This window comes from Pleurodeles waltl, chromosome 3_2 (assembly GCF_031143425.1).
Source record: "Pleurodeles waltl isolate 20211129_DDA chromosome 3_2, aPleWal1.hap1.20221129, whole genome shotgun sequence".
Lineage (NCBI taxonomy): Eukaryota > Metazoa > Chordata > Amphibia > Caudata > Salamandridae > Pleurodeles > Pleurodeles waltl.
The window spans coordinates 199,511,777-199,583,865 of NC_090441.1; the positions used below are offsets into that span (position 1 = coordinate 199,511,777).

At 48.7% G+C, this 72,089-nt stretch overlaps 1 protein-coding gene across 1 annotated transcript; it reads right to left on the reverse strand.

Moving 5' to 3' along the window:
• Positions 1 to 31,599: 31,599 nt before the first annotated feature.
• On the reverse strand, positions 31,600 to 42,474 carry LOC138286687 (tubulin alpha-1A chain-like). The gene is made up of 4 exons (XM_069227170.1): positions 42,282 to 42,474; positions 36,698 to 36,920; positions 34,735 to 34,883; positions 31,600 to 32,677 (listed from the first exon to the last, which is right to left on the reverse strand). The coding sequence occupies exons 1-4, from the start codon at positions 42,282 to 42,284 to the stop codon at positions 31,697 to 31,699; spliced, it is 1,356 nt and encodes a 451-aa protein (XP_069083271.1). The 5' UTR covers positions 42,285 to 42,474; the 3' UTR covers positions 31,600 to 31,696.
• Positions 42,475 to 72,089: the final 29,615 nt, after the last annotated feature.

Consider the following 72,089-nt stretch of genomic DNA (forward strand, 5'->3'; position numbering starts at 1 on the left):
GTTTGGACCCAGCCATATGCAAATCAGTCTTGACCCTGTTCCCCATGGGAATAGTCCAGCCTGAACTGCTAGGCCAGGTCTTCCCTGGACTGGAAACAAGCATCCTGGAACAGGTTTCAGGGTTTCACCCCTCATCAGCCAGGCTAGCTTGAATCCAGTGGCATGGGAAGCACGGGACCCACGTCTGGGCATACCCTTCCCACTTAGGGCGACAAAGCAAAAACAACAAGTGATGGACGGAATGCTGAACATTGTCAAACATTCACCCCCAGTACAGTGATCTGGGCCTAAATCCATTGTTTTTTTTGCTTCCAATGCCATTCCAGTTTGGGCCCAGCCCTATGCAAATCAGTCTTGACCCTGTTCCCCATGGGATCAGTCCAGCCCAAACTGCTAGGCCAGGTCTTCCCTGGACTGGAAACAAGCATCCTGGGACCGGTTTCGGGGTTTCACCCCTCATCAGGGGTTGCCCTAAGTGGGAAGGGTATGCCCAGACGTGGGTCCCTTGCTCACTGTGCCACTGGATACAAGCTAGCCTGGCTGATGAAGGGTGAAACCCTGAAACCGGTCCCAGGATGCTTGTTTCCGGTCCAGGGAGAACCTGGCTTGGCAGTTCGGGCTGGACTGTTCCCATGAGGAACAAGGTCAAGACTGATTTGCATATGGCTGGGTCCGAACTGGGGTGGCATGGTGAGCAAAAGAACAATGGATTAAACGCAGATCTGTGACTGGGGGTGAGTGCTTGCATTGTTCAGCACTCCATCCATCATCCTTTTGTTTTGCTAAAGTTGCCCTAAGTGGGAAGGGTATGCCCAGATGTGGATCCCTTGCTCACTGTGCCACTGGATACAAGCTAGCCTGGCTGATGAAGGGTGAAACCCTGAAACCGGTCCCAGGATGCTTGTTTCCGGTCCAGGGAGGACCTGGCTTGGCAGTTCGGGCTGGACTGTTCCCATGAGGAACAAGGTCAAGACTGATTTGCATATGGCTGGGTCCAAACTGGGGTGGCATGGTGAGCAAAAGAACGATGAATTAAACCAAGATCTGTGACTGGGGGTGAGTGCTTGCATTGTTCAGCACTCCGTTCATCATCCTTTTGTTTTGCTAAAGTTGCCCTAAGTGGGAAGGGTATGCCCAGACGTGGGTCCCTTGCTCACTGTGCCACTGGATACAAGCTAGCCTGGCTGATGAAGGGTGAAACCCTGAAACCGGTCCCAGGATGCTTGTTTCCGGTCCAGGGAGGACCTGGCTTGGCAGTTCACGCTGGACTATTCTCATAAGGAACAAGGTCAAGACTGATTTGCATATGACTGGGTCCAAACTGGAGTGGCATGGTGAGCAAAAGAACGATGGGTTAAACCCAGATCTGTGACTGGGGGTGAGTGCTTGCATTGTTCAGCACTCCGTCCATCATCCTTTTGTTTTGCTCATATACGTAATATGGCCACACTGTACTTACAATGTCGAAGAATAGACTTAGACACTGTAGAGGCATGTTGCTCATGCAGCTATGCCCTCACATGTGGTATAGTGCACCCTGCCTTAGGGCTGTAAGGCCTGCTAGAGGGGTGACTTACCTATGCCACAGGCAGTATTTTGTGGGCATGGCATCCTGAGGGGGATGCCATGTCGACTTTGTCTTTTTCTCCCCACCAACACACACAATCTACAATGGTAGTGTACATGTGTTAGGTGAGGGGTCCCTTAGGGTGGCACAACATATGCCGCAGCCCTTAGGGACCTTCCCTGCTCACAGGGCCCTTGGTACCACTCGTACCTTTTACAAGGGACTTATCTGTGTGCCACGGGTGTGCCAATTGTGGAAACAATGGTACATTTTAGGTGAGAGAACACTGGTGCTGGTGCCTGGTTAGCAGGGTCCCAGCACACTTCTTAGTCAAGTCAGCATCAGTATCATGCAAAAAGTGGGGGGTAACTGCAACAGGGAGCCATTTTCCTACAGGCGTCATTATATATAATGAGACAGAGATACTCCGGAGGACCCGAAAATTAGAGCCTGACCAAACGTTGGCAGCGCCATGTCGCGTAGGTTCTCATTATTCTAATGAGACTACTGGATTTTGAGCGGCAGAATCGCCCGCGGTGTGGGAGAATGAGTCCAACCCACTACGGGTGACACCTGTTGCTCCAATCCGGGTTTTGCTCCGGGTAACTAGCAGTGCCTCATCTCTACCAAAGGGTAGTGATGATTGGGCAGCCGAGCGCATGACATACTAGGCTTCTCAGGGAAGTCGTGGTCAATCAGGTCGCATCCGGTTCTCTCATTTACTGTTTAGTCTCATATATAAATGACAAACGGAAGCAGTATGTGTTTCAATAATGAGTTTAATAAAACAACTGCATCTTAGATAGCAAAGCGTGAGCTGCAATAACCAGGATGACACAACATGACAGTATTAAAATTGTGAGGAGAAGAGTGAAGCATAAAAACAACGCTATCATATTGTCACTATGATCGATCGACTATTTCCTATCTAGGTTGTAATTTGAGCACAGCATGTTTTTTTTTTTTTAATCTGTTTATAAATCTTAATGAGAAGCATCAGTACAATTCTCCATTAATTCTGATATACTGTTTACACACATACATAAACTTAGATAGTGCAGTTCATATATTATTGTACTGCGGAATAACACATAACAATAAACTATGTCACATTAATGCCCTTGGTGTGGTTTACAGGATGCGTGGGGTGGGTTGATCTGTTCATGTCTTGGGTAGGGAGGTAGTGCATTGTTTGAGTCAACAGATCAGGGAGACTTAGTTTCCAGCTGTAAATAACTGCTGTTCAGCTGGAAAAACTGGGCTTGGTAATACTTTGGAGATGGTTCTGTCATGGTAGTGGGCATTTCCTCTGCAAAGGGAGCATAACATAAACAGTGACTGTGTGTCCATCGCGTGTAGGCCCTGAGTAGTGTGCAGTGAATGTAGTGCCTGAGCTATCTACAGTGATGTGTGGACAGACGCTAGGCAAGAAGGCATAACGGATTCAATGTCATGTGATTTACTTGGGACTCATGGTGGATATGTGTCGCTCTTAGCCTCAATGTCCACGACAAAGGTATCCCATATTTCAGTGCCTCCCTGTATCAGTCCTCTGTATTGCAGCTAACGTAGTGTCTGAGCCTCTCCATGTGAACATCTTAGCAGATCGCGCATCCAAGTGGTGTATACCGGGGCATGTGGAGCTTTCCAGTGCGTGCTATCAAGAGTTTGAACACTACAAAGATTAGCTCAATAAATTTATGAAGCTGTTTGTCACCTTTGCCACGTCGACGTATTACCAGCAGACAAGATTCTGGTGTTGATTTCAGGGTATGTCCAGTAATGTCAGCTATGGTATCAGTAATGCGTTGCCAGGTTGTGTTCACAGGGGGGCAGTTCCACACCATATGATAAAAATCAGCTGGTGGAGTTGCATATCTAGGGCATACTGGGTCTGAATTCGGGTATATCCTTTTTATGCGGGACAGGGATAAGTAGGAGTGGTGTATGTAATTAAACTGAGTGTAGTATTGCGAGAGACATTTTTGACCATTGATAATGCAGCGGACCAGGCACTCTGAGGCAATGAGGCAGGGCGAGCCACATCCCAACGGGCCTTAGCATGTGGCAATTCAGGGCAAGCTCCGGCTAGGAGCAACTTATATAGTCTTGATATAATGCATTTTGTATTACCTGTTGTGAGTATCATGGTAAGTAGCTGCGATTCCTGTGGCTCAGTGTTACAGTGCTCCCATATATTGTCGAGCAGGAGTTTGATTGCACAATATGTCAAGAAAGCCCCTCCATGGGTCCCCTCTAATTCCATAAGTTCCCTAAAAGATCTTAATGTAGAGGCCGAATAATATTTGCCTACGTTTGAAAGCCCTATGCCACGAATATCATGGTGCATTGTTAGCATTTGGACCCCCGGTAGTTGCGCCAGCGGCAACGATGGAGAGTATGGGATCACAGAGCTTCTGCCATGGATGTATCTATGCCAGCACAATCTGGCTACGTGTAGTATGACAGGCCCTCATTGTGGGCGATTGGGGCTGTCTAGTAGCCAAGTTGGAGTCGAAATCGGTGCTAGTGATTCCTTTATCGCTTTACGCTTCTCTGAGGGGTCTCGCTGAGCCATGTGGTCGGCCATTGTAGTTGGGCGGCAGCATAATATAATTCAAAATTTGGCATGCCCAATCCCTGTGGGTATTGTGTTATGGATTGTGCAACCCTGCGTCTGTCCCTACCCCAGAGTAAGTCAGTCATTAGGGAGTGCAAGGACTGGAAGAACAATCTTGGTAAGAATATCGGGAGCGCCGCAAAATAATATAAGAATCTCAGAAGGATAAGCATTTTGGCAATGGCCACCTGTCCCATAGGGGATAGGGGAAGCGACCCCCAGAATGATAAGAAACTTTGGACAGAACTTCGGACTCTGTCTATATTGCCCTCTTTGAGATCAACCATAGAGTGATATATCTGTATACTTAAATACTTGAAGGTGGAGTGGCACCATGGCAATTGATAATCCGGTAGTGCCCGCGAAGTTCTGGTGCTATGGGGGAGAGAGGGTAGATGCATGACTTAGACCAATTAATCTGTAGGCCCGAGATGGATGCGAAGGTGTCCAGTATTGACATTACCCCAGCTATGGAGGTGGCATGACTACGTAGATATATCAGGGCATCGTCCGCGTATAAAGAGATAATATGGTATGTGTTGAGTTCTGGGATGCCCCATAATTGTGCCTGGTTGCGAAGCTTGACAGCTAATGGTTCCATGGCTATCGCGAACAATAGTGGAGACAGTGGGCAACCCTGCCTAGTGCCTCTACCTATTGGGAGTGAGTCAGAGATAACCTGTCCTGTTTTGACACGGGCAGTGGGTTTAGCATATTGGCCCTCATTATGACCCGCCCGCCGGGCGGCCGCCAATGCAGCCACACTCCCGCCGTGGTCATTATGAGATCCCGATGGGCCGGTTGGCGGAAACATGGTTTCTGCCCGCCGGCCCAGCAGGGATCTCGGCCGCCAACACAGGAGCTGGCTCCAAATGAAGCCGGCGGTGTTGTGGGCGTGCGACGGGTGCAGTTGCACCTGTTGCGCTTTTCACTGTCTGCTATGCAGACAGTAAAAAGCTGCATGGGGCCCTGTCAGGGGGCCCCTGCATTGCCCATGCCAGTGGCAATCAAACGCCTTTTCTATGTCCAGTGACAGAGCTACCCTCCCGCGATTGCCATTGTGCATTATACGAAGTAATCTTTTAATATTTAAAAAGGTGCTTCTCCCAGGTATAAACCCCGATTGATCTCCATGGATCAAACTTGGCAGGAAGGGGAGAAGTCTATTTGCTAAGATCTTCCCAAAAAGCTTGCAGTCAGAATTGAGCAAGGAAAGTGGGCGATATGATCGAACATCTAGGGGGTCGCGGCCCTGTTTCGGGAGCACCACTATTTAAGCTTTGCACATTGAGTCTGGTAGTTGTACTCGATCATACGCTTCATTAAACACCTGAAGTAATGGCTGCAGAAGATGAGCTGCTTGGGAGTTTTAATATTCTACTGGTAGTCCATCTGAGTCAGGTGTTTTACTGCGTGCCATCTGTGACAGCGCCAGATGGATTCCGTCCATATTGATTGGGCCATCCATTGTGTCTGCTTGCTCGATCAGCAGCCGTTTCTGGGGGATTGTCGACAAGAATTCAGCCATTTGCTGTACTGAAGAGGGAGGAGGGGGTGAATATAAAGAACGGTAGTATGCATAGAAGGCGTCATTAATTTCCACTTGGGTTTTGATTATATTCCCTGAAAGCAGTCGGATCTCTCCTATAGGTAAAGGCTGCAATGGTTGAAGAACCAGCCATGCCAACAACCGTCCTGATTTATCTCCCTCCGCATATTGACGTGTCTTATAGTGTCTGTAATTGTGTTTACACAATCTGGTGTCTGCCTCCCTTTGACTAGCCCTCAATAGTTTCAGCTCTTCCACTGATATCTCATCTCTGGCCACCGCCACCTCTGCCTCGCTTAACTTAGGGCCAGATGTAGCAAAGTCCCAAATTGCGACTTGCAATTTGCGAGTCCCTGCGACTCGCAAATTGCAAGTCGCAATTTGGGATGCAGAAAGGTGTCTCAGACACCTTCTGCGAGTCGCTATGGGGTCGCAAAGACCCACCTCATTAATGTTAATGAGGTGTGTCGCAATTTGCGACCCCATAGCGATTCAGGGCACTCACGGACATGGAGGCCTGCTGGGAACAGCAGACCTCCATGTCCGTGACTGCTTTTAAATGAAAACGAGCTGCACTTTGAAAAATAAACCGAAACCTTTTGTTTCGGTATTTTTCAGGGCAGGTAGTGGTCCATTGGACCACTGCCTGCTCTGAAAAATTATTTTTTAGGCCAGACACAAAGGGGAAGGGGTCCCATGGGGACCCGTTCCCGTTTGCGACTGGGTTACCATCCACTTCAAGTGGATGGTAACTGCGAGTCCATTTGCGACCGCTTTCGCGGTCGCAAACGGAATTGCATACCAATGCGACTCGTAAATAGGAAGGGGACACCCCTTCCTATTTGCGACTCGGAAATGCATTTTGCGAGTCGGTTCCGACTCGCAAAATGCATTTCTACATACCAGATAGGCTTTAGCGACTCGCAAACGGCATTTTTTGCCGTTTGCGAGTCGCTAAAGCTTTCCTACATCTGGCCCTAGGTCTCTAATCCTTTCAACTCTTTGAACAACATCTGCCTTACCCCTACTGAAGCTGTTAAGCAGTGGCCCTGCACCACCACCTTATGGGCACCCCATTCGGTTGCACGAAATGCGGCTGTGTTATTATTCAAGGAAAAATAAGTGGTCAAACACTGAGCAAGTTCTGCATGGAAGGAGGGGTCCGCAAGTGCCTCTGTTTGCAGGTGCCATGTGGGAATTTGTGTATGTGAGCGACCCCAATCTAGTGTTGAACGTAACGGGCTGTGGTCTGATATGGTGTGGGCCAGATAGTCTGATGTGTGTATCTTGTGAATCACTGCTTGTGATGTAAGAAGCATATCTATCTTAGTGCGTAGGCGATGCACTGGGGAGTAAAAGGAGAATTTGCAGTGTGTTGGGTGCCCTGCTCTCCAAACATCACTTAAGCCGTTTCTCGACACCCAAGCTGCTAGATCGCGTGAGGTACGATTGGACGGGGTGGTGGGGAGTGGAGGGAAGGAACGATCCTAAGACGCAGTTAAAGTCCCCGCCCCATATGCTGTCTACTGCCGGGTCACAAAAAGTCCCAGTTGATAGTATGTGTAGGAAGTCGTATTGGTTGGTGTTGGGGGCATATAACGCTACCAGCGATAGGGGTGAACCATCTAGGACGCCCTCCAGCACCATATATCTACCATTAGGATCAATCTGTGTGCGAGCGATCACATACGGTACTCCCGGGACAATCCAGATCGCCACTCACCGGGCGAAGGACGAGGATGTGGTCCCATATAAATGCCCCTTCCATTTTACTCCTGTGTTTTCTAGTGTGGCATCCGATAGCTAGATGTACCTGGTGTCTCTTGAGATATGCATGTACCCGCTTGCGCGGTGTCGCCATTCCCCTTATATTCCATGTAAGCACATTATAAAGTGGGATGCGTTTTTGTCCTTGGGCAGTCATGTGAAGGTGTAGAAGTTATCTGGTCAGGGATCTATTAGGACCCCCATTCCTATCACATCCGAGAAACACACATTGCTTCCCAACGCAGATGTGTTTGCACCCCTGGCTCTGTCAACCGCATAACGTCTTGTAGGATAAATGTGACATGTGATACTGGTGATATAGATCCATGTAAACGTCATGGGGAAAACCCATTGAGAATAAAAAAATAAACAACAATGTTAAATATTAGCATTAACTGTGTCTTAGCGGAGAAGATTCCGCTGACAGACAACTGGTGAAACTGGTCCATATGGAGCGGGGCGTGTATAATGTTAGTGAAGACTGGGAGTTCGAGCTCCCAACTCTTCCAGCGGTCGCCCTCGACCCGCCGCTCGAGACCCTAGCCGGAGGCGTCATAAAGGGGAGCCACGCTACAGGGCCTCTTTATCATTCAGCCTGGTGACTGGATTTCTGCTTAATCAATACCTAGGGTCTTGCGGGCCCATCACGACATGATTTACGTGAGTGTCGAGGCAGAATGTATACATCAAATATCATCAGCTAAGCGCGGAGTGAGGGTTGGGCCCTGGGAGGAATCCACGGAGTCAGACCGAGTGTCTTGGTCTGGTTCAGCATCTGTCTGGCTGGGCACAGTTGTCGGAGAATCAGTTACAAATCGCGACGTGGCCTATAGCAGCCTAGAGCACTCTTCAACCAATTGTTCTGGTGTGGGTTTAGTCCCTTGTCTTTTTCGCTGTCTGCGATTTGCCTTTGGGGAGGACCAGCTTTCCACTGTGTTTTCAGTACCTACAGATCCGGCCAGGCCCTTGACATGTAGCCAGGTCCAGGCATCTTCCGGTGAGGTGAAAAAATGCACTCAAGAGTCATCTTGCACAAGAAGCTTGGCCGGGAACAACAACGCATATTTGATATTATGTTCACGGAGGCGCTCCGTTACCTGATAAAAAGAGCTGCGTTTCCTTTGAACCTCAACGGTGAAGTCTGGATAGGCTGTAATCGTTGCATTTTCGTAGCGCACAGGGCCTGTTTTGCGAAATAATTGCAATATGAGGTCTCTGTCTCGGTAATTGAGTACCCGAGCTATCCAGGGGTGAGGATGCGCTCCAGGTGGTGGGGGCCTGCCAGGTATTCTATGGGCGCGTTCTATCGAGAAGAACTTTGGAAATCTTATCCTTTAATACAGTTTCAGTGAGCCATCGCTCCACGAACAGCTCTGTACTGGGGCCTTCAACGCATTCCGGAAACCCCACCAGACGGATGTTATTGCGCCTCGACCTTCCTTCCACATCTTCCGCTCTGCACTTTAGGTCGTCTACCTCCATTGCCAGCTGTCTCATCTGTACTTGTAGTTCTTTCACCGCCGGGGGTAGCACTGCCATTTCTTTTTCCAACTTGACCACCCGATCTGACAGCATAGTCCAGGCAGACCAACATGCTCTAACATCCGTCTCTACTGTTCCTATTTTCACTTCTAGGGTGGTTCAGGTCTCCATGATGGTCTGTAGTATCTTTTCAAACTGCGATGTATGATTGAGGAGAGTAAGTTCCATCTTCTGTAGCGCTTGATATGTCGCATCTTGTTCTCCTGGAGGGGCAGCGGATGAGTCCATGGTCCCCGTGGGCGCCCGCTGAGTCTTCGGCTTGCCCATTTGCTGCCTCCACCAACAGAGGGTGTCTATGGGTATTGAGCGCTCAGCCAGTTCCTTCCCAAGCGAGACTACATGGCGGGGATAGGGCAAGGAATAGAAACTCTAGTACTCTGATTAATCCATCCAACTTGTTTTGTTGGTGGTGCACACTGGTTCTGCATGTGCCTTGTTTCCGGGTCTCTTATCCTGCTGGTGATAGCCTAAACAAACCCAGGGGGGGTAGTGCCGTGGGGTCGTGGCGGGGATGGCGTGTGGCTCTGAACTGGCAAGTTATCAGCTGTACGTCGCTGGGTGATAAAGGCGGGTCTTATTGCGTGTCGAGCCGTATCACTATTGCTTACAAAGTGAGAGGCAATTCGATCCTGATTGTGGAGCAGAGTTCGTAGCTCTTACTGCGGCTCGGTCTGCACCTTCGATTAACCTCCCCCAATGGACTGCTCTCACACCCAGTTATCTGCGGCCACGTCCAGACTCAGTTGGGTCAGAGCCTGAGTCCCGGTTTTCCCCTGCCTCCAGCTGGGCAGCACACAGCAGCATCACCTTCCCCATTACACTACTGCAGCATCAGTCCCATGTTGCACGGGCTGTGCGCAGCTGGGCCCTGTAGGAAGTTGGCTCTGTATAAAATATTTCAAAGTAAGAAATAGTGTGCACAGAGTCCAAGGGTTCCCCTTAGAGGTAAGCTAGTGGCAAAAGTAGATAATTCTAATGCTCTATTTTGTGGTAGTGTGGTCGAGCAGTAAGCTTATCAGTGGGTAGTGTTAAGCATTTGTTGTACACACACAGGCAATAAATGAGGAACACACACTCAAAGACTTACTCCAGGCCAATAGGCTTTTATATTAAAAAATATATTTTCTTAGTTTATTTTAAGAACCACAGGTTTAAGATTTATAGTTAATACTTTAAATGTAAGGTACTTCTCTTAGATAGTTTAGGAACTTTGAATGAAAGCAATATCACATACAATAGCAGTAAGCTATTTTCAAAGTGGACACAGTGCAAACATTAACAGTTCCTGGGGGAGGTAAGTAAAGTTTAGTATTGGAGGTAATTTTTACAAGTATCAAGTTTGGGGCATAGGCAGCCCACCGTTGGGGGTTCAAGGCAACCCCAAAGTTACCACACCAGCAGCTCAGAGCCAGTCAGGTGCATTGGTCAATGAGGTGCCCAAAACACATAGGCACCTACGGGGAACAAGGGTGCTCCGGTTCCAGTCTGCCAGCAGGTAAGTAACTGCGTCCTTGGGGGGCAGACCAGGGGGGTTTTGTAGAGCAACGGGGGGACACAAGAAGGCACACAAAGTGCACCCTCAGCGGCACGGGGTGGCCGGGTGCAGTGAGCAAAGCAGGTGTTGGGTTTCAGGTAGGAATCAATGGAGGGACCCGGGGGTTACTCTAGCGGTGCAGGCAGGCACAGGGGGTGCTTCTCGGGACAGTCACCACCTGAGCTAGGTAGAGGGTAGCCTGGGGGTCACTCCTGCATTGAAGTTCGGTTCCTTCAGGTCCTGGGGGCTGCGGGTGTAGTGTTGGTTCCAGGCATCTGGTCCCTTGTTACAAGCAGTCGCGGTCAGGGGGAGCCTCTGTATTCTCTCTCCAGGCGTCGCTGTGGGGGGTCAGGGGGGTCGTCTCTTGTTACTCACGGGCTCTCAGTCGCCAGGGAGTCATCCCTGTGGTGTTTGTTCTCTGGATCTCGAGCCAGGGGCGTCGGCTGCAAAGTGTGAAGTCTCACGCTTCCGTCGGGAAACGTGCAGTCTTTGAAAGTTGCTTCTTTGTTGCAAAGAAGTAGCTGGTTTTGAACAGGGCCGCTGTTCACAGGAGTTTCTTGGTCCTTTAGTCCAGGGCAGTCCTCTGAGGCTTCAGAGGTCGCTGGTCCGTGTCGGATGCGTCGCTGGAGCAGGTTTTCGAAGTTGGGGACAGGCCGGTAGGGCTGGTGCCAAATCAGTTGTCATCTTCCTCCTTCTCTGCAGGCTTGTAGGTTAGCAGTCCTTCTTCTTTCTTCAGGTTGCAGGAATCTGACTTCCTGGGATCTGGGGCGCCCCTAAATACTGCATTTAGGGGTGTGTTTAGGTCTGGGAGGGCAGTAGCCAATGGCTACTGTCCTTGAGGGTGGCTAAACCCTCTTTGTGCCTCCTCCCTGTTGTGAGGGGGGCACATCCCTAATCATATTGGGGGAATCCTCCAAACTCAAGATGGAGGATTTCTCAAGGCAGGGGTCACCTCAGCTCAGGACACCTTATGGGCTGTCCTGACTGGTGGGTGACTCCTCCTTGTTTTTTTCATTATCTCCTCCAGCCTTGCCGCCAAAAGTGGGGGTAGTGGCCGGAGGGGCGGCCATCTCCACTAGCTCGGATGCCCTGGGGCGATGTAACAAAGGGGGTGAGCCTTTGAGGCTCACCGCCAGGTGTTACAGTTCCTGCAGGGGGAGGTGAGAAGCACCTCCACCCAGTACAGGCTTTGTTCCTGGCCACAAAGTGACAAAGGCACTCTCCCCATGTGGCCAGAAAACATGTCTGGTGTGTGGCAGGCTGGCAGGAACTGGTCAGCCTACACTAGAAGTCGGGTTTGTATTCAGGGGGCATCTCTAAGATGGCCTTTGGGTGTATTTTACAATAAATTGCACACTGGCATCAGTGTGCATTTATTGTGCTGAGAAGTTTGATACCAAACTTCCCAGTTTTCAGTGTAGCCATTATGGAACTGTGGAGTTTGTGTTTGACAAACTCCCAGACCATATACTCTTATGGCTACCCTGCACTTACAATGTCTAAGGTTTTGCTTAGACACTGTAGGGGCATAGTGCTCATGCACATATGCCCTCACCTGTGGTATAGTGCACCCTGCCTTAGGGCTGTAAGGCCTGCTAGAGGGGTAACTTACCTATTCCACAGGAGGTGTGAAGTTGGAATGGCACTTTGAGGGGAGTGCCATGTCGACTTCGTCATTTTCTCCCCACCAGCACACACAAGCTGTGAGGCAGTGTGCATGTGCTGAGTGAGGGGTCCCTAGGGCATGTCTCTAAGACATGCTGCAGCCCTTAGAGACCCCTGGCATCAAGGCCCTTGGGACTTACCTGAGTGCCAGGGTTGTGCCAATTGTGGAGACAAACGTACAGTTTAGGGAAAGAACACTGGTGCTGGGGCCTGGTTAGCAGGGTCCCAGCACACTTTCAAATCATAACTTAGCATCAGCAAAGGCAAAACGTTAGGGGGTAACCATGCCAAGGAGGCATTTCCTTACACAACCCCCCCCCCACCCAAATGAAAGAGGATGAGACTAACCTTTCCCAAGAGAGTCTTCATTTTCTAAGTGGAAGAACCTGGAAAGGCCATCTGCATTGGCATGGGCAGTCCTAGGTCTGTGTTCCACTATAAAGTCCATTCCCTGTAGGGATATGGAACACCTCAACAGTTTAGGGTTTTCTCCTTTCATTTGCATGAGCCATCTCACATCTGAGAGGTTTGTGGTCAGTTTGAACTATGAAGTGAGTACCAAAAAGGTATGGTCTCAACTTCTTCAAGGACCAGACCACATCAAAGGCCTCCCTCTCAATGGCACTCCAACGCTGCTCCCGGGGGAGTAACCTCCTGCTAATAAAAGCAACAGGCTGGTCAAGGCAATCATCATTTGTTTGGGACAGGACTGCTCCTATCCCATGTTCAGAGGCATCTGTCTGCACTATGAACTGCTTAGAGTAATCTGGAGCTTTCAAAACTGGTGCTGTGCACATTGCTTGCATCAGGGTGTCAAAGGCTTTTGGACAGACCAAGGTCCAGTTAACTTTCTTGGGCATTTTCTTGGAGGTAAGTTCTGTGAGGGGGGTCACTATTGATCCACAATCCTTCACAAATCACCTATAGTAACCAGTCAAGCCAAGGAATGCCCTGACTTGAGTCTGGGTTTTTGGACCTACCCAGTCCAAAATAGTCTGGATCTTGGGTTGGAGTGGCTGAACTTGGCCTCCACCTACAAGGTGTCCCAAGTAAACCACAGTACCCTGCCCTATTTGACATTTAGATGCCTTGATAGAGAGGCATGCTGCTTGCAGGGCCTGCAAAACCTTCTTCAGGTGGACCAGGTGATCCTGCCAGCTGGAGCTTAAGATAGCAATATCATCAAGATAAGCTGCACTAAAGGACTCCAAGCCAGCAAGGACTTGATTCACCAACCTTTGGAAGGTGGCAGGGGTATTCTTTAAGCCAAAGGGCATCACAGTAAACTGGTAGTGCCCATCAGGTGTAGAGAATGATGTTTTCTCTTTTGCTCCTGGTGCCATTCTTATTTGCCAGTACCTTGCTGTCAAGTCAAAGGTACTAAAGTATTTGGCAGCACCCAATTTATCAATCAGTTCATCGGCCCTTGAAATGGGGTCAGCATCTGTCTTTGTGACAGAATTAAGCCCACTGTAGTCTACACAGAACCTCATCTTTCTCTTGCCATCTTTTGTGTGAGGTTTGGGGACCAAGACCACTGGGCTAGCCCAGGGACTATCAGAGTGCTCAATCACTCCCAACTCCAGCATCTTGTGGACTTCCACCTTGATGCTTTCCTTAACTTGGTCAGACTGTCTGAATATTTTGTTTTTCACAGGCATGCTGTCTACTGTGTCCACATCATGGGTACACAGGTGTGTCTGACCAGGGGTTATGGAAAAGAGCTCAGCAAACTTCTGGAGGACTTTCCTGCAGTCAGCTTGCTGTTGGCCAGAGAGGGTGTCTGAGTAGATCACTCCATCTACTGTGCCATCTTTAGGGTCAGTGGAGAGATCATCAGGGAGAGGTTCACTCTCTGCTTCCTGGTCCTCATCTGTAACCATTAATATGTTTACATCTACCCTGTCATGGAAGAGTTTTAGGTGGTTAACATGGATCAACCTCTTGGGGGTCCTGTTAGTGCCTAGGTCCAACAGGTAGGTGACCTCACTCTTTTTCTCTAGCACTGGATAAGGGCCACTCCATTTGTCCTGAAGTGCCCTGGGAGCCACAGGCTCCAGAACCCAAACTTTCTGCCCTGGCTGAAACTCAACCATAGCAGCCTTTTGGTCATACCACATCTTCTGGAGTTGTTGGCTGGCCTCAAGGTTTTTACTTGCCTTTTCCATGTACTCTGCCATCCTGGAACGTAGGCCTAGTACATAGTCCACTATGTCTTGCTTAGGCTCATGGAGAGGTCTCTCCCAGCCTTCTTTCACAAGAGCTAGTTGTCCCCTAACAGGATGGCCAAACAGAAGTTTAAAGGGGGAAAACCCTATTCCCTTGTAAGGCACCTCTCTGTAGGCGAAAAGCAGGCATGGCAAGAGGACATCACATCTCCTTTTGAGTTTTTCAGGGAGCACCATGATCATGCCCTTCAATGTCTTGTTAAATCTCTCAACAAGCCCATTAGTTTGTGGATGGTATGGTGTGGTGAATTTGTAAGTCACCCTACACTCATTCCACATATGTTTCAGGTAAGCTGACATGAAGTTGGTACCTCTGTCAGAAACCACCTCCTTAGGAAATCCCACTCTGGTAAAAATACCAATGTGTGCTTTGGCTAATGCAGGGGCAGTAGTGGACCAAAGGGGAATTGCTTCAGGGTACCTAGTAGCACGATCCACTACTACTAGGATATACTGATTCCCTGAGGCTGTGGGAGGTTCAAGTGGACCCGCTATATCCACTCCCATTGTTTCAAAGGGGACCCCCACCACTGGAAGTGGAATGAGGTGGCCTTTGGATGGTCACCTGTCTTACCACTGGCTTGACAGGTGGCACAGGAGGCACAAAACTCCTTCACCTTCTCGGACATATTGGGCCAATAGAAATGGTTGACTAACCTCTCCCATGTCTTGGTTTGTCCCAAATGCCCAGCAAGGGGACTGTCATGGGCTAAGGTCAGAAGGAACTACCTAAACTCCTGAGGCACTACCACTCTCCTAGTGGTTCCAGGTTTGGGATCTGTTGCCTCAGTGTAAAGGAGTCTATCTTCCGAATAGACCCTGTGTGTTCCACTGACATTTCCTTTTTTTTGGTCAGCAGCTTGCTGCCTTAGGCCTTCAAGAGAGGGACAAGTTTCTTTCCCCTTGCACAGCTGTGCTCTTGAGTGTCCCCCTGGGCCCAGGAGCTCAACCTGATAAGGTTCTAACTCTATAGGCTCAGTTCCCTCAGGGGATAGAACTTCTTCCTGAGCAGATAGGTTTTGTTTCTTTTTCTGTGCTGAAGCTGGTTCCCCAGTCTTCTTTCCTTTTCCCTTGGAGGGTTGGGCCATTATTCCAGACTCCAACACCTCTTGTTCATCCTGAGCTCTGCAGTGTGCCCTAGTCTTGACACACACCAGTTCAGGGATACCCAGCATGGCTGCATGGGTTTTGAGCGATCATTTCCAAGCAGACATTCAACTGGTATAGCAGAAGAGACTACAACCTGTTTCAGGCCAGTGACCCCTCCCCATTCTAAAGTTATCATAACCATGGGATGTTCTTTAGTCTGATTGTCAGCATTGGTGACTGGATACGTTTGTCCAGTCAGGTATTGTCCTGGGGAAACCAGTTTGTCTGTCACCATAGTGACACTGGCACCTGTATCCCTCAGGGCCTCTACTCTAGTCCCATTAATAAAGAGCTGCTGCCTGTATTTTTGCATGTTAGGCGGCCAGGCAGCTAGTGTGGCTAAGTCCACCCCACCCTCAGAGACTAATGTAGCTTCAGTGTTAACCCTGATTTGCTCTGGGCACACTGTTGATCCCACTTGGAGACTGGCTATTCCAGTGCTAACTGGAGTAGTAGTTGAAGTGGAACCTTTCTTGGGACAGGCCTTGTCTCCAGTTTGATGTCCATGCTGACTACAGCTGCGACACCAGGCCTTTTTGGGATCAAAGTTTTTACCCTTGTACCCAAATGAGGATTGTGAACAGGCTTTGGATCCACCCTCCTGTGCAGGTTTTTGGGGCCCTGTAGAAGACTCTTTACTTTTTCCCTTGGATGTCTCAACACTCTTCCCCTGGGGAGGCTTTGTGACCCCTTTCTTTTGGTCACCCCCTGTGGAAGTCTTGGTCAATCTTGTCTTGACCCAGTGGTCTGCCTTCTTTCCCAATTCTTGGGGAGAAATTGGACCTAGGTCTACCAGATGCTGATGCAGCTTATCATTGAAACAATTACCTAAAAGGTGTTCCTTCATAAACAAATTATACAGCCCTTCATAATCATTTACACCACTGACATTAATCCAACCATCTAGTGTTTTGACTGAGAAGTAAACAAAATCAACCCAGGTCTGGCTTGGGGATTTTTGAGCCCCCCTGAACCTAATCCTGTACTCCTCAGTTGAGAATCCAAAGCACTCAATCAGGGTAGCCTTCATGAGGTCATAGGAGTCTACATCTTTTCCAGAGATTGTGAGGAGTCTAGCCCTACACCTTCCAGTGAACATTTCCCAAAGGAGAGCACCCCAGTGAGATCTGTTTACTTTTCTGGTTGCACAAGCCCTCTCAAAAGCTGTGAACCATTTGGTGATGTCATCACCATCTTCATATTGTGTTACAATCCCTTTGGGTATTTTTAGCATGTCAGTATTCTCTCTTACCCTATTTAAGTTGCTGCCACCATTGATGGGAGCTAAACCCATCTCTTGTCTATCCCTCTCTATGGCTAGGAGCTGTCTCTCCAAAGCCAATCTTTTGGCCATCCTGGCTAACAGGAGGTCATCTTCATTGAGGCTGCCCTCAATGCTTCCAGATTTGCTGGACTCCCTTGTGGGAGAAGCAGCATCTCTGACTATCATTTGTAGAGTCAGGGTTTGAGGGACCCTGGTCTCCCCAACTAAGACAGGAGGGAGGGAGTTATCTTCCAGGTCACTAGTTTCCCCCTCTGTAAGGTTGTCTTCAGAGGGGTGGTCCCCTTTGAACTCTGCCAAAAGCTCCTGGAGCTGTACTTTGGTAGGGTTGGACCCAGTTTTTATGTTTTTTAGTTTACAGAGAGTCCTTAACTCTGACATCCTTAGATGCAGGTAAGGGGTGAGGTTGAGTTCCACCACCATCTCTTCTGTGCTAGACATTATTTTTCTAAAAGTTGGATACTTTTTAAGAATCTAAAACTATTTCTAGACCTTAATCTAAACTTTTACAAAACTTTTAAACTCTAAAAGAAATGCTAACAGGGACTTACACAAGGCCCTAGGAGGACTTTTCAAAATTTAGAAAAATAGTTCAAATTGCAAAAATCAGTTTCTAATGACAATTTTTGGAATTTAGTCATGTGATCAGGTAATAGGTGAGTAGTCCAGCAAATGAAAAGTCTTAGACCCCACAGCTGATCCACCAATGTAGGAAGTTGGCTCTGTGTATACTATTTCAAAGTAAGAAATAGTGTGCAGAGTCCAAGGGTTCCCCTTAGAGGTAAGATAGTTGCAAAAGTAGATAATTCTGATGCTCTATTTTGTGGTAGTGTGGTTGAGCAGTAGGCTTATCAGAGGGTAGTGTTAAGCATTTGCTGTACACACACAGGCAATAAATGAGGAACACACACTCAAAGACTTACTCCAGGCCAATAGGTTTTTATATTGAAAAAATATATTTTCTTAGTTTATTTTAAGAACCACAGGTTCAATATTTACAGTTAATACTTTAAATGTAAGGTACTTCACTTAGATACTTTAGGAACTTTGAATGAAAGCAATATCACATACAGTCTTTGTAAAAATGGCAATAAGCTATTTTCAAAGTGGACACAGTGCAAAAATCAACAGTTCCTGGGCGAGGTAAGTAAAGGTTAGTTTTGGAGGTAAGTAAAACACCTACAATTCTCAGGTTTGGGGCATAGGCAGCCCACCGTTGGGGGTTCAAGGCAACCCCAAAGTTACCACACCAGCAGCTCAGGGCCAGTCAGATGCAGTGGTCAAAGAGATGCCCAAAGCACATAGGCGCCTATGGGGAACAGGGGTGCTCCGGTTCCAGTCTGCCAGCAGTTAAGTACCTGCGTCCTCAGGGGGCAGACCGGGGGGTTTTGTAGAGCGCCAGGGGGACACGAGAAGGCCCACAAAGTACACCCTCAGCGGCACAAGAGAGGCCGGGAGCAGTGAGCAAAGCAGGCGTCGGGTTTCAGGTAGGAATCAATGGAGGGACCCGGGGGTCACTCCAGCGGTGCAGGCAGGCACAGGGGGGGCTTCTTGGGACAGCCACCGCCTGGGCTAGGCAGAGAGTTGCCTGGGGGTCACTCCTGCGGTGAAATTCGATTCCTTCAGGTCCTGGGGGCTGCGAGTGCAGTGTTGGTTCAAGGCATCGGTTCCCTTGTTACAAGCAGTCGCGGTCAGGGGGAGCCTCTGGATTCCCTCTGCAGGTGTCACTGTGGGGGCTCAGGGGGGTCGTCTCAGGGGGGTCGTCTCTGGTTACTCACAGGCTCGCAGTCGCCGGGGAGTCCTCCCTGTGGTGTTTGTTCTCTGGAGCTCGAGCCGGGGGCGTCGGGCGCAGAGTCTGAAGTCTCACGCTTCCGGCAGGAAACGTGCAGTCTTTGAAAGTTTCTTTGTTGCAAAGAAGTACCTGGTTTTGAACAGGGCCGCTGTTCACAGGCGTTTCTTGGTCCTTTAGTCCAGGGAAGTCCTCTGAGGCTTCAGAGGTCGCTGGTTCCTGTCGGATGCGTCGCTGGAGCAGGTTTTCGAAGTTGGAGACAGGCAGGTAGGGCTGGGGCCAAATCAGTTGTCGTCTTCCTCCTTCGCTGCAGGCTTGTAGGTCAGCAGTCCTTCTTCTTTCTTCAGGTTGCAGGAATCTGACTTCCTGGGATCCGGGGTGTCCCTAAATACTGAATTTAGGGATGTGTTTAGGTCTGGGAGGGCAGTAGCCAATGGCTACTGTCTTTGAGGGTGACTACACCCTCTTTGTGCCTCCTCCCTGTGGGGAGGGGGGCACATCCCTAATCCTATTGGGGGAATCCTCCAAACTCAAGATGGAGGATTTCTCAAGGCAGGGGTCACCTCAGCTCAGGACACTTTAGGGGCTGTCCTGACTGGTGGGTGACTCCTCCTTGTTTTTCTCATTATCTCCTCCAGCCTTGCCGCCAAAAGTGGGGGCAGTGGCCCGATGGGCGGGCATCACCACTAGCTGGGATGCCCTGGGGCGCTGTAACAAAGGGGGTGAGCCTTTGAGGCTCACCGCCAAGTGTTACAGTTCCTGCAGGGGGAGGTGAGAAGCACCTCCACCCGGTACAGGCTTTGTTCCTGGCCACAGAGTGACAAAGGCACTCTCCCCATGAGGCCAGCAACATGTGTGTGGCAGGCTGGCAGGAACTGGTCAGCCTACACTAGAAGTCGGGTATGTATTCAGGGGGCATCTCTAAGATGCCCTCTGGGTGTATTTTACAATAAATTGCACACTGGCATCAGTGTGCATCTATTGTGCTGAGAAGTTTGATAGCAAACTTCCCAGTTTTCAGTGTAGCCATTATGGAACTGTGGACTTTGTGTTTGACAAACTCCCAGACCATATACTCTTATGGCTACCCTGCACTTACAATGTCTAAGGTTTTGCTTAGACACTGTAGGGGCATAGTGCTCATGCACATATGTCCTCATCTGTTTTATAGTGCACCCTGCCTTAGGGCTGTAAGGCCTGCTAGAGGGGTGACTTACCTATGCCACAGGCAGTGTGTAGTTGGCATGACACTTTGAGGGGAGTGTCATGTCGACTTAGTCATTTTCTCCCCACCAGCACACACAAGCTGTCAAGCAGTGTGCATGTGCTGATTGAGGGGTCCCTAGGGTGGCATAAGACAAGCTGCAGCCCTTAGAGACCTTCCCTGGCATCAGGGCCCTTTGTACCAGGGGTACCAGTTACAAGGGACTTACCTGAGTGCCAGGGTTGTGTCAATTGTGGAGACAAAGGTACCGTTTAGGAAAAGAACACTGGTGCTGGGGCCTGGTTAGCAGGGTCCCAGCACACTTTCAAATCATAACTTAACATCAGCAAAGGCAAATAGTTAGGGGGTAACCATGCTAAGGAGGCATTTCCTTACAGGCCCAAAGCCCCATTTTCCAAGTCCTCAAGAGGGGCCCTCTGCTCCTTCGCTTCACCCCACTTTTACGGCCCTCCAGTTGCCGGAGTAAAAAACAAAAAAGGAGAGAAAGGGGAAAAACCGACCTCGGGCGTCCCGGGAGGCGGCGAGGCACAAGACTTCCAATGGAGGTCCAGGGGGTCCCTCAGGCTGTTTTAAATGCCCCTTCCGATCGCGCCGCCGGCCCCAACGTAGTGGAGAGCTATCCGATCCAGGTCGAGGATCGGACAGCGGTGCGTGTGCTGTGGCTTGATTCGTGCCGCCGAGCAGGCTCATGTCCGATTCTTTTTTTTTCAGCGCTGACGCCGCGGTCGCGCTTAGGCCCGCACGGGCTGGAGCCCGATTTCAAGCACGTTTGTCTCCAGCCGAGCGGAACCGGGACTCACCGCCTTAATTGCTCCTCAGCGGCAGCGCCGGATTCCAGCCCCACGGACAGCTCGCGTCCCAGCCACGGGCCGCATCTCTCCTCCATGCGCACTTCCGCCACTTAACCAAGGCACCATCGACGATGGGACAGAGACCTACGAATGCCTCCGGGGTCGTCCCGGGCAGTGGGGAGACCGGCGCTCGCCCCGGGAAAGCCGGGAAGCGCCGTTTCCAGGATTATTGTTTCGGCCGGGAGCGGAGCTACAGATTATGCTGCCGCTCTGGTCGCCATTTTAGCCACGCCTCCGAGCACAGCATGTTAAGCTCTAATTCTACCTTTCAGGTTCCCCCTGGAATACATCAACTCCCATACCTAAGCAAAGGCCTGTGGTCTGCGTTAGCATCTGTAGCGAAGCATTCAGCAATCAGCATACAGTCGTGGTTCCCTGGCTGGAATCTCCCTCTAACGTGTAAAGGGCAAGGAAGTGTTTATATAATAACACAGCTGATGTTCGGAGAAAATGTCCCTACGTAAGGATGTGTATTTTCTACAAATGTTGGAGACTAAACTTCTACCACGTTCACTGGCAACGTACCGAGCTGCAGCCTTGGATGAAGCACAGAGTGTTCAAAAATGTCTTGTTTGTTAACAGAGTGCTGGCTTAGGCAAAAACAGTTAGATAGATGAAAATAAAACAAGACCGTAAAAATGGTTATTGTAATAATAATAAAGCGAAGCTGAATAAAATATATCTAGGTTAAAGTGCACAACGGCCTAGTGTGTTAAAATAACGTGCACAAATCTATAACTAAAATGGCTACACAACAGGACAATACCCGTTCGTAGTTACCTCCCACCAAGTCCCTGGGTGTATGATAAACATTGACTCCCAAGTAATGGAAGGTATCAAAGGCCCAGGGGAGGTGTCCCCCCTGCAACAGGTCGCGGTGTTCTTCGCGGTGCACCTTCTGCAATTGGAATAGACAGGATTTGCCCCAATTTATCTTAAGGCCTGCAACCTCCCTAAAGTGAGTAAGTTATATAAATGCAGTAGTATGGTGGCGTGGTCCTGCAAATATATAAGAACGTTGTTGGCATATAATGAAACGACATGCCATGAGGGCCCCATCACAATACCCCACTCCCGACCTCGGGATTGTAGTGCAATAGCCAACGGTTTCATGGCCAATGCAAACAGGACCGGCCACAAGGAGTAACCCTGCCGGGTGCCCCGTCCCATAGAGGAGGAGCACCAGATGTAGTGACCTGTACAGACGTGCGCTCTTTGGTCCGTGTACAGGAGCTCAATCCATTTTAGGAAATTAGGTCCCAATTTGAAAGCTAATAGGATTTGTAACAGATAGTCCCAATCCAGCATATCAACGCCTTCTCGAAGTCCAACAAGACAGACACTGGGTGAACTGTTTCCTCGTCAGGGCATCAACATTATGGTACACTCTTCTAATATTAGAATGTGTAGCCCTCCCCAGGACAAAGCCACTCTTGTCAACGTGAATAGGGGGACTTACTATTGGAAGAAGCCTGTCTGTAAAACTTTTGCTTAAGATCTTATAGTCAAAGTTGAGTATTGACAAGGGCATATAAGAGCTCACTTCTAAAGGATCCCTACCAGGCTCCAGCAGCACAACGATCAGGGCTTCCTGAAGCGATTCAGGCAATGTGCTACACTGATGCGCCTCACTGTAGAGCTCAAGGAGACGAGGGGCTAAGAATGACTTGAATGTTGTGTAGTACTCAACAGGGAATCCATCCGTGCCTGGTGTTTTGCCTCACGCCATCTGCTGAATCGCTAATGTAACTTCCTTTATCTAGAGTGGTTGTTCCAACTCCTATTGTTGTTCTAGGGACAAGGTGTGAAGCAACCCCGCACGGGACCATGTAGATAGTAAGGAAGGGGAAGATGCCTCAGGGGCAGTGTACAACTGTTCATAGTATTTAGTGAATACTTCATTAATGTCCGCCTGAGTGTTCTGGACAGTCCCTGTGTGACCCCGAATGGCTCCTGTCACGGTCCTAGGTGTCTCTGTTTTCAGCAACCATGCTAATATACCCCCTGGTTTGTCTCCATCCGCGTGTTGGTGGGCCACATCGGATTTATAATCTAGGTGTTCTAGCCTGCTGAGCTCCTCCCAGTAGTGGCAGCGTTGAGCCGCTAGTTTCAGACATGCATTCGGGAGCGTGATTGCCTCCATCTCCAACGAACGCAGAAGCCTCTCTGATTCAAGTACACTATGGGTAAGAGTGGAGCAGGCACCCCATGTCATGGAGATACAGGCCCTCATTACAACCCTGGCGGTTGGTGATAAAGCGGCGGTAATACTGCCAACAGGCCGGCAGTAATAAATATGCAATTATGACCACAGCGGAAACCGCTCAGACATCAGCCACTTTAACACACCGATCGCTAGGGCGAAATCAACAGGCACTAACCGCCTACAGCCAGGCGGAAGACAATGTTCCGCTCACTGAATTATGAGACACTAATCAGCGACCTTTTCCGGGGCGGTACCAATGACATCAAAAGCCTGGCGGAAACAGATTTCAGAAGTCAAAGGACTCACCTGTGGAGACTCAGGGAAGAACCACAGCGCCATGGAGGCCAACTTGCATGTGTTCCCCATGATCTTTTACCTTCTGCTCCATTACGAACGCCGGCGAAGACGACCACGGTGAGTACTGCCGCCTAGCACACAGGGGTGCGGGGAGGGAAAAGAGAGTGACACACACTTGCAACACCCCCACCCCCAACATCATACACATAACCAGATGCAATAACATTACACATACACCCTGTACCCCTTAGGAATAATGCAAGGACAAAAGGAATTGATTAAAGTGAGTGAAATAAGATAAAATACTATAAATATGTGCATCAAAATCAACAAGTATATACACATTTACAAATGTAGGCACACTGCCCAGTCCTCAATGTCCGTGGGCCACAGGGCCACATCACATAGTCCAAGGCCCCACCTTACTCCTGCAACTATACGGAGAGAACACTGCAGGGGCATCAAGTCAAAAATAGCCAGGCACCTCAGGGGGACGGGGAATGGGGGGGCACCTCAGCTGGAAGATGGTACAACGCCACTGGTCCTGCAGGGGTCAACATGCCCTGTGCTTGATCCTGGGGAGTGCAAGGCCACAGTCTTTCAAGTGGGTGACTTGCCCACTGGCTCTGGAGGGGACCCTAAACATCCACTTTTGTTTTTATACTGTTCTGGACTCTCCCTCTGCTTACCTTCTAATATTTCCAATGAGTTTCTTTCCATCCAAGTTTCCATATTTCCCTTCTCGTCGATATAGCTGATACCCTTGACACCCTCATGGGTGAGTAGCCGCGCTTTACAAATATTGATTGATTGAATATCCATTCATCGAACCTCTTCTAAGCATCAGTCGTGGCGCACGCGGACCTGTCACCAATGTCTGTGTCTTGGCCTCACTAATAGAAAAGGGTGGCTGCACCCAAAGTTGGAATTTACTGAAGAAACACAGTGCACCTTCGGTTTCACGGGGTGGGGTCCACCCTGCAGAGGGAGAGAAGCTAGAGCGGTTTCTAGGGCACCCTGCAACAGCCGTGGGCCTGCCCCTCACAGACCTACCACCCCCATGGCCTCTCTTCCACTTCTCTTGGACCATGTTGCCTCTGTGTCCTCCCCACATACCACTGTACCCACTCAGCTGCTTCTGCCTCACACAGGGGGTAGCTACCAGTGGTGGAGGCGACACAGGCTGAGCCCTGAGGACATCTGGCATGGAAATCGTGCAACAAATACTATGTATATGTATGATAAAGGGCCTGATTTAGGTATTGGGGGCGGGCTACTCCATCACCCCAGTGACAGCCATCCCGTCCACCAAAATCTAAAGCCATAGGGTATAATGGTATTTATATTGCGGCGGACGGGATATCCGCCACCGTTGCGACGGAGTAACCCCCCTGCTGAGATCTAAATCAGGGCCAAAATTCAAAATGAATATTTCTTTGACAAGTGTTTCACCTTTGTATATTAGATTATATCACTGCATTTTGAGGTGTTTTTTAAAAGTGCTTTTTAAACATGAACTTGGAAACATTCATTCCGACACCACCCCCGCACCCCAACGACATTACCATTTGTAGGAAGCTGGCCTGGTGTGTGGTGAGTACCTATCACCTTCTACCCGGTCCAGGTATCCCCCTATTAGTGAGGCGTAGTCGGTGTCTAGAAGCCAGGTTCTCTAGAGGTCGCTGTGGATGAGCAGCCAAGACTTATCTAGGAGACATGCAAAGCTCATGCAATACCACTGTAGTCACACTGCACTCACACATAAAAGAACTACACAGTGTTACAAAAATAAAGGTACTTTAAACTTTATTATGGTAACACAAATACTACAGAGGCAATCCCCCAACTGGAGATATGTACACTATATATATATTTTGATTGCTACTGTGTGGATATAGGACGGATACGGCTACTGTGTGGATATATATATATATATATATATATATATATATATATATATATATATATATATATATATATATATATATATATATATATATATGCATATATATATATATATATATATCCACACAGTAGCAATCAAAAGTTAACATAGAAACAAGCATAGACAATAATTGCAGAAAATAGTGAGGGCCCTAGGGGAGGGCCAAAGCATATACCAAGAAAGTGGAATGTGAGATGCAGTCCACCACCCAAGGATGTAGAGTTGTAGAGGGGAGCTGGAAGAACTAGGGACCCCAAGAGTTGAGTACCTGAGTGAACACCAGCGACCAAGATAGCAGAGGTAAGTGCCTGGTCTTCCCAAGGACTAACAGAAGGACTTAGAAAAGGGATTATTCAAGCACAGGACCAGACTGGAAGAAACCAAAGGTGGAATCTGGCAGAAGAGAACCTGCAAAAGAAGGGAACAGAGTCCAGTCCACGGTGGATTGTCCAGTTGGGGCGGGAGCTACAACCCACCCTTATGTGGATGAAGATCTGGGTCGACATGAGAAGAAGAAGACCAACTGTTCAGCCCAGGAGCAGTGCAGATGGTGTCCCACGTCGGCTGTTGGTCTGCAGATGGTCAGTGGTTAGGACAACCACCAACAAGCCTTTGCAAATGCAAGAAGAAACACAAGGAGAGTTGCAAGGCTGAAGAGGACCAGCAAGATCCACGGGACACTAGCCTTGGAGGGGAGTCCAGGCTGACCCTCAGCAGTTGGAAGGGCCAGTAGAAGTAGTTGTAGCCCTCACAGGCAACCCACTGGCAGCAGGCACAGTAAGTTGCACTGAGACCCAATCAGCACAACTGGAAAGAAGTCCCACGTCACTAGAGCAGCAGAGAGGAGACTGTTCTTGGCAGGAAGAAGTGCTGGAGGCCAGGGCTACACGGAGTCTGAAGATCCTTTGGAGCAAGAGAAAACAATCCTTGGTAGCTGCAAGAGTCATGGTGCTGGCCTGCAAGGAAAGGCAAGGGCTCACTATCTTTCAAGTTGGACAGCGGACAGAGAGGACTAAGGGAACAACTCCAGACCACCATCTGTGATGCAGGATTCATGCAGTACCAGACGAGAGCAGATCCACACAGCCGGAAGTCATTGCAGTTATTGCCTGCAGATGCAGGCTAGTGACTCCTTCACTCCAAGGGAGATTCCTTCTTGCGTCCTGGTGCAAGCTGAAGTCTCGCCACTCCCAGAGGATGCGCAGTCAGGGAAAGGTTTCAGTTGCTGGAAGGAGCCAGAGAAACAAAGTTGCAAAGTGTGGTTGTCGCAGGAGCTGCAGTCTTATAAAGTTGCAGTTGGTTCCTGAAGAGTCCAGTTGCGGTTCCAGTAGCCAGAAGTAGAAGTAAATGATGTAGGGGAGTCCTGGTGGAGTCTTGCACGTCGAATCTGGAGACCCACCCAAGAGGAGGCCCTAAATAACCCAGGAAGGGGGTTTGGTCACCTAGTAAGGTGACCACCTATCAGGAGGTGGCTCTGATGCCATATGCCTGACCTGGCCACTCAGATGCTCCCACAGGCCCTTGCACACCTTAGATTTAAGATGGCAGAACCAAGTGGCAACCTGGAGGTGCTCTGGGCACCACTCCTAGGGTTGTCATGGACAGGGGAGTGGTCACTCTCCTTTCCTTGTTCAGTGTGACGCAAGAGCAGGGACCAGCAGTCCCTGAGCTGGTGCAAACCGGTTTATGCAAGGAGGACACCAAATGTGCCCTTCAAAGCAAACCAGTTCCCAAGCCATGTAACACCTATTTCCAAGGGAGGAGGCAACACCCTCTCCCTCCCACAGGAAATCCTTTGGTCTGCCTCCCTGGGCTTGAGCTGTTCAGGCAGCAGGAGGGCAGAACCCTGTCTGTAGGGTGGCAGCAGCGCGGGCTGCCTGGAGAGGTAGCGGCCTCTATTCTTATTAAACACAGAGCAACATTGTAGTCCATTAGGTCAAACACCAGAGAGATTTGTATACAGTGCACTTCCTCACATAGTTCAAAGTTTTCTCACATGGAATAGTGAAAATAGGAGGCAAGAGAAAATAAAGTAATTCCTAGATATGCACAGTTTGGCCAAGTGGGCCCGCTGGGAATGATTCCAGATTTTCCGGTCTCATGCTGTGTAATTCTGCCACTGGATCGGTGTCCCTTTCGCGCTCCAGTTTGACAAGTTTTTTTACGATCATCTTTTTATTAGATTTTTATTCAGGAGAAAGCCATCACGTGAAGAGATCGTAATAAACACTCGTCAGTACAGCTCACAGACATAGTGAATCCCTTCCTCCACTGATATGTTGCTGGAAAGTTTGTAGATTCATTATTTTTTGGAATGAGTCCCAGCCAGCAATAAGTATGTAGTCTTCCCTTTCCAAGTATCTCTCTGACATCTACGTTTAATGCTTTCTCTTTTATTTTTGGTGCGTAAGTATTGAGCGTGGGTAGCAGGCAGACGCCACAAGGAGGCTCAGCTCATTTTGGGCTCGAGGGCTCAAGAGGACCTCGTGCTGAACCAGAACCTGTGATCGAGCTCCAGCCTTCAGTGGCCCAGACGCCTCTATACTTTACTCTGGGTATTCTGTGCCTTAAATAAGCTTAGATGCTGCTGCCAGTGTGATACCTGGTCTGCATGTGAGGATGGCTTAGCCTGCACTGCTGCTGGCCACATTGTACCTGTGCTGCATGTGAGGACGGCTTAGCCTGCACTGCTGCTGCCAGTGTGATACCCGGTCTGCATGTGAGGACGGCTTAGCCTGCACTGCTACTGGCCACATTGTACCTGTGCTGCATGTGAGGACGGCTTAGCCTGCACTGCTGCCGGCCACATTGTACCTGTGCTGCATGTGAGGACGGCTTAGCCTGCACTGCTGCCGGCCACATTGTACCTGTGCTGCATGTGAGGACGGTTAGCCTGCACTGCTACCGGCCACATTGTACCTGTGCTGCATGTGAGGACGGTTAGCCTGCACTGCTGCTGCCAGTGTGATACCCGGTCTGCATGTGAGGACGGCTTAGCCTGCACTGCTGCCGGCCACATTGTACCTGTGCCGCATGTGAGGACGGCTTAGCCTGCACTGCTACCGGCCACATTGTACCTGTGCTGCATGTGAGGACGGTTAGCCTGCACTGCTGCTGGCCACATTGTACCGGTGCTGCATGTGAGGGGACCTTACACTGCTGCCAAATGCTGCTCATTGTGTGTCTTTACACACAGGCTTGGACTGCTGCTGCAGATGCTGTCAATGTTCTGTGCTTACGTGGGAACCTTGCTTCATTTCTGCCCAGATCAGGATGTGTTCTGTGGGTGTGAGGGAAGTGTGTCTGGTGCTAAACATCTTTTGTGTGTGGGAATCTTGATATGCGTTTGAGTCAAGCTGGCACTCATACACCCCAGCGCTGTTCCGTGCACTTCTACCAAATCTGAAATGCTGCTTGTTTGTTTTATGTAAGGGAGGCATTAAATTGTGCTGCCCAGGGCCACGCTTGTTTCATGTTTTTGAAGGAAGCACTGACAGGCCCTTTAGTGCCACACTCGTTCCATGTCCTTGAAGGAAGCTCACACTGGCCCTGCAGTGCCACACTCATTCCATGTCTTTGAAGGAAGCTTGCACTGGCCCTGCAGTGCCACACTAATTCCATGTCTTTGGAGGAAGCTCACACTGGCCCCGCAGTGCCACACTCATTCCATGGCTTTGAAGGACGACCTGCACTGGCCCTGCAGAGCCACTCTATATGGCATTGAAGGACATTTGCACTGGTCAAGGAAGCTTGTACTGGTCCTGCAGTGCCACATTTGTTCCATGGCTTTGAAGGAAGCTCGCACTGTCCCAGCAGTGCCACACATGCTCCATGTCTTTGAAGGAAGCTTGCAGTAACTGGCCCTGCAGTGGCACTTTTGTTCCATGTCTTTGAAGGAAGCTCGCACTGGCCCTGCAGAGCCACATTTGTCCATGTTTTTGAAGGAAGCTCGCACTGGCCCTGCATAGCCACATTTGTTCCATGGCTTTGAAGGAAGCTTGCACTGTCCCAGCAGTGCCACACTTGTTCCATGTCTTTGAAGGAAGCTTGCACTAACTGGCCCTGCAGTGGCACTTTTGTTCCATGTCTTTGAAGGAAGCTCGCACTGGCCCTGCAGAGCCACATTTGTCCATGTTTTTGAAGGAAGCTCGCACTGGCCCTGCATAGCCACATTTGTCCATGTTTTTGAAGGAAGCTCGCACTGGCCCTGCAGAGCCACACTTGTGCCAGGTTTTTCAAGATAGATTGTGATTCTCCTGACCAGGGCTGAATTCCATATGTGTGTGAGCCAAGACCCCCTGCACTCTGTCTGATCAAAATACAGTTTTAAATGTCTCACCCGCCTGATGTTTTCTCAAAAATAATATATAATCTAGCTTAGAGAGAATAAGCATTAGGTAAGTCCCTTCAGTTACTTATCAGAAAGAAGTGCCATTCACATATTGGTTCAGCCCTTCAGAACAGCAACCATTCAATTGGGCAGTGGATCAGCTCTCTGGCTTTGTTGCCAATGTTTGACTCTGTGTAGTAGACAGCCACTGGTCTTTAGGATGTCAGTCTGAGTGACAGCATTTTGCCCGCTTACTCTGCGTTTCTCTGAATCCGGAAAATTCGAGCCTCACAAGATATTTCCTTTAGCTCATCCCCCAGCAGCTCACCTGCAGCTCCAGACTAGTGCTCATAGAGTAATGAAGTTCCAGCAGCTCTGTCGCCAATGCTCCTGAACGACAACTTTCTTATGCGCCAGGCATCTCTGCTGAGAGCTTCAAATCCATGCCACCATCTTGAAATAGAATTTTCTGCATAGTCTATCATTTTTTTTTACTGTTCCAAGATGGCAGGCCAGCTTTGTTTTGTTAATGAAGCACATCCCCCCCCCACATTTAGTTGGGATAATTTTTGTTTGCCTCTTTTTTATTTTAACATAGGCTTGTACTACAAAGAAAACCACCACCTTGTTTTTTAGGAGGCAAGGGACTCTTTCCTATAAAGATCGGACTCACAGTCTGCAGTGTTGGTCGAAATGTGGCTTATGGGAGAGTAAATTGCTTCAGTGGACGTTCAGGCCTCAGTGTAGCTTACCAACAGCTTTGAATTACACTTGCAAACTGATGCAGCAAATGCTCAACCTGTGTCTCCTATGTCACCATCTGTCACAACTCTGATCCTTCCTGGTGAGTGGTGTACCCATGAGTGAGCAATACACTTGTCTGAGTGCAGGATAGCCACCATGATTTGAGTACAGTGTGAGGGATGTTCCTGTGTGAATGCAGGATTAATATTCTCTTGTTTGCTCTTGCACAAGACAATATTTACCCTGTAAGTGGTCCTCAGGGTAAACATTGTTCCTGTGTCGGTACCAAGAGAGGCATATGTCTGTGCGAGTACAGCCTTAGGAAGGTTATGCGAGGGCAGCAGTGTGAGAGTGGGGTCCCTGCATGTTATGTCTTTGTGTGCATGCACTTTACAAGAGCCATACCTATTGGTTTTGGTAATGCTTTTTAGAGTTATGGCTTGCAGAAATGCAGGGCAAGAACTGAAAGTACAATAGTGTATAGGTAAAAGTCATAGTGAGTTAGTGATGTGGCAGATGCAGACTGGAGGCGAGGCGCGTCAGGGGCAGCTGACAGATCTAGTGAGGTGGCCTAGATGCTTTTCTTGCACCAGGGCCCATGGCGACCTAGCTACACCAATGACCTCACTTCCTATTCAGCTGTTTCTTACTTCAAAAGCTAGATTGGGGGGTTGGAAAGGAACCTGTGGACGTGGTATAGGCCAGGACAGCCTACTCTGTGTGGACGCCTTGTTATTGTCTGTTTTATGCCTAGCAGACATTGGTGTCCAGAGGATGCATGGCGATCGATGCATGATGATGGATGCATGGCGACCGATGCATGATGATGGATGCATGGCGATCGATGCATGATGATGGATGCATGGCGATGGCCACAGGTTATTGATTGTTAATGGACGTATAGTGTATATTGTGCATGGCAGTGCCATCTATTAGGTCATTTGTGGCCCAGCTCTCCAGAGGCCCCTCTTTTCATCATACTGAGGTGCACCAACACCAGGGTGGGGTTCCAGAACAATATCCACTGGAGACACCACTGTGTTTAGGTGCTGGGGGTGCCGGGTATTGCACCCAGGAGAGCGTGAAGCGGAGGTTCATGCTCCTTGGTGGCACTCTGAGGGATACATCCTAGAAGAGGCTCTTGGGTGACTTACTCTAGCCATTAATGGGGACCATCATGGTTCAAAAGTTGAACCTCACATGTAATCTGCAAAACCATATTAAGCCACTTTAAATAGTCACTCATGATTTTAATTCTCACTGGAACTAAACAAACAAGATTTGCAATGAGATCACTTCACTCAAAGACTTTAATGAGTTATTTTATTCACCAAAATAGCTCTATATAAGTTAAAAAAACATTTCTGTCCAGTGCAAATGTATCTGTAGGAACTGTTCATGTTAGCTTAATACTCCTCACCCTCCTCTTCTCCCTCTCCTTCCACGCTGTCAGTTCCCACCTCTTCATAATCCTTCTCCAGGGCGGCCATGTCCTCCCGGGCCTCGGAGAACTCTCCTTCCTCCATCCCCTCACCCACATACCAGTGGACAAAGGCTCGCTTCGCATACATCAGGTCAAACTTGTGGTCTAAGCGAGCCCATGCCTCAGCGATGGCGGTGGTGTTGCTTAACATGCACACCGCACGCTGCACCTTGGCCAGATCCCCACCGGGCACCACGGTGGGAGGCTGGTAGTTGATACCAACTTTGAAACCAGTTGGGCACCAGTCCACAAACTGGATGGTACGTTTGGTCTTGATGGTTGCTATTGAAGCGTTGACATCTTTGGGCACCACATCGCCACGGTATAGCAAGCAGCAAGCCATGTACTTACCGTGGCGCGGGTCACATTTCACCAGCTGGTTTGCGGGCTCAAAGCAAGCATTGGTGATCTCGGAGACTGAAAGCTGCTCGTGGTAGGCTTTCTCTGCAGAGATCACTGGGGCATAGGTGGCCAGGGGGAAGTGAATACGCGGATAGGGCACCAAGTTGGTCTGGAACTCCGTGAGGTCAACATTGAGGGCACCATCGAACCGGAGAGAGGCTGTGATGGAGGACACAATCTGCCCGATCAAGCGGTTGAGGTTGGTGTAGGTCGGACGTTCAATGTCCAGGTTCCTTCTGCAGATGTCGTAGATGGCCTCGTTGTCCACCATGAAGGCGCAGTCCGAATGCTCCAGGGTGGTGTGAGTGGTCAGGATGGCATTGTAGGGCTCAACCACAGCGGTGGAGATCTGCGGTGCTGGGTAAATGGCGAACTCCAGCTTGGACTTCTTGCCGTAGTCAACAGACAGACGTTCCATCAGCAGGGAGGTGAAACCAGAGCCTGTGCCACCACCGAAGCTGTGGAAGATGAGGAAACCTTGGAGACCTGTGCACTGGTCAGCCTGTAGGAATGAGTATAGAGGGTGAAGTTAGTATGATGGCAAAATAATTCTATTTATAAAGTTACAAACACTTATTGGAGCAGAGCTTCTGATCTGTAGATACCAGCAAGACCAGAATGGTTCTCATAGAGTAGGAACCCAATAGAAGCCATCCCCCCACCCCCGAATGGAGCAGGTTGGTGCAACTGGAGCCTTGTGATGTTTACAATGTTTGATACTTAAGAAGCTGAAGGCCATCTCAGTGGCAGGCATGGCTGCAGATATACACATTAGTTAGGAGTTATTTGATAACACAAGGCTGAGCCTGACAGAGAAGTCAACAAGGTTTAGCAGGTAATACACAAGGACAAGGGATAAGGATGACTCTATTTTTAAAGGGAAAGAATTGCCAAGGGAGAGATTAAGAGTAAAGGTTATTATTGAGTGAAACTATTAAACCAAGCAAGACAGGTGAGAGAAGATTAAAAAAAGAAAGGTGAATGAAGAAACCTGGTGAGCAGGAAGAGTGAAAACACAGGGTGCAAAAAGTGTTCCTGAGCAGTGTCATGTAGCATCAACAGGGGTGCTGAGGAAAGTGAAGCCTCCAGGATCTTGCTGTGCAGGTGCAGAGTGGATCTTCAGGTTTAAGGAAGTTGATTGGTTTTGCCTGGGGTTTTAACCCCAGTACTGTCATCCTAAAGGCAGCTGCCCACCAACATATGGCTTTTACGTGTGGGAGGAGGGAATGTGTAAGAACAGTTCCAGGTACAGAAGTGCAGAAAATCTAGTTCTGCTTCAACGGTTGAGCACTCAATTCTGTCGTTTTTTACCTGATGTTTACAATTGGACGAAAATCTATTTACCCATCAGGGGGCTGGACTAGTTTGCTCAGGTGCCACCTAAGAGGCCGAGAGATTCTAAAGAACACTGCAGTAGGTAAACACTGGTCACAACACTGAATTTTAAAAGCATCCAGCAGGATTCTGGAGAAAGACTTTGAATGTCCAAACTTTGAGCATGGCATTGGCACCAGTCACTGCCCTCATGTGACACATGGCAGAATGTACTTAGTAGAAAGACTTCTTTTGGACCAAGTGAAGCTGGCCAACATTACACCATATTCACATCCAGGTGCCCTATAAATTAAGGACCCCTGAAGTCCATTGAATGCCTCAAATATCTAATAGATGTTGATTACAAACACAATAGCAGCCAGTGATTGCCCCTGCAGTAGGGACTTCTAGCAGCTAAAAGCTAGAGTTGCAGTTCGGTATTCCGACCGCCTCTGCTGTGGGGCGGTGGCGTATAACAAAGATAGGACCAAAGATAGATTAGCATAACAAGTGATGCTAATGTGGTGATAGGAGGTGCTAGGGAATCTTAAATCTGCCTCCAAATGTCTTCAAGAACCTTTCTCCTGTGGGGGCCTGGTCAGCACTGAAACCTGGTTCCTCAATGATGCTGTGGCAGGGTCAGTCACAGGTCAGACAAGTCACTGCCCTGCTGACCATTCACATGCACAAGTTGTGTTTGCCCAGCCCACTTCTGGGGTGCACTTCTCATCTCACCCTACCCAGGGCCATGGATCTGGCAGGTCTGTGAGTCCCAGGTCCCAGTGCTTAACTTGTAAACAAAATAAGTGCCAGGGCCCTCCTCAGGAGGCCACCGCAGCTTGTACCACTCATTGCCCATGCCAGCATTGCCAACGATATACTACACTATATACTATACTACCCGTCACACACCTACAAGTCTGGCAACACAGTTTCAAAGCCCCCCCCAAAGCTAATAGAATGGCAGGTCAGCAGGTTTTAGCTGCTTTCAATGTACAATTATTTCATAAACAAGTATTGTTCTTATCTTTAAATTGCACAAACAGTGCCACCATGTGGCAGCTGTCATAAGTGCCGGTGTTGACAAGTGAGTGGCGATGCTGAGCACCGGAGACCACTGGATCAATTTAAGCACTGCCAAGTCCTCCTCTCAAGAGTCTGATATCTTCAGTGGGTGTCAGGAGATGCATCACTGGTCAGTCTGACCTCTTCGATACAAACAAATGTGATAAAAAAAGTACTTACCAGTTTCCGAGTCCGGTCCAGCACCAGGTCGATGATCTCCTTGCCAATGGTGTAGTGCCCACGGGCGTAGTTGTTGGCTGCATCTTCCTTGCCGGTGATGAGCTGCTCAGGGTGGAAGAGCTGGCGGTACGTGCCCGTCCGGACCTCATCTGCAAAAATAATGTTCAGTTTTATTGGAGTTGAGTACACCTCGAGGTAAGAAGTCTCTACAGCCGACTATAGGATACACAGAGTACAACAATTGTAAACCAGTGACAACAGGTATCGGAACATAACCCAGGAGCAGGGACCAGAGGGACCAGAGACCCATAGGCTGCAACACCACAACTGTCGAGGGAGCAGCGATGGAGAAGAAACGCAAGTATCAGGTATTTTTTGTGGATTCTGAGAGAACAAATTTGGGAGGAAGGATTCTCAGTCAAAGAGTGATTAGGCAGACAAGCAGTGTGATGCAGCAATTCAAGCATTGGACAGTGCAAGGGATCAGGATGGTTGGTTGGAAAGCAGCTCTCATCTTACTCAGATGATGGCATAAGCAAGTAGTTGGGCTGGCATTGGGAATGCAAGTGTTGCAAGCTAACACTCGTGGGAATGCACTGCTTGTGTGACAACCTCTGGTATGGTGGCCAAAACCATGAATGGCCCTTTACCGGCGTGCGATGACAAAGATGTAATCCACGCCAATGTAAGCCCTAAAAAGTGGAAAATACCTTGATAATGTTTGGTAGGGTCTGCTGAGCCACAAGGAGCTCTTACATAAACCCAGATACTGACCTTCTACCAATGAGATTCATCTGCCTTTGAACAGAGGATGGGGACTACTCAATGCTAAGTCATCGGGACCAGGAGAAAGCACAGACCTCAGCAGGGTGAACATCAGGAGAAGACATGTCCTCTGCAGACCTCTGAGCAGGAGGTTCAGACCATGAGAACCCATGGTCAGTTCAGACATGAGCAGAATGCCAAGAGAAGCCATATTCTGCACAAACCCATGAGCAGGCGTTGGGGACCAGGAGAAAACATTGTCATTACACAAACCTCGGTACGGTGTACATCAGCAGAAGGTATTTCCCCCACAGACCTCTGAGAAAGGGGTTCAGACCATGAGACGCCATGGCCAGTTCTGACATGAGCTGGCTGCCAGGAGAAGCCATATTCTGCACAGACACCTGAACAGGTAGTGGGGAACCAGGAAAATGCATTATCATTATAAAGACCTAAGCTAGGTGTGCATCAGGAGAAGACATGTTTACTACAGACCTCTGAGCATGGGGTTCAGACCCTGAGAATCCATATTCTGCACCGACACATGAGCAGGTGTTGGGGACCCGGAGAAAGCATTGTCATTACATAAACCGTTGCAGGGTGTATATCTGGAGAAGATATGTCCACCACAGACCTCTGAGAAGGGGGTTCAAACCATGAGAAACCATGGTCAGTTCAGACGTGAACAGTTTGCCAGATCAAGACATTCTGCCCGGGCCCATGAGCAAGTAGTGAGGACCAGGAGAATGCATGGCCATTTAACAGATCCAGGCTGCGTGTACATCAGGAGAAGACATGACGTCTTAGCATGAGGTTCAGACCATGAGAAGTCATGGTCAGTTCTTATATGTAACATGAGCAGGGTGCCAGGAGAAGCCATGCCCTACCCACAGGCATCTGACATAGGATGGAAATCAGGGAAAGAGTCCTGGAGATGCTGATCATACCCAGCCCACGGGCACAGTGAGGTGACCACTGACACCCTGTGACTCACCATCACCATGGGCTCCATAGCTCACCCATGGGCACAGTGAGGTGACCAATGACACCCCGCGACTCACTGATCATCTTTGGCTCCATACCCGGCCCATGGGCACATTGAGGTGACCAATGACACCCCGTGACTCACATATCACTGTTGGCTCCATACCCAGCCGATTGGCACAGTGAGGTGGCCAGTGACACACCCTGTACTCACCGATCACCGTGGGCTCCAGGTCCACAAAGACTGCCCGTGGCACGTGCTTCCCTGCCCCCGTTTCACTGAAGAAGGTGTTGAAGGAGTCGTCGCCTCCCCCGATGGTCTTGTCGCTGGGCATCTGTCCATCTGGCTGGATGCCATGCTCCAGGCAGTACAGCTCCCAGCAGGCATTGCCAATCTGGACTCCGGCCTGGCCGACGTGGACTGAAATGCACTCACGCTGTGGAGAAAAAAAAGAGGCCATGGTAGAAACTTGAAGGCTCGTGGGGGAACACACCCTGATCTGTAACCTAGGAATGTTGCCCTCTGCCTGTGCGTGCCTACTGCCAGCTGATGGTCACCACTGGCTGCCTTCTGCCTCTCTTGGGTAAAGCTGTGATCTGTGACCTGCTTTGTCCCACCACCACGCATGTGTGGCTGCTGCCCCCCTCATTGTCACATCTCATACTACAAATGTTTCCACCTATCCCCTGGTATAGCTACACCTGCACCCCCAGGTGGGGCTGCTGTGCCACTCATCTCCTCCCTGGTACAATGGTGCCCTTTCCTGCAATCCTAGGTGAGGCTATTCTGCCCCTTACCTCAACCCTAGTACTGCTGTGCTACCTCGATAACACTGCAAAGAGATGAACAACTCAAGAATCATGCCACCCCACTCTGTACCACCTACACAGCTTTCATGAATCAGCGACACTCCACTCTGTGCCACACAGTAGCACCACACACACATCTGAACAACTCAAGAATCAGTGGCAGCCCACTCTGTACAACCTCCACAACCACACACACAACTTAACAACTCAAGAATTAGTGACAATCCAATCTGTGCCACACAATAGCTCCACACACATACACAGATCTGAACAACTCAAGAATCAGTGGCACCCCACTCTACAACCTCCACAACAACACACACAACTTAACAACTCAAGAATCAGTGGAACCCCAACTGCTTTTATTGAAAATGTAATGAAGAATCATAGCAGTACAAGTCTCCTGCAATGGGGTAATGGTAAGACATATTTACACCATAATTTCTGTTCAAAATTCATCACCACGTGAGCAGCGGCACAATTTCAACTATCCAGGCAGGGCCTGTATGTTCAGAAGAGTGAAAGTGGTGTGGGTATGTAGTCACCGTGCCATTGAGGTTGCCCATTTATCTGGGAAGAATGCACTTTGAGGTGGGAGAAAACTAGAGGAAAGGTTTGGAGATGGGCGAGGTGAGCGGTTTGGAGGATGTTTGTGCCACCTCCAGAACACTGCACAGGACTGAACAACTCAAGATTCAGTGGCGCCCCACTCTGTACCACCTCCACAGCACCGCACACACCCAAACAACTCAAGAATCAGAGGCACCCCATTCTGTAAAACCTCCACAACACCACACACCCCTGAACAACTCAAGAATCAGAGGCACCCCATTCAGTACCACCTCCATGCCACCAAACACACCTGAACAACTCAAGGATCAGTGGCACTCCACCCCGTACCACCTCCACACCACAGCACACACCTGAACAAGTCAAAAATCAGTGGCACCTGCTCTGTGCACCTCCACGGCAACCCCACATATGAACAATTCAAGAAACGGTTGCACCCCGCTGTTTGCCACCTCAGCTGCCCCAAATACACCTGAACAACTTGAGAATCATGGCACCCCACTCTGTACCACCTCTACACATCTGAACTACAGAATTAGTGTACAGGACTGAACAATCAGAGGCACCGCAGTCTGTACCACATCCATAGCACCACACACATACCTGAACAACTCAAGAATCAGTGACACTCCACCCTGTACCTCCTCCACAGCACCACACACACCTGAACAAGTCAAGAATCAGTGACACCCGTTCTGTAAAACTTCCACAACACCACACACCCCTGAACAACTCAAGAAATGATGGCACCCTATTGTGTGCCACATCAACTGCACCAGACACACCTGAACAACTGGAGAATCAGTGACACTCCGCTCTGTGCCATCTCCAAGGCACCACACACACCTGAACAAGTCAAGAAACAGTGACACCCGTTCTGTAAACCTCCACAACACAACACACCTCTGAACAACTCAAGAAATTATGGCACCCTAATGTGTGCCACATCAACTGCACCACACACACCTGAACAACTTGAGAATCATGGCACCCCACTCTGTACCACTTCTACACATCTGAACTCCAGAATCAGTGTACACAACTGAAAAATCGGAGGCACCCCACTCTGTACCACATCCATAGCACCACACACATACCTGAACAACTCAAGAATCAGTGACACTCCACCCTGTACCACCGCCAAAGCCCCACACACACCTGAACAAGTCCAGAATCAGTGACACCCACTCTGTGCACCTGCACAGCATCTACACATCAGAACAACTCAACAAACAATGGCACCCTAATGTGTGCCACATCAACTGCACCACACACACCTGAACAACTCGAGAATCATGGCATCCCACTTTGTGCCACCTCTACACATCTGAACTCCAGAATCGGTGTAAAGGACTGAACAATCAGAGGCACCCCACTATGTACCATATTCATAGCACCACACACACCTGAACAACTCAACAATCAGTGGCACCCCACTCTGTGCCACCTCCATTTTTTAAAAACATTATTTTTATTGACATTTTCAAATAAACGAAGAATCATGGCACTACAAGTCTCCTGCATTGGGGGTAAATCTAAGACATATTTACGCCATCATTTCTGTTCAAAATTCATCACACATAAGCAGCGGCACAATTTCAATCATCCAGGCAGAGCCTGTACGTTCTGAAGAGTGAAAGTGGTGTGGGTGTGTGGTCACCCTGCCATTGAGGTTGCCCTTTTATCTGTGGAGAATGCACCTTGTGGTGGGAGAAAATTAGAGGAAAGATTTGGAGATGGGCGAGGTGAGCGGTTTGGAGGATGTTTGTGCCACCTCCTTAACACTGCACAGGACTGAACAACTCGATATTCAGAGGCACCCCAATCTGTGCACCCGCCACAGCACCCCCACATCTGAACTACTCATGAAACTATAGCATCCCGCTGTGTGCACCTCCACAACACCCCCACATCAGAACAACTCAAGAATCCGCGGCACCCCACTCTGTACCACCTCCACAGCACCGCACACACCTGAACAACCCAAGAATCAGAGGCACCCCACTCTGTGCACCCGCCACAGCACCTCCATATCCGAACGACTCACGAAACGGTGGCACCCCACTGTGTGCACCTCCACAGCACCCCCACATCAAAACAAGTCATGAAACAGTGGCATCCCACTCTGTGCACCCGCCACAGCACCTCCATATCCGAACGACTCATGAAACGGTGGCACCCGCTGTGGGCACCTCCACAGCACCCCCACACCTGAACAGCGCTCTCTAAACTCATGAACCAGTGACCCCTCTTCCAACCCTACGAAGAGGCCCCTCCATGCGCTGCCCAAGCGTGAACGTGAAGTATGCAGGACCTCCATGCAACGCAGAAGCGTGCACACGGGACTTAGGGCGTTAGTACAGACATGGGCGTCTGCTGACATGTTTTCAGGGGTGGGCATAATTTTAACGTCACCCCGAGAAAGGAGAAAGCAGGGGTTATTAATTACCTGGCGGGGTGAGATAGAGGCGGGGGTGCCTGCTGCTGGGGGTGGCGGTACAGGGGGGTGCACAAAGGGGGGTCCGTACCCCGAGTATTCTCCTCTCGTCTCCTGGTCCCCGCTGAGTCCTGGGACGTAGGGGGTCGGTGGACAGAGGTGCATGGGCAGTGTTGGGTGGCTGCCGGGTATAGAGGGGTGCAGGGAGGGGGTCCGTATCCCCCATCTCGTCTCCTGGTCCCCGATGAGTCCTGTGTCCTAGGGGTAAGGGTCGGTGAACAGAGGTGCATGGGCAGTGGGGGGGGATTCTCCCAGGTAATGAGGGGTGCACAGAGGTGGGGTCCGTATCCCCCATCTCATCTCTTGGTCCCCGGTGAGTCCTGTGTCCTAGGGGTAGGGGGTCGGTGTTCAGAGGCGCATGGGCGGTGTTGGGTAGGTGCCAAGTATAGAGGGGTGCTGGGGGATCCGTACCCCCAGTATTCACCATCTCATCTATTAGTCCCGGGTGAGTCCTGTGTCCTAGGGGTAGGGGGTCGGTGTACAGAGGTGCAAGGGCGGTGTGGGGTGGCTGCCAGGTACAGAGGGGGTCCGTACCCCCAGTACTCCCCATCTCAGAGGCGCATGGGGGGTGGGGTTCTCCCAGGTAATGAGGGGTGCACAGAGGTGGGGTCCGTACCCCCCGTCTCGTCTCCTGGTCCCCGATGAGTCCTGTGTCCTAGGAGTAAGGGTCGGTGAACAGAGGTGCCTCGGCAGTGGGGGGTGGGGCGTTCTCCCAGGTAATGAGGGGTGCACAGAGGTGGGGTCCGTACCCCCCATCTCAGAGGCGCATGGGCAGTGGGGGGGGTTCTCCCAGGTAATGAGGGGTGCACAGAGGTGGGGTCCGTACCCCAGTACTCACCATCTCGTCTCCTGGTCCCCGATGAGTCCTGTGTCCTAGGGGTAAGGGTCGGTGTACAGAGGTGCCTGGGCAGTGGGGGGTGGGGCGTTCTCCCAGGTAATGAGGGCTGGACAGAGGTGGGGTCCGTACCCCCCATCTCAGAGGCGCATGGGCAGTGGGGGGCGTTCTCCCAGGTAATGAGGGGTGCACAGAGGTGGGGTCCGTACCCCCCATCTCAGAGGCGCATGGGGGGTGGGGTTCTCCCAGGTAATGAGGGGTGCACAGAGGTGGGGTCCGTACCCTCCGTCTCGTCTCCTGGTCCCCGATGAGTCCTGTGTCCTAGGGGTAAGGGTCGGTGTACAGAGGTGCCTGGGCAGTGGGGGGTGGGGCGTTCTCCCAGGTAATGAGGGCTGGACAGAGGTGGGGTCCGTACCCCCCATCTCAGAGGCGCATGGGCAGTGGGGGGCGTTCTCCCAGGTAATGAGGGGTGCACAGAGGTGGGGTCCGTACCCCCCATCTCAGAGGCGCATGGGCATTGGGTGGGGTTCTCTCAGGTAATGAGGGGTGCACAGAGGTGGGGTCCGTACCCCCCGTCTCGTCTCCTGGTCCCCGATGAGTCCTGTGTCCTAGGAGTAAGGGTCGGTGTACAGAGGTGCCTCGGCAGTGGGGGGTGGGGCGTTCTCCCAGGTAATGAGGGGTGCACTGAGGTGGGGTCCGTACCCCCCATCTCAGAGGCGCATGGGCATTGGGTGGGGTTCTCCCAGGTAATGAGGGGTGCACAGAGGTGGGGTCCGTACCCCCCATCTCAGAGGCGCATGGGCATTGGGTGGGGTTCTCTCAGGTAATGAGGGGTGCACAGAGGTGGGGTCCGTACCCCAGTACTCACCATCTCAGAGGCGCATGGGCAGTGGGTGGGGTTCTCCCAGGTAATGAGGGGTGCACAGAGGTGGGGTCCGTACCCCCCGTCTCGTCTCCTGGTCCCCGATGAGTCCTGTGTCCTAGGAGTAAGGGTCGGTGTACAGAGGTGCCTCGGCAGTGGGGGGTGGGGCGTTCTCCCAGGTAATGAGGGGTGCACAGAGGTGGGGTCCGTACCCCAGTACTCACCATCTTGTCTCCTGGTCCCCGGTGAAGCCTTCGGTCCGATGGGTAAGGGCTCGGCGAGGGCTGGCGGTGATCTGAGGGCTCTCTGGCCGCTCCCCGTTTTATAGCGCTCAGAGGTCACGTGCCTCTGTTGTTGGATACGGGGGTCAGTGGATACGGGGGACTCCCCGCGGCTGTCGCCATGGAGACGCGAGGGAGTCTAACAAAGGAGGATGGGGAGGGATGGGCCGAGGGAGGGAGGAGGGAAGCATGGCGGCGCCCCTGGGCCAAGGAAACCCCAAACACCCCTCCCCCCCCCAACAACAGACGGTCACCCCAACACTCCCGCCACGGGCAGTCAGAGGGCGCGCCGTGATCACATCCAATTTACATTATTAAATACAGGACAAGTCGCATTCATTGCGGATTTGACATTCGGGGGTTTCGAGGCGCTATAGGGCTCGTGGGTGATAGAGCGAACCGTAGTAACAATTTACCTGTGTTCGGACGCTCTTTAGGCCGATGTATCTTTTGACTAAGTGGGAACTCTCTGTACTCTTAATCGATCGGTCACATCAAATCAATAATCAATAACGTACATAAGCAACACCTTGATCAACATAACACTTAACAATTAATCCAGAATACATTTTGGCGAACCCTGACCTTTCAGTCAGGAATAACCACACCAGTTTATTGCGAAGTTAGTGAATTTATTTCCCTATATTAACAAAGCTAGCACAATATAGATGTGTCTCAACACCAAATGATAAACATATATGAACATTAATAGCTGTCCATAACGGCGAAACAGGTGCAATCTATGTAGCATTTGAATCACAAGGCATTCGATAATAGCAATGCAAAGCACTAATACGATAATCTGTAATGGGCTAATTGCATACATTTAGTCAGCATAACAAGATCTCAAATTGCATCGTGCGACATATGGAATCCTCATCTAACCTCAAATTAGCATCGGCATGTGGGACTTTATGCAAAAACAATTTAGCAACATTAATTTAGAAAACTCCTAGCTAGGGCTCTTATCAAAATCAGCAGTTGATTACCTAAAAGAAACACAATGCAATTTTACAATTTCCTTTCATATTTACCAATTACGATCAGCATACAAGGAAGTCTTCATCTCATAGGTACCGTTTCTCGATCAGCATGGGTCGGGGTAAAGGGGCAGGGGTGGACGGGGCGATTGCCTCACGGCGGCAAGGTAAAACTACTACTTCATGCAAAGGGACAAGTCAAAGTTAAAGTCTCTAGGGCAAGAATCATTAAAGTCTCTTTCTCTCGACTAGAGAAAGCATCAAAGTCTCTCAAAATGGCGTCGCAGCAAAGTGGGCCATAATAGCTACGAAGTCTGCAAAATGGCGGGTATCGAGCTGGTAATGGCTACTTTCTTCTCGTGCACCTGGTTTTTATAGACAACAGTTCGAATCCAGTAGGGTCTCCATTGGAGGGTTCATAGGTTAGCCTCAAACCGTCCAATCAAAAAACGACAGTTCTCAAGCCTTTACTTAAGCATACATTATCCTTGGAGACGGGTACGCAAGTTGCAACATTGTCTATCAATTAGCTCACTTTCAGAGCCTCCATTGTCCGCACCTGCAAGTCGACCTTGAATTAAAGAGAAAATATGCCAGGCTGGCACTAACTTTAAGATAAGCATGTGAACAGTTTCTGTGGAAAAATACAGCTTCAAGCAGAAATACACGTTTAATAGCACATTGGAAAAATACGAGTATCTAAACCGTGAGACCAGGCCACTAGGCCAAAGCCTCCGCTAAAGTAATGCTAAGCTAGAACATTTCAAACAAGCAAATCGTAGCACACGTTTATGATTATGTCGGATTAGTGCGATTCTAATACACCACGTTATATAAAGCACGCGTATAAATGTTGGCAAACTACTCTGAGGGCACATTTTGTCCCCGTACAATCTTTATTAGTTCGGTTAATGTCACACATGATTATTTCACACTACGTTTATGCGTTAATAAATCAAAACCTTCATTTTCTGCTTCATCAATCCCTCCTCTGATGACTACTTGTCATCACACAAATTTAGCCCACAAATTTTATTCCATTAAAATTCTGTCAGTTCCCTTTTCCTTTTAGTTCCCCTAGTTTGCGCTTTGTATTCTTCTGCCATTCTTTTAATAATTTTCTCTTCTTTTCTTCTTTTAATTCTTTCCATAATCATTATTATTCCCCTTTTTATTCCCCAAATTCCAAATATGCAAATTATCACTATTAAAATTCCCTCTATTATTTTTAACAATATTCCATTCCAAATTCCCCCAATCCAATGTCCCACTGAAGCAAGTCCTTTCCCAACCTTCTCCCACACTCCTGGTTCTTTCAGTTCCTTCAAATCTGCACTTTCTTTTGTTAGATTAGTAAGCATAGTTTTAATTTTCACACTATTGTCAGGTATATAGGTACAACAGTGTCTTGCACCAAGCATTTTGCAAACACCACCATCCTTTGCTAAAAGAATGTCTAAAGCAAGCCTATTTTGAAGAGTCATAGCTCTTTCCGCTGCAAGTTCAGCATCTATCAGGATTATAGCACCTGAAAACTTTGTCAACATGTTATCCACTATAGTAGACAACTTTCTTATTTTGATGGAATTCAGCACAACTCCCAATGAAGGAATCATGGCTCCAAATATATCACCTACCACAGCAGCTGCGGTCTCTCTTTTCTGGATACGATGGGATCCAGATGTCTTTTGAATCATCGATAGGTCATCCAGTTGATAAACCTTTGGGAACACTATACCCAAATAACATCTTCCCCACCATCCCTTTGGAAGACGATAATAGGCATTATACCCACAAATGTAATATACCCCTGGAATGACAGGGTCAAGTCCGTCCATCATGAATGTCCATTTGGCCTTAAAGATAAACGTATGTTTACACTCACTCGCCCCTACAAAAATGTTGTCATAATAAGATTCACCTCGGTATATACAAAATTTCCCTACATGCCAAGCATCTAAAGCAATTTTCCCTTGTGTCTTTATTGCAGCAAAATCATAATTATCTACTGAAGTCCTCTTATGTAACTCCTTTTCTAATTTCGCCTTCATTTGAGCCCTTCTATCATCTGTGCGATCTAAAAAGCTTATTTCTACTCCAGAGAGTGAGCAGGTAAGATTTTCCCTATGAGCGTGAGCCGTTTCAAAGGGTAGCATTGGCTCGAAAAATTCCCTCATAATTTTAGCATCCCAATCTTTTGCAGTCTGGCTTAGCTGCGCTATTATAGGAACATAAGCAAAAGTAACATCATAATTTGAGTAAAAATACTGTATGTTAGTTTGACCATAAAACCTAGACATTACTATACTACATGTAATCCCGTATGTAAGAGGCATGTGGTGATATGTCACCCCTTCCTTCACTGATGTCGGTATCTGGGTACACACATAACAATCTTTCGCATCCATTGTCTCAACATATTCTGTTAGTAAGCGATAGAAAACGTTATATGAAAGCTCTTTCCTCTCATGCAAGAGTCTCTCATCCAATGCCAGTCTCTTCAATGGGGTTAGTTCAGTGACAGTAACAGGAGCAATAGTAGAAGCCTCAATATTCTCATTCTCACCCTTTCCATGCATTCCAAGCACAATTGCCATTATTATTAGTACACATGTAACTACCAAGCCTATACACACATATTTGCAATATTTCTTTCTATTGTTTTGCGTCATGATCTGTATAGAATCAGAGAGCTAGAAGCACTTATAAATGATACTTATTTAGCAATTCAGTTACAAAGCTGAGCGAGCGCAATGTTCACACCGTCTTCTTCAAGAGGCCAGTCACTTATCGGTTAGCAGCACTTGTCTCAATTCGGCAATAACTCAGTCTTTATCGGTTTAGCAAATGTCTCATCCGGTTTAGCAATGTCTCAGCTGGTTGTTTATTTCACGTTAGATTGTAGCAAGCAATGTCATTGATCACCCTTTCAATCAACACTGTCCATAAAACTTTTCTTTTCTATTGGTATCTCTTCCTCTTCTTCGTTCTCGATGCTTAGAGATACAAACTCGTCAGTCCAATCGTCATTGACTGCATATGCCCATTCTGGACCGGAATACCTTCTGTTTGGTATCCTTTTCCTTTTCAATTTTGCTTCTCTTTTCGATTCTGCCTCGCTGGTACTTTCCTCTTTTGTCAAGTCTTTTTCTTCACTCGAGGTTGGTACCACGACAGACACTTCTTTTCTTTTCTCTTTTACTTTTGGCCTTTCTCCGTCGTTCAAACCTTCTCCGGACCTTTGTTTTACTGGTGATATACTTAGTCTCCTCTTTGCACCATGTCCATTTGATGGACCTGCAACCTTTTCTGTAGAGATTTGAACTTTTTCGTTCTGCTCTGCCTTGTCCCCTCCTTCAGGGGAATCGATCACGTCCTCCTTTTCTTTTTCTATATCGTCTGTTTCTGGGAAAGCCCTCTTCTGATCAGGCTCTCCTGCTTTTTCACCTTTCTCGAGCCCTTCGTTACCGTTACTTTCGTCAGGCTCTGTATCACTTTCAGCTGCTTCAGGTTCTTTGTCACCTTCAGCTGCTTCAGGCTTTTTGCTACCCTCAGCTGCTTCAGGCTCTTTGTCACCTGCAGCTTCTTCGTCGCTGTCTGAACTTTCTCCTTGGTCTTCCCCAAGTGAGTCGGACTCTTCGCCCTCCAACAATATCTCTTTCTCTCCTGCTTCTGCTTGTTCGCTTTCAGTTCGCTTTTGTTCTGTCTCAGCACTCGGCACTGTTTTATCAGGCACTGGCAATTTCAGCGCTTCAACTTCCTCATCTGTGGGACACAACACCTTCTTTGTGTGACTGGCGTGAATCCAGTTGGGAACCCCCGCACACTTCACAGCGGTAGTTGTCGTCAGGATCACTTGGAAAGGGCCTTTCCAATGGGGTTCCAGACACGACTTTCTCACGTGCTTCTTTACCACGACCCAGTCACCTGCTTTCAGTGCGTGTCCTGGACCTTGGATCGGTGGCAAGGTGGTCGCTTCCACCTGGTGAGAGAAAGAGCGAACCACATCAGCCAGACCTTTGCAGTAGTCTAACACCATATCATCTGTAATATTCAAAAGCGCGTTTGCGGGAACTGCAGGAAGTCTCATAGCCCTGCCCATGAGAATTTCGTGCGGAGACAATCCAGTTTTTCTATCAGGAGTGTTTCTCATTGACATTAGCACTAAGGGCAATGCGTCAGGCCATTTCAAATTTGTCGATGCACATATTTTCGCCATTCTTGATTTCAGTGTACCATTCATCTGCTCCACCAGTCCTGATGCTTCAGGGCGATAGCTACAATGCAGTTTCTGCTCAATGTTCAGTGCTTCGCAAAGTAACTTTATCACCTCGTTATTGAAGTGACTTCCCCTATCTGATTCTAAAGAGATCGGGAATCCGAAACGTGGTATCAACTCTCTCAATAATAGCTTGGCAACTGTAAGGCTGTCATTTCTACGTGTGGGGTATGCCTCAATCCAGTGACTAAAAATGCACACAATCACCAACACATATTTCAGACCTCCATGCACAGGCTTCTCAATGAAGTCCATCTGCATACGACTAAATGGTCCGCTTGCCCTACCAATGTGACTCGCGTTCACAACCGTTCCCTTTCCTGGGTTCATCTGCTGGCAAGTGACACATCGATGGCAAACTGCTTCTGCAGCTTGACGAAATCTGGGGTTAAACCAATCAGTTTTGAACAATCTTATCATGGCATCTCTCCCTAGGTGAGCTTGCCCATGATAGAACCGCGCAAGCTGTGATAAGAGACTGTTTGGCAAAACAAATTTTCCCTCATGTGAAACCCATAACTCGTCTTGTCTTTTTATACATTGTGATTTAATCCAGGAATCTCTTTCATCCTCTCTGACATTATTCTGTAGTGCTTTTAGTTCCTCTATTGTATCTACGACTTTCAAGGCAAATGCTTCAGCTGGTTCGAGTTCTGGCTCACTTATTGAATTCCATTCATCTCTCAGTAATATACAGTTCAAGGCACAAAATCTTGCGACTTGATCTGCATATGCATTTCCCAGAGAAACATAGTCCTGTCCTTTCGTGTGAGCACTGCACTTTACCACTGCAACTTCGACTGGCACTTGAATGGCGTGTAACAATTCCCTTATCCTCTCCCCGTTCTTCACTGGGGATCCTGAAGAAGTCAGGAAACCTCTCTGTGACCATAGTTGTCCAAAGTCATGCACAATCCCAAACCCGTACTGACTATCAGTGTAAATGGTGACTTTCATCAATGCAGACAGTTGACATGCTCTGGTGAGGGCTACAAGTTCTGCTACTTGTGCAGAATAGACTCCTTGAAGCCATCCCGCTTCCAAGACCCCTGTTACAGTACATACAGCATATCCTGCTTTCAAAATCCCCATCCCATCTCTTAGACATGATCCATCAACAAAAAGAATTTGGTCATTTTCATCAAGCTTAGTATCCTTGATGTCTGGTCGGGGTTTTGTGCAAAATTCAGTCACCTGAAGGCAGTCATGCTCGACGTCTTCAGCGTTCTCAATTTCAGCACTTTCTCCAGGAAGCAAGGTTGCTGGATTCAACGTAGTGCACCTTTTCAGCTGCACATTCGGTGAGCCCAGAATAATCGTTTCATACCTTGTTAGTCTTGCTCCAGTCATGTGCTGTGTTCTGGAGCGGGTCAAAAGTATCTCAACTGAGTGAGGGACCATGACTGTTACTGGGTGTCCCATCACTATTCCTTCACTCTGAGTGAGGCTGATACCAACTGCTGCTACGGCGCGCAAACACCCTGGGAGTGCTGCTGCGACCGGATCCAAAGTAGCTGAAAAATACGCTACTGGTCTGTTTACGCCACCATGGGCTTGAGTCAAGACAGACAAAGAACATGCATCACGTTCATGGCAAAACAGTGTGAAAGGCTTTGTGTAATCAGGCATACCTAAAGCTGGAGCCCTACACATGCATTCTTTCAATTCAACAAAGGCATCCATCTCATCTCCTTTCAGCTCAATTTGATCCAAAGCATCCTTCTGGGTCAGTTTCAGTAAAGGCTTCGCTAGAGTCGAGAAGTTGGGAATCCACTGGCGACAGTAGCCCACCATTCCCAAGAACTTCCTCACCTCCTTTCTCGTCTTGGGCGGACTCATCTGAAGTACACTTGTAATTCTTTCCTTCATTATTCTCCGTGACCCTTTCTCTATTTGGTGACCCAAGTATTTCACTTTCTTCTGACAGAACTGTAATTTGGAAGGAGACACCTTGTGTCCATTCCTTCCCAAATGGTTCAACAGAGCAATGGTATCGGCTGTGCAGCCACTTTCTGTCTTTGATGCAACCAGTAAGTCGTCAATGTACTGTACTAGGGTTGACTCGAATGGCAACTCTAACTCTTCCAAGTCTTTCTTTAGGACCTGATTGAATATCGACGGTGACTCAGAAAACCCTTGAGGAATTCGACACCAACTGTACACTCTGTCTAGGAATTTGAAACAAAAGAGAAATTGGCTGTCCTCGTGAAGAGGCACAGAAAAGAATGCTTGTGACAAATCGATGACTGAGAACCACTCAGCATCGCAAGGGATCTGAAACATTATCACAGCTGGATTCGGTACTACTGGGCAGCATTTGACTATGATGTCATTTATTTTCCTCAAGTCTTGCACAAGTCGAACCTTTCCACTTGGCTTTATTAGTCCCATTATTGGTGAATTACACGGACTGCTTAACACTTCTTTCAGTACCCCCTGCTTTACAAATTCATCAATAAGTTGGGCAACTTTCATGAGGGTATCTTGTGGCATGTGGTATTGTGGGGTCTGGGGAAAGATCGCATTGGGCTTTACCGTCACTTTCACTGGTTCCACCCCTTTCATCAATCCCACCTCTTTCCCTGTCATGTCCCACACTTCCTTTCCGACTGTCTCCCGTAACTCGGCTGGAATATCTTCTTCAGTTATCATCGGGAAAAGGCAAATCAGAGGATACTCTTCATCGACCGTTTCCATTTCATCCCCCTCTACACTATCCTCTTCTTCCCCATCACTGCTCGTCTGGATTGTTATTCCTTCGTTCGAACACATGATCGAACATCCCAGCTTGCACAATAGGTCTCTCCCTAACAGTGCTATTGGGCTTGAATCACATATCACAAACTGATGCACCCCTTGATAGTTACCGATGCTGACTGGTACCGGATCTGTTATTGGGTTCGTCAGGTGCCTGTTTGCTACTCCCACCACTTGAACTGTCCTCCCTGAGAGTGGCAAATTTGGCACTTCACTGCTCTTAACAGTTGAACGTGTGGCTCCCGTGTCCACCAAGAATGAAACACGATGACCTATTACTCTTCCCTCTACGTATGGACCCTTTTGATCAACTTCTAAAGATGCTGCAAGCACACAATCTCCTTCTTCTTCTGAGCTTTCACTCTCCCATACATTTTTTATTCCACTCTCACTGTGTAATGGGAACTGTTGTACGGTGCCGTTTGTACTCATTACCTGACCCGAGACCTGTGGAGGAACCATCACTTGCTGCTGACTCATTGGTGCCAAAGGTATTTGCATTTGCTGATTAGGTACCATGGGTAACTGCTGTTGCATCGGCTGCATTTGCGTCATCTGCATACGAGGCATCTGCATCTGCTGCGGCTGCATAGGTTGTAATCCCTGCAATTGATTTATGGTCTGAAAATTTGGGTTTGGACCTCTCATTTTCGGTCCCCTCATTGTCTGAAATGCATTGACATCATTGTTTTGCTGACCAACACCTACACCTGCACCATCCTGCACCACCATCGGGCACTCGCGTTTCCAATGACCTACAATTCCGCACGCGTGACACGGCATCACCTTCTTCATTGCCTGCACACCCGTCACAACAGTGTTTAAATCCGGACCATTATTCACAAAACCTCCTCTGCCTCTGCCTCTCGCCTGTGGCTGAAACGCCATGTTTCCCTGCAACTGCGGCTGCGGCGGCGGTACCTGCTGTTGGAACCCTTGCATCCCTTGCAAACCTTGCAGACCTGTCTGAGCTGCTTTAAGTTGCATCATCATCACCTTCTCTTTCAGCTTCTTCTGTTTCACCTCAATTTCGTCGCTACAGTATTTCGCATAAGTCAAGACTTCATCAATCGGTTTCGACTGCCAGCAAATCAAATGTGACTTTATCATCTGACTTATCTCTGGTCTCAGCCCTTCCACAAATCTGAACACAAAATGAAGCATATCTTTCGCCTCGATCGTTTCCGTGCCACTATAATTCTTGAACGCCTTCAACAACCTCTCATAGTAACTATGAATCGATTCTTTTGCCTCTTGGGCAGTTCGATCAATCTTCTGCCAATCCACATTCTTCGCAGCAACCTTTGTCTTCAAATGCTCAATCACCTTGTAGTACAAGCTCATCACCATAGGTGATGGTGCACCCGTCTCCCTGTCTCTCTCTGGTTCACTTGTCGGCCAACCTACAGCTCTTTTGCAATCCTCCCACAAATCTGCCGGAACCACAATCTCAAAGAGAGTGTTCAGGTCTTCCCAGAGACATTTTGCAAGCTTCACAAACCTATCAGTCTGTTGATACCATTCAATCGGCTTCTCTCTCAGTTTGGGAAAATCATCCGTAAAAGACTGAGGTGGTCATTCTGACCCTGGCGGTCTTTGACCGCCAGGGCGGAGGACCGCGGGAACACCGCCGACAGGCCGGCGGTGCTCCAATGGGGATTCCGACCGCGGCGGTAAAGCCGCGGTCGGACCGGCACCACTGGCGGGGTCCCGCCAGTGTACCGCGGCCCCATTGAATCCTCCGCGGCGGCGCAGCTTGCTGCACCGCCGCGGGGATTCCGACCCCCCCTACCGCCATCCAGATCCCGGCGGTCGGACCGCCGAGATCCGGATGGCGGTAGGGGGGGTCGCGGGGCCCCTGCAGTGCCCATGCCACTGGCATGGGCATTGCAGGGGCCCCCGTAAGAGGGCCCCTACATGTATTTCACTGTCTGCTGCGCAGACAGTGAAATACGCGACGGGTGCAACTGCACCCGTCGCACAGCTTCCACTCCGCCGGCTCGATTCCGAGCCGGCTTCATCGTGGAAGCCTCTTTCCCGCTGGGCTGGCTGGCGGTCTGAAGGCGACCGCCCGCCAGCCCAGCGGGAAAGTCAGAATTACCGCCGCGGTCTTTCGACCGCGGAACGGTAACCTGATGGCGGGACTTTGGCGGGCGGCCTCCGCCGCCCGCCAAGGTCAGAATGAGGGCCTGAATGTCGCTTCTGTGCCATGGTACATGTATTAATTTTCCCCCTGCTGTCTCCCTCATTGGTAACATGGTTACTGTCTCGCTGCTCTGCGGTCTTTTCTCGTTGTGCTCTGTAGCACTGTCCCTCCTCTTATCCTTCCTCTTTACCCACCTGCTTTCCCACTTGTCTAAGCACCTCCACACATGGGCACTCTGCAACAATTCCCTAAGGTGTGCCTTCATACCTGCTGACCTCATGTGTTCAAAATCTGTGGTCCCAAAATCCAACCTATAGCTCCTGCTCAAGTGTTTCGTCTTGCCTATGTCAATCCCGTTTCTGTCCGCTACCTCCTGTAAAGTTTTATGTACTTTGTTCACTTCTTTCGTGATCTTTGGACATAGATACCTCAGCTCCTCTTCCGTGTAGGATTCTAACCTATTCACACCCATATTCCCTTCCACCAATTCTTGTGCTTCCATGTTCAGCCTCATCCTATTCAAGTAATCTTCTCCTTTCCCACTGCCTGAACTTTGTGTGGAATTCAAACTGTTGAACCACTGTGTCAGCTGTTGCGCATTTACCCCCATCAGTGTAGCATTCACATCGACTGCCATTGATGGTTGCGGCAACTTTTCAGTATTCGATGTTAAAGGTATTATCAGTGGGGGACTCGACCTCACCAGTGTAGACTGAGCACATATGGGACTAAACTCCATCAAGGATCCAGATCCATTTGGCTGAGCCGCTATAGGAGTTATCCCTGGAGTGTTTTCTATGCACCTCCTTTCTGTCCCCTTCTGCAGTATTGATCCCTGACCGCTCATACCTAAGTTAGGCTGACTGTACAAAGGTACCGGTGGACCTACAGTAATGGGTAGTGATATCGCGTCTGGGTTCTGTCCATTTCCCATGTTCTGAGGCATGTTCATCCCCATACTATGGGTCATCATTGCCGGCATGCCCATCTGACTCCCCGTCATCTGAGCATGTGCGTTTCCTCCCTGCATCTGCTTTTGAGGCATCATAAACTGAGTTGATTCAGCCTGTATCATTGTTGGATTGTGACCATTCTGTACTCCCCTTACGGTTTGTTCTAGAACTATTCCTCCACTATTGTCACTGCTGTAGTACCCTGGCATCTGCGGTTGATAATTTTCTGCTGGTTTCATTATGGGCACATCTGGATATATTCTCCTAACCTGCGGTATCTGCGGGGTGAACAGTAAACTCGGGTCCTTAGGTCCCGATGACGCTCCTGAACTCTGGGTTTCACTGTTCTGTACCGATGCCGGAGGGGCAGAACTGGTACTTGGACCTTGTCCATTCTCCGCATAAGGTGGTGGACGGTCGTTCAGCAATTGCATTATTAACTCCTCATCCTCTAACTCCTCTTCTCTTCTCAATTTTTCCTCGTCCTCTCTATCCTTGGAACACTTCCTGTCTGTCTTACAGGTAGCTTTCTTACCTGTCTCCTCTTCTTCCTTAGTAATAGCGGTAAACAATTTTATCCCCTGCAATACATCTGACCTCCACACCTTTTGTGCATTATCCCACCTAGCATCCGCTAGTGTCTTTTCTACCTTCCTCATCCTTGTTTCAAACTTATTCTTCTGTTGCTGTCTAGCCATTAATTCCCAGATCGCTAGAGCCTCAAACTGGGCTGGCCTTGGAGGCACCTTCATGTCATACATCGTGAATCTCAAATTCTCTAGGATCCTTATATTGAATGTCCCATGTATCGGGAATGCTACGCTCCCATGTTTCTCTGTCAGTTTGTGCCATTGCTTTAGCCAAAGACACGGAGCTACCCCTTTTTCCTCCATTACAATGTAAGCTGGTGTACCTTCGGGCGGCGTCTCCTCTCCTACGCTCGCTTTAATATAAGACTCCCCCTTCATCGCACTCCTAAATGCTTTAAGGAATTTCATTTTCTCGTCTTTTATTTCACAAAGTTTATAATCAATAGGTCGCTTTTATTTCACAAAAAAATTGTAATCAATAGGTGACTTTAATTCCCGGAATACTCTTCGCTTGCCTTTCCCCTTCCAAACGAGCCCCACGGACTGCGTCCAATCCGTGCGCGACCCTTCTCTCCAACAACCTATCCCAGCGCGGCTCCTAGTGACGTCACACTCACACACACTGCGGCTGACAAAGCCTCGCGGCTAGTCTTCCTTCATTCAGCTCCTCCCGTAACAACTTCTTGCATGTATCGCGAGCTACCAAAGACTAAAACAGATCTGTCGGTTTACTACAGGAAGGGTAACACAATCGCTTCAGGACCTTAGGGACCTTTCACTAGCCTCGGCCGCTATTCCGTCTTTCTCAGTCCCCACATTCGCAAGCAAATCTGACCTGCAGACCTACTCTCAACTTGTCAATGATCTGTTCTAGTGCACTTAGAATCTTGTCAAAGCCCGAAGTCGAAGTTTCTTTCACTCCCTAACACACGTACTGACTCGTTGACCACGCCCGATCAACCTACTAAACCGCCCAGACCACAACATGGATCAACATACTCCGGAGTCTCTTGACCTCGCAGGGCCCGTCTCAACAACAACAACCACGTGGACCTTTTTATGCACAAAGCGCCACACGCACATGAAGTTCGACGACTTCCCTACTCTCACACTCGGAGCCGCACCTCCGCTATTTCTACGAAGTTCGACGACTTCTCTACTTCTACACCCGGAGTCGCACCTCCGCTATCCTCTAAAGAAAAAAAATCCTCGCAACCTTTTCACACACCCTGCGGCAATAAGCTGTGCAAGCGCAAAACCCTAACTTCACTCATACCATCACTAGTACCGCCAACGATGTTTCCACACCTCCGTTCTCTCCATTCGCAAGCTCCGAGATCCCGGGAAAGTCGCGGTGGACCTAGCCCATCATCATTCTGTCAATCAGTTTTATCCAAAAATCTAATTCAACTTCTCGAATGGGGTCTCAAAATGCGTAACCGTTAATCCAACACCATGTACTCTAGTAGTACAGGGTCCCAAAAGACGTAACCATCCTCTGCTACCATCAACTGATAGAGCGAACCGTAGTAACAATTTACCTGTGTTCGGACGCTCTTTAGGCCGATGAATCTTTTGACTAAGTGGGAACTCTCTGTACTCTTAATCGATCGGTCACATCAAATCAATAATCAATAACGTACATAAGCAACACCTTGATCAACATAACACTTAACAATTAATCCAGAATACATTTCGGCGAACCCTGACCTTTCAGTCAGGAATAACCACACCAGTTTATTGCGAAGTTAGTGAATTTATTTCCCTATATAAACAAAGCTAGCACGATATAGATGTGTCTCAACACCAAATGATAAACATATATGAACATTAATAGCTGTCCATAGCGGCGAAACAAGTGTAATCTATGTAGCATTTGAATCACAAGACATTCGATAATGGCAATGCAAAGCACTAATACGATAATCTGTAATGGGCTAATTGCGTACATTTAGTCAGCATAACAAGATCTCAAATTGCATCGTGCGACATATGGAATCCTCATCTAACCTCAAATTAGCATCGGCATGTGGGACTTCATGCAAAAACAATTTAGCAACATTAATTTAGAAAACTCCTAGCTAGGGCTCTTATCAAAATCAGCAGTTGGTTACCTAAAAGAAACACAATGCAATTGTACAATTTCCTTTCATATTTACCAATTACGATCAGCATACAAGGAAGTCTTCGTCTCACAGGTACCGTTTCTCAATCAGCATTGGTACCGTTTCGATCAGCATGGAACGGGACAAAAGGGCAAGGGTGGACGGGGCAATTGCCTCACGGCGGCAAGGTAAAACTACTACTTCATGCAAAGGGACAAATCAAAGTTAAAGTCTCTAGGGCAAGAATCATCAAAGTCTCTTTCTCTCGATTAGAGAAAGCATCAAAGTCTCTCAAAATGGCGTCGCAGCAAAGTGGGCCATAATAGCTACGAAGTCTGCAAAATGGCGGGTATCGAGCTGGTAATGGCTACTTTCTTCTCGTGCACCTGGTTTTTATAGACAACAGTTCGAATCCAGTAGGGTCTCCCTTGGAGGGTTCATAGGTTAGCCTCAAACCGTCCAATCAAAAAACGACAGTTCTCAAGCCTTTACTTAAGCATACATTATCCTTGGAGATGGGTACGCAAGTTGCAACATTGTCTATCAATTAGCTCACTTTCAGAGCCTCCATTGTCCGCACCTGCAAGTCGACCTTGAATTAAAGAGAAAATATGCCATGCTGGCACGAAACTTTAAGATAAGCATGTGAACAGTTTCTGTGGAAAAATACAGCTTCAAGCAGAAATACACGTTTAATAGCACATTGGAAAAATACGAGTATCTAAACCGTGAGACCAGGCAACTAGGCCAAAGCCTCCGCTAAAGTAATGCTAAGCTAACGCATTTCAAACAAGCAAATCGTAGCACACGTTTATGATTATGTCGGATTAGTGCGATTCTAATACACCACGTTATATAAAGCACGCGTATAAATGTTGGCAAACTACTCTGAGGGCACATTTTGTCCCCGTACAATCTTTATTAGTTCGGTTAATGTCACACATGATTATTTCACACTACGTTTATGCGTTAATAAATCAAAACCTTCATTTTCTGCTTCATCATGGGCACGATCCCTGGCAACACAGCTCGATGCACCTGCTGTAGATGACTGAGAGTCTGGCTCCATCATCCGACTATAACATGGTATAAATCTATGTTAACCTTAAACGGTGGGGGAAAGAGGGGGCCCGAACCCCTAATAGCCTCCTACGGCAGATGCGGACCCCGATTCCTCACCCCACACCCCTAGACCTCAGAGGTGCCATCAGAAAGGGCGAAGCAGGAACCCCCTTTGGAAATTGCCCTGTTTAATGGCAGCGCTGGCACGGCCAAACGCGCTTCGAGGCGCTGTGTCGTTGCACAGGCAGCAGACATTGAAGCTGGGGGTGCCTGGGGCGCGGGGCTGTATTCTGGGCCCCTTCAACGGCCCCAGGTATCCGAGGGATCACAAGATGTAACACTGCTTGTTGCTATGTTCTCGTCTTTGTTTCTCAAGTTTCTACAACTGGTACGGCCTCGAGGCGCTTCTGCAGCCTGGGCGTCCTCATAGACATGAGCAGTGGTGGTTCAGTTTCCGTATGTACGAGTGGCCGAATTTAAGGTCACTTTTCTGCACCCCCCCTAACACCCCACGTGTGCACCATATCTAAGATACTGCGCACCAAATGGTTTGACCCTATTGATGTACTCTGCAGAATTAGCGCCAAATTTTTGCACCCCCCACCACCACCATGTGTGCGCCGTTTTTAAGATACTGCGCACCACGGCGGTAGTTAGGGAACCAGCGTCAGAAATTTTGACCCTGTCTACTGCCATGGTTTTCGTTTCTTCCTTACCGCCACGAAAACCATGGCGGCAGCCACTATCAGTGACAGGGAATTCCTTCCTTGTCACTGATAGGGGTCTTCTCTGCCCCCTCCCCAGGTTCCCCCTCCACACCCCTTCCCTCGCCAGACCCCCCCTTCATTCATGCACCTTCATTCACACACGCACACACGCATTCACACACTCATTCTCACATTCAAGCACGCATGCAGACATCCATTCACACACACACACATACATACAGGCACACACGCATACACACAACACAACATACATGCACTCACACATCCATACATGCACACACACACAACACGCAACACACACCCGCATTCACGCACGCACAGACATACACACACAGCCCCACACACACAACACCCCCCACCCCTCTCCCCTGTTGGAGCACCGACTTACCTTTCGTAAGGGGGTCCTCCAGCAGGAGACGGGATGGGGCGCTGCTGCCAGCAGCAGCGTCCACCAGCAGAACACCGTCAGGCCATATCATGGGTCATGATACGGTCTGCAGCGGTCTACTGGCGTGGTGCTGCTGCTGGCAGCACTGCTACCTTACCGCCATCCGCCGGCATGGCCACAGCTGGATTTCCACCATCCTTCTGGCGGAAATCCGGCTGTGGTCATAATCCGGCTGACGGCTGGTAGCCGCAGCGACGGTCTTTTGGCGGTAGGCGGTATATACCGCCAATGTTATAATGAGGCCCTATGTCTGGCGCAGGCATAATGTGGAAGAAGGGGTCACAAAGTGGCGCAGTGCATGCATTGCACCACTTTGTAAATATGACGCAACCTTTTTTCCATATTATCACCACATTAGCATAAAAAATGACGCTAATGTGACGATATATGGCGCTAGGCCCTCCTAAATCTGGAACTCTATGTGCAGCACTGTTCCAGCGGTATCTTACTGATGAACCCCACTGAACCCCCCCAAACTCCCAACATATCCAACATTTCAAATGGTGTAACGTGTTGTCTTCAAATATACTGGAGCAACTGATGGCATTGTTTACCTGAGGAACAGCTTAGTGGGTCAATGCACCTGAGGCAGAGATGTTCATGTGCTCACACGTTTGAAGCCTTGCAGGGACATCTTGGTCTCTCATTATCATGAGGCGGATTATTGGGCTCTCCCATTGGACCATTTACCCTGCAGGAGGATCCTGTCTTCCTTGAGCTCGCCTTCCGATACCTGCGTTATTGTGTGTCAACCTCCTGCCGCTGGTGTGAAGGAGCCAGCAGGTCCCACTCCTTTAACAGCATTGTATAATTATAGCGCTGGAGAAGTCTATAGTGCCTCCCTTGGGAGACAGAACATCGGAGGCGGCACACCTACACAACAGCTCCAAGGATGGTGCCAGTGCCAGGCGTTTAGAGCACAGTAGACAGTAGAATAGCTCAGTGTGTTTCTGCACCTGTCATGGAGATAGTAGGTGGCAGGTCACCCCCTAGCCTCCACCTCTAGTGCAAAGGGTTCACTGTTATTCCCCATTCACTCATGGCGGCATCCAGGGAATGTAAACTAAAAGGCCGTACTCAAGAGTTTCTCCCTCAGATTCTGGAAATCAGCCTAGTTTATGCTGATTCTACATCAGGGGGTTCTACGCCCGGTGGAGTGGATCCTGGGGTGAAGGAGATATCCCTGAGTGAAGGATCACCCATGTCGGGAAGCTGTACGGCTTTTTCTCAATGGCTGCTCAGAGAGCATTAAAGGTGAACGTTCATAGCCTTCTAGAAGTGTGTAATATCAACCGCATAGTGATATCAGGCATCCGCAGGAGGGTGTAGGTTATCATGTAGGCGGAGAGCGTAAAGATCCCATGTTGTAACAGCAGTATCCCCACCGCGCAACTGACGGTCCTTAGTCATGGCTTTGGCTTCAGCCAAAACCCATTTATGGGTGACTTCAAGCCAGTATTGTGGGGGGATGAGATGCCTTCCAGTGCATGGCAATTAGATGCTTATAGAACACGGTTGCAAGATCAGTGAATTTCAGGTAGTGTTTATTGCGCTTTGTAGGTGGTAGTATTCCGAGGAGGCAATTAAAAGAGGTCGAAGGAATCTGGACCTCTACAATCCCGGATATCTGTGCCATCACCTCAGTCCAAACCAGCAGCAGTGGAGGACATTGCCAAACCATGTGGATGAAAGTGGCTAGTTTGAGGTTGCATCTGGGGCATCTAGGGCACGTCCCTGGGAACATTTTGCTGAGCTGATGAGGCGTAAGGTAAGCCTGATGTACATAAGTAAATTGTGCATATTTCAGCTATGCATTACAGGAGGCACACTTGACCTGCATGAGGGCCATATCCCATTGTGTAATAGTGAGCTCTATGTATATAGGGAGTCCCCCCACCTTACAGTACTCTGAGATGGAACGCCTCCCCTCCCATAAAAACGTGCCTTATATAGGGTCGAGACAGCTCTACGATTCAAGCCATGAGTAAGAATGCACTGTAGCCCTGCATGTACCAGAGGTTCAGATGTCTCTGGGGGCTATATGCTTGCAAGCTTCGCTCTAATGGCTGAGTAAGTAAGAAAAAGGGCCACCCCCACGCCATGTCGCTCCTGTAAATCTAGGAAAGAGAGTAAGGCACCGTCTTGATACAAATCGTCTAGACTTATCAGCCCAGCCTCCCTCCATGGGGTGGAATCATGTATACCCAATAGGCCACTCATGACCAGTAAGTCCCACCAAGGTGATTTTGGTGCATATGGGAATGGTGCCCGCCTAACATTAATGTATTGTGTCCAGGTGAGCTTGGCCATGCGTAGCAGCAGTCCAGGTCTACAGTCCCAACCATTCGAAGATAACAGCCGTTTCAGAGGGCTGTCATTTCTCAGGCCAGCTCCTATCAGACGCACCTCTCCCGTTCCAGTATCTGCCAGCCAGCGCATAGGCCATTGTAGCTGCGCTGCAGCAAAATATAATTCTAAAGCAGGAACTCCTAGACCTCCTTCTGGACAAGGTCACTGTAGGATTGTCAATGAGGTTCTCTTGCATGCCGATCCCCACACGAGGGCCGTCGCTAAGCTTCGTTGGGAGTGAAGGAAGGATCTAGGTGGAATCACTGGTAGAGCAGCAAATAGGTACAACAATTGTGGGAGTACCAGCATCTTGGCTATCGATGCCCTGTCCATGGGAGATAAAGGCAATTGGATCCAGAAGTGCATAGATTGGCGTATAGAGGACTGTCGCGTAGGCTCTCATTATTCTAATGAGACCACTGGATTTTGAGCAGCAGAATCGCCCGCGGTGTGGGAGACTGAGTCCAACCCACTACGGGTGACTCCTGTCACTCCAATCCAGGTTTTGCTCCGGCTAACTAGCAGTGCCTCATCTCTACCAAAGGATAGTGATGATTGGGCAGCCGAGCGCATGACATACTAGGCTTCTCAGGGAAGTCGTGGTCACTCAGGTCGCATCTGGTTCTCTCATTTACAATTTAGTCTCATATATAAATGACAAACAGAAGCAGTATATGTTTTAATAATGGGCAACTGCATCTCAGATAGCAAAGCATGAGCTGCAATAACCAGGATGACACAACATGACAGTATTAAAATTGTGACAAGAGTGAAGCATAAAAACAACGCTATCATATTGTAACTATGATCGATGGACTATTTCCTATGTAGGTTGTAATTTGAGCACAGTTTGTTAAGCTCTAATTCTGCCTTTCATGTTCCCCTGGGAAGACATCAACCCCCATACCTGAGCAAAGGCCTGTGGTCTGCGTTAGCATCTGTAGTGAAGCATTCAGCAATCAGCAAACAGTTGTGGTTCCCTGGCGGGAATCTCCCTCTAACGTGCAAGGGACAACGAAGTGTTTATTTAATAACACAGCTGATGTTCGGAGAAAATGTCCCTACGTAAGGATGTGAATTTTCTACGAATGTTGGAGACTAAACTTCTACCACGTTCACCGGCAATGTACCGAGCTGCAGCCTTGAATGAAGCACACAGTGGTCAAGAATGTCTTGTTTGAGAACAGAGTGCTGGCTTACGCAAAAACAGTTAGATAGAAGAAAATAAAACAAGACCATATAAATGGTTATTGTAATAATAATAAAGCAAAGCTGAATAAAATATACCTAGGTTAAAGTGCACAGCGGCCTAGTGTGTTAAAATAACGTGCATGGAGCTATAACTAAAATGGCTACACAACACCCTCACCTTGTCGGTTGAAAGTGGTTCAAAGCCAAAGCTAAAATTTTATTGCTAAAAGCTCAACCAAAGATATATATAAAAAGCAAGTCAATTTGGACAAGTCGAAGGGACACATAAGCATCCTACATGACAATTTAAAACATGAGCATGTGGCATGAAACCAAATTCAAAAGACAAGTCAATTTGAAAAGTTCCAATCTAGTTATGCGTCATGGAGAATAGGAGATCTTCCACTTCGGCTGATGTTAACATCAGGAAGTCCTCGCCACAAAGGATCATGAAGCAGATGTGTTCCGTAGCCTTAGTCTCAACCAAGGCGGCATCCTGTGGTGTGTCCGGTGATGAGTCGTGAGCAACTTCCTCCAGGAAGGGCAACTTATAAGTAGCTTCACGTAGCAAACGCAAACTCAATGCGCATGTCTGGTAATAAACCCTCAGTGAGGACATCAACAGATCAGCGTCCACTGTAGGCAAGCGCTGCTTCGAAAGGCAGATTTCCAGTGCATATTCGAAAGAACACCAGAGGCACCGAAACACTGGCTGCACACAATGCAAAACCGGTCTGAATGACAAAGACCAGCCACACTCTAATTGCTCCAGGAGTGTTGCTCCAAAATACTGCATCATACGTTCACGACACCGCTGCGCTGATGGGAGCGCCGTCATTTCTCCTCGTTGCAGCAGGACAGCCATTGCGCATAAAAAACAGCAACAGCAGTATGCCAACTAATAAAGCCAAAGTTATTGGAAATCCCCCCGAAAATACTAGAGAAAATTGAGTGGATAGCTGATGGTATCAAACCGAATATGGAGGAGAAGGTGTGAATGAAACCAGAACCAACAGCCTTAAAAAAAATTGTGATTCCAGTTGTACTGGACGCATCAAATATTCGTCCCACGAGTTCATCGAAGTGTCTCGGGAAGTTTGTATTTAACAGGCACTGTATTTCTGCCGATGACCTTGCCACTTGAAGTGCGTAGGTCTTGCGTGCAGATGTAAGGGCCACATGCTTTTGAAACAGTTAAGCCTTGAGTCTGCTCAACTTGTCAAAATTCATGTTTGAAGTAGCAATGTGAGGCCAAATATCCACTACCTCCTTAATTTTAGTTGGGGGGGGGAGTACGTTCCCGCAGCATGTAATGACCTTAGAGACCGAAACAACGTAAACTATTCCGGCCCGCATACCACAACAGTCTTCACCATTGAGGAGGACGTAGCTGCCATTTGAAAGCACCTGAAACGTAGGTCTAATCAAGGGGACTGGAACTCCCTTCAGATAACAAGCTAGGCTCGCAGCAGAAGCGTTGCACGCTCCATGAAGGGACAGCTGTTTACAAACTATCAATTGGCTGACTGAAGTCTCGCATTCACTACCGCTAAGAAAGACTTCTTTCATGCCACTGAAGCATTTGTATGAGAAGGGAAGCTCCCACACCTCATGGATATAACTATCTCTCAGCTTGTCATATCTGCCTACTGGAATGTGTTTTAAACAGGAGGTGAATTGAAGTGTTGAAATAGGCAGATTAATAACCCTGTGTATTAACCACTCAGCAGATGGTATTTCGGCCACAGTAAAAGACAACTTTTCAAATTTCTCGATGTTAAGCATGACATAAGTTGCATCCTTCTTAGCCATCATTTGTTGTTGTCGCGTTAAATTAAAGGAAGAAAACATTTCCCTTGCACTGACATGCTGCCAGGGACCGCGACCCGCCTTCAATGTTTGAAGTGTCCAACCCAACTGCATAATGGACCTGATCTAAGTATGCCCATGGTGTAAAGAAGACATATCTGATTGTATAATATCAATAGCAGAAGAGACAATATTATTTAAAGTATATATCCGGTCGACAAAGGTATTAATCCCATTATCCACAACAGCTAATGCTTTTTCCAGATTTTCCTGGTCTATTTGCCTTAACCGGGCAGCTGCTTCTTGTTGAGAAAGCTTCCAAATTTCATTATATACTGCATATAAGAAACGCTTCCTACGGTGTTTTCTGGGGCCTAACAGGAAGTCCTGTAAATCAGTGTTATTGGACAGGAGACTGAGGTGTTCTCTAACCGCATCTAGTGATGATGATTTTAACCATTGCTGGCACAATTTTCCCTCACTATATGTGGTGACTATACCCGCATGTTCGGATGATATAAAACGAGGGTCTGGCCTACTAGTTCTAAAACCCCAGAAGAGTTGATAAAACGTTGATGACACCTATTAGTATCTATTGGCCACAATAACCACCCGCCAGGACGTGTACCCATTCATATAGCTGATTTTCAGTTGCATTTATATATTTTGGGCATTTATAAAACTTTGCATGGGCAGGTATACTGAGCATGTTTAATTCCTTAATTTTAGCTAAGCCTAAACAACTTGTCTGTTGTACTGTTTCGTTTAAGAAGATCATTTGTACAGGAATAAGGCATGCTCTAAACAAAGCTTCCTTTCCCTTAACTTGCCAATTTCTTGTTCCCCACACACTTTTCAGATCAGTCGTTTTCAGCCAATATTCATAGCCTTCTATAGACAACCAGTAAACAAAGGATTCTGAATATATACATTTCATATTCGTCATTAATATATGTATATCCTTAGTATGTGGTACTTTAAAATAATATGACTCAGCATTTTTCACATTGTGCCCAGAAAGTCGGACAATGTTCCCATTGTGTATAACTAAAAACAGTTTTGGGGCTGCTCGCTCTATGTGTGAAATGGTGCCCATAATAATTATAGCAAAACATATCACCATAATTTTCTTTAAATTGATAAACATCTTTGTTTTCAAAGACAGTATAATATTGCAATTCAGTCGTCTTGGAATTGACTGAATTGAATGATTACCAATCATCATAAACAATGCCTGGTATTACTATATCATTAATTGATAGTTTGAACACATATGGTATTTGAATAACTTCCATGTGACCATATATATCAAACATTACTCTGTCCCACACAATCCCATCAGGAACTGGTACTGCGGAAATGTTCACAAATGGCAAGTCTCTGCGGACCTTATGTGATGAGAAATGTGGCTTCAAAACCTCCTCCACCAGTTCAACTGTTGATTTTTCAGGAAGAAAGTGACCATTTATTAGTAAGAAAAAGGTACTGACAAAACCAATCCAAAGAAAAAAGGCTAGGAGAATCAAAGAGAGCCATAGATAGTTCCATGGAAAAATAAAATATGTTTCATTAAGCCAATTTATTAGCTTACGTGTACTTGACAAGTCAGCTGTCGAAGAGGCAAAAGAGTCTGAGAAGTCATTGTTGAAGTCGGCAAAATATCCAGAGGCAATTCGTGAAAATGGTGGAGCCATTGTCAGTGGTGGAGTCGGTGTTTCCTGTGGTGGCACACTTTAGATAGCACCATCCGTCTGTGTTCGAGTTGAGTCAACTTGATCAATTATTTCTAAATTGTTTGATGTTAGTGGAACCAATGCAAGATCATCTTCCACCCTCCCCAAGCTCGGAGAGGTGTCGGTGTTGGTATAAACCACTTGTAGAGGAAATTCTTCGCCAGTAGTGAGAGGGATTCGGGAGCTACTGGATTTTCCCCTTGGTTGGCTGTGTAGGATCGGCCACATAGTGTAGTTTGACATTGTCGATGGAGACAAAATGATTTTCTTTGGCACCTGCCAACGGTGGTAGAATTACAGTTCTGGTACTGTGTATCCCTAGTACTGGGACTGGTACTCGATAGGAAGGCCCAAATTCCTTTTTCACAGTGACTTTCTCACGTGCAAGATCCCCAACTTTGGGAATCCAGCCGTTAGATTTTACAGGCACATCCTTGATTCCTGCGGAGGCGGCACTGATAGAAGAATTATCATCATGGAACTGTTGCAATTCCTGCAAGACAGTGACACGTTCATTTATGTCAAAGGGTGTTTATGCTGCCTCCACGCCAGGACCATCAAGATCCGGAACATACATTTGAGTTCCGAATAGGCACTCATATGAAGTACGACCCCCCCAGGGACCTTCTAGGCATATTATTTGTGCTCTCTGGACTCCATATAGGTGGTTAAGCCAACTACGACCCGTACCTAAGACTCTGGCTGTTAAGGATTGCTTTAAATCACGGTTTAATCGCTCCACAACTCTATTTCCCTCGGGAGACGAGTACTGGAGTTGGACCCCCAACAAAGCCATGGCGTCCCTGAATGCCCTTGAGGCGAAAACAGGGCCCTGGTCCGAATGGAAAGCCGCAACCGCATATGTACTGATAAAGCCTCACAAATCTTTAATAACAGTCCGAGCGTCAGCCGAGCGCTGTGGCCATACCCATACAAATCTGGAGCATGAATCAACAGCGACTAAAATATACTTGTATGCACTATCTGGTGTTAGGGGACCACAGTAGTAATGGTTTGTTTGAAATTAAGAGGGGTGTCTGCGGCAGGCGCTTTGCAGTGGAAACTTTAATTTGTTGGCAGATGTCACAACAAAGGACATACTGCTTGGTCTCTTTGTAAAGACCTGGCCACCAATGACGGGCCTGCAGGGTCGAAATTATAGCCGCCACACCAGCATGGGCGGATGCCACCCCCTCATGCGCTGCTTTAATCAATTGTCATCTTATGTCTCTGTTTGGAATGTCTCGTAAACCTATGCTTGGTATCTTAACTTTAGCGTTCAGCATACCCCCCATTCGGTAGTGATACTTGTTAGGAAATCCTTTAGGATAGGGCGTACCAGCAGCCATAGCTGTCACGGCAGCCCATATGTCTGCATCCGGTTTTGAACTCAAACGAGTCACTGCAGCTACAGTGGCCACTGCCACTGCTGACTTTGCAGCTTCATCAGCCAGTGTATCTCCAGCAACTTGTATCCCCAAGCGCTGGTGTCCAGTTCCAGATGAGAGCAGATCCACACAGCCGAACATCATTGCAGTTATTGCCTGCAGATGCAGGCGAATTAATCCTTCACCCCAAGGGAGATTCCTTCTTGCTTCCTGGTGCAAGCTGAAGTCTTGCCACTCCCAGAGGATGCACAGTCAGGGAAAGGTTGCAGTCGCTGGAAGGAGCCAGAGAAACAAAGTTGCAAAGCGTGGTTGTCGCAAGAGTTGCAGTCTTATAAAGTTGCAGTTGGTTCCTGAAGAGTCCAGTTGCGGTTTCAGTGGCCAGAAGTAGAAGTAAATGATGTAGCGGAGTACTGGTGGAGTCTTGCACGTCGAATCTGGGGACCCACCCAAGAGGGAGACCCTAAATAGCCCAGGAAGGGGGTTTGGTCACCTACTAAAGTGACCACCTATCAGGAGGTGGCTCTGATGTCATATGCCTGACCTGGCCACTCAGATGCTCCCACAGGCCTCTGCACACCTTGGATTGAAGGTGGCAGAACCAAGTGGCAACCTGGGCACCATCCCTGGGGTGGTCATGGACAGGGGAGTGGTCACTCTCCTTTCCTTGTCCAGTGTGATGCAAGAGCAGGGACCAGCTGTCCCTGAGCTGGTGCAAACCGGTTTATTCAAGGAGGACACCAAATGTGCCCTTCAAAGCATACCAGTGGCTCGGGGAGGCTACCCCTCCCAAGCCTTGTAACACCTATTTCCAAGGGAGTGGGAGGCTTCAAGCAGCAGGAGGGCAGAACCCTGTCTGTAGGATGGCAGCAGCGCGGCTGCGTGGAGAGGTAGTGGCCTATTTTCTTATTTCACACAGAGCAACATTGTAGTCCATTAGGTCAAACACAAGAGAGATGTGTGTACAGTGCACTTCCTCACATATTTCAAAGTTTTCTCACATGGAATAGTGAAAATAGGAGGCAAGAGAAAATAAAATAATTCCTAGTTATGCACAGTTTGGCCAAGTGGGCCCGCTGGGAATGATTCCAGGTTTTCCGGTCTCATGCTGTGTAATTCAGCCACTGGATCGGTGTCCCTTTCGCGCTCCAGTTTGACAAGTTTTTTGGAAGATAATCTTTTTATTAGATTTTTATTCAGGAGAAAGAAATCACAAGTAGAAGAGATTGTAATAAACACTCGTCAGTACAGCTCACAGACATAGTGAATTCCTTCCTCCACTGATATGTTGCTGGAAAGCTTGTAGATTCATTATTTTTGGGAATGAGTCCCGGCCAGCAAAAAGTATGTAGTCTTCCCTTTCCAAGTATCTCTCTGACATCAACGTTTAATGCTTTCTCTTTTATTTTTGGTGTGTAAGTATTGAGCGTGGGTAGCAGGCAGACGCCACAAGGAAGCTCAGCTCATTTTGGGCTCGAGGGCTCAAGAGGACCTCGTGCTGAACCAGAACCTGTGATCGAGCTCCAGCCTTCAGTGGCCCAGACGCCTCCATACTTTACTCTGGGTATTCTGTGCCTTAAATAAGCTTACATGCTGCTGCCAGTGTGATACCCGGTCTGCATGTGAGGATGGCTTAGCCTACACTGCTACTGGCCACATTGTACCTGTGCTGCATGTGAGGATGGCTTAGCCTGCACTGCTGCTGGCCACATTGTACCTGTGCTGCATGTGAGGATGGCTTAGCCTGCACTGCTGCTGCCAGTGTGATACCCGGTCTGCATGTGAGGACGGTTAGCCTGCACTGCTGCTGGCCACATTGTACCTGTGCTGCATGTGAGGATGGCTTAGCCTGCACTGCTACCGGCCACATTGTACCTGTGCTGCATGTGACGATGGCTTAGCCTGCACTGCTGCTGCCAGTGTGATACCTGGTCTGCATGTGAGGACGGCTTAGCCTGCACTGCTGCCGGCCACATTGTACCTGTGCTGCATGTGAGGACGGCTTAGCCTGCACTGCTGCCGGCCACATTGTACCTGTGCTGCATGTGAGGACGGCTTAGCCTGCACTGCTGCCGGCCACATTGTACCTGTGCTGCATGTGAGGACGGCTTAGCCTGCACTGCTGCCGGCCCCATTGTACCTGTGCTGCATGTGAGGACGGCTTAGCCTGCACTGCTGCTGGCCACACTGTACCTGTGCTGCATGTGAGGATGGCTTAGCCTGCACTGCTGCTGCCAGTGTGATACCCGGTCTGCATGTGAGGATGGCTTAGTCTGCACTGCTGCTGGTCACATTGTACCTGTGCTGCATGTGAGGACGGCTTAGCCTGCACTGCTACTGGCCACATTGTACCTGTGCTGCATGTGAGGACGGCTTAGCGTGCACTGCTACCGGCCACATTGTACCTGTGCTGCATGTGAGGATGGCTTAGCCTGCACTGCTGCTGGCCACATTCTACCTGTGCTGCATGTGAGGATGGCTTAGCCTGCACTGCTGCTGCCAGTGTGATACCTGGTCTGCATGTGAGGACGGCTTAGCCTGCACTGCTGCCGGCCACATTGTACCTGTGCTGCATGTGAGGACGGCTTAGCCTGCACTGCTACCGGCCACATTGTACCTGTGCTGCATGTGAGGACGGCTTAGCCTGCACTGCTGCTGCCAGTGTGATACCCGGTCTGCAGGTGAGGATGGCTTAGCCTGCACTGCTACCGGCCACATTGTACCTGTGCTGCATGTGAGGATGACTTAGCCTGCACTGCTGCTGCCAGTGTGATACCCGGTCTGCATGTGAGGATGGCTTAGCCTGCACTGCTGCTGCCGGCCACATTGTACCTGTGCTGCATGTGAGGACGGTTAGCCTGCACTGCTACCGGCCACATTGTACCTGCGCTGCATGTGAGGATGGCTTAGCCTGAACTGCTACCGGCCACATTGTACCGGTCCTGCATGTGAGGGTGGCTTAGCCTGCACTGCTGCTGGCCACATTGTACCTGTGCTGCATGTGGGGATGGCTTAGCCTGCACTGCTGCTGGCCACATTGTACCTGTGCTGCATGTGGGGATGGCTTAGCCTGCACTGCTGCCGGTCACATTGTACCTGTGCTGCATGTGAGGACGGCTTAGCCTGCACTGCTGCTGGCAACATTGTACCTGTGCTGCATGTGAAGATGGCTTAGCCTGTACTGCTGCTGCCAGTGTGATACTGTACTGTATTGTACTGTAATAGTATTTATATATCGCTTACTACCCCTGATGAGGCGTCAAAGCCCTTTTTGGCGAGTAGCACGCTACTCCGGAACCCAAAAGGAATTAGTGTTGGATTAGTATACGGAAATATGAGTACAGTTTTAGTATTATTATGAGTTAATTTGAGCCGCGGAAATGTGAGTATGTTAGTTGGATTGTCTGTAGCAATGGAGGGGTGGAGGAGGGAAGAATCCAGAAGTGTTAATTGGGAGTTTATGGTAATAGGTGTAGGAAGTTGGCTCTGTATGTACTATTTCAAAGTAAGAAATAGTGTGCACAGAGTCCAAGGGTTCCCCTTAGAGGTAAGAGACTGGCAAAAAGAGATAATTCTAATGCTCTATTTTGTGGTAGTGTGGTCGAGCAGTAGGCTTATCAGAGGGTAGAGTTAAGCTTTTGTTGTACACATACAGGCAATAAATGAGGAACACACACTCAAAGACTTATTCCAGGCCAATAGGTTTTTTTAATAGAAAAATATATTTTCTTGGTTAATTTTAAGAACCACAGCTTCAAGATTTACAAGTAGTACTTCAAATGAAAGATATTTCACTCAGGTATTCTAGGAACTTTGAATATTCACAATAGCATGTACAGTTTTGGCAAAAATGGCAATAAGCTATTTTAAAAGTGGACACAGTGCAAAAATCCACAGTTCCTGGGGGAGGTAAGTAATTGGTAAGATCACAGGTAAGTAAAACACTTACAGGGTTCAAAGTTGGGTCCAAGGTAGCCCACCGTTGGGGGTTCAAGGAAACCTCAAAGTTACCACACCAGCAGCTCAGGTGCAGAGGTCAAAGAGGTGCCCAAAACACATAGGCTTCAATGGAGAACAGGGGTGCCCCGGTTCCAGTGTGCCAGTAGGTAAGTACCTGCATCCTCGGGGGGCAGACCAGGGGGGTTTTGTAGGGCACCGGGGGGGACACAAGCAGGCACAGAAAGTACACTCTCAGCGGCACAGGGGCAGCCCGGTGCAGAGTGCAAACAGGCGTCGGGTTTTAGATAGGAAGTAATGGGGAGACCCGGGGTCTCTTCAACGATGCAGGCAGGCACAGGGGGGCTCCTCGGGGTAGCCACCACCTGGGCTAGGCAGAGGGTTGCCTGGGGATCGCTCCTGCACTGGACTTTGGTTCCTTCAGGTCCTGGGGGCTGCAGGTGCAGTGTTGGTCCAGGCGTCGGGTCCCTTGTTACAGGCAGTCGCGGTCAGGGGGAGCCTCTGGATTTCCTCTGCAGGCGTCGCTGTGGGGACTCAGGGGGGTCGTCTCTGGCTACTCACAGGCTCGCAGTCGCCGGGGAGTCCTCCCTGTAGTGTTGGTGTTCCGCAGGTCGAGCCGGGGGCGTCTGGTGCAGAGTGGAAAGTCTCACGCTTCCGGCGGGAAATGTGAAGTCCTTAGAGTTGTTTCTTTGTTGCAAGAAAGTTGCAGATTGTTGAACAGGGCTGCTGTTCACAGGAGTTTCTTGGTCCTTGGTTGCACGGCAGTCCTCTGAGGCTTCAGAGGTCTCTGGTCCCTGTTGGATGCGTCGCTGTTGCAGTTTTCTTCGAAGTTGGGAGACAGGCCGGTAGGACTGGGGCCAAAGCAGTTGTCGTCTCCATCTTCACTGCAGGGCTTCAGGTCAGCAGTCCTTCTTCTTGTTAAGGTTGCAGGAATCTGATTTCCTGGGTTATGGGGTGCCCCTAAATACTGAATTTAGGGGTGTGTTTAGGTCTGGAAGGGCAGTAGCCAATGGCTACTGTCCTTGAGGGTGGCTACACCCTCTTTGTGCCTCCTCCCTGAGGGGAGGGGGGCACATCCCTATTCCTATTGGGGGAATCCTCCAAAACCAAGATGGAGGATTTCTAAAGGCAGGGGTCACCTCAGCTCAGGGCACATTAGGGGCTGTCCTGACTGGTGGGTGACTCCTCCTTGTTTTTCTCATTATCTCCTGTGGACATGCCGCCAAAAGTGGGGGCTGGGTCCAGGGGGCGGGCATCTCCACTAGCTGGAGTGCCCTGG

What these genes read in the sequence shown, in the direction of transcription:
- LOC138286687 (XM_069227170.1), bottom strand. An exon ending in CCTGGAGCCCACGGTGATCG is followed by an intron (nt 34,884 to 36,697) that starts GTGAGTACAGGG and finishes TTATTTTTGCAG; the next exon opens with ATGAGGTCCGGACGGGCACG. An exon ending in TGGACCGGACTCGGAAACTG is followed by an intron (nt 32,678 to 34,734) that starts GTAAGTACTTTT and finishes TCATTCCTACAG; the next exon opens with GCTGACCAGTGCACAGGTCT.